The following is a 71045-nucleotide window of genomic DNA, read 5'->3' on the forward strand; positions in this document are numbered from 1 at the left end:
GAACCACTGCCCTCCCTGAGTGTCCTTGCTTTGCCTCTTTTTGGCTGTGTGACTTGAGCAGCCCATTGAGCCTCAGCTGTAAATAGAGATGAATTCCTCCTATCTAATTTTTTTTGGTTTTTTGTTTGTTTTCTGTGGCTGGCCAGCACTGGGATGAATACCTCCTATCTGGAAGGGCTGCTGCAAAGACCAAAGATATAAACTACTTTGAAAATGCTTAGTATGGAGAAGCTGCCCCCGAGATGATGGTTGAATCTGAATCTCTCCAAGGATGTGAACCCAGTGCTCTTATGGGCTCTTGGGCTGCCCTTGGGTCTTCTCCTCCCTGCTCTAGTCCTGGCAGGCTGGCTCAGCTCCCGGCACCATTCCTGCAGGCCAAGGCCCCTCCAGAGGGCACCACCGCGGAGAATTCAGGGAGAAGAGAGAGGCAAAAAGAGGAGAGCCCTGTGGCTGGGAAAGAGGTTTAGACTTGATTTGGGCCATTTCCCATTTTGCCTGCATCTGCCCGCCTTTTCCCTACACCCCACTGTGAGGGTATCCCCTTAAAGTCCTAAGCCCACCTTGCTGGACATGGACCCATGTCCAGGGGTTTGTGGGCTGAGGAGGAAGGAAAATGCTGGGAAACACAGATAAATGGGTGCTCAGCTGCTGCATTTGGTGCTGGTCAGCGCTCATGCCTTCTCCCTCCTCAGAGCCTGGCTTCTGATTCTACAATGTGCCTAGAGCAGGGTTTGTCTCTGGAATTGGCCAGAGCATTCCTTGTCTTACATTTGTCCAGGGAAGGGGGCGCTGGGTGATATGAGATCTGAAGCCATGACTTTACCTTGGTGTTATAAGTCTGCGCTCCAACCAGCTGAGCTAACCGGCCAGTCCCAGATCACTCCTCGCTGTGGGGCGTCCCTTACCTCTAGGGTGTTCAGCAGCGTCCCTGGCCTCCACCCACTAGATGCCTGGAGCACTGCCAAGTTGTGACAAGCAAAAACGTCTCCAGACATTGCCAAATGTCTCCTGGAGAGCAAAATCACTCCTGCTTGAGAACACTGGTCTAGAAGGAAGTTAGAAAGGTAAAAACAGTGATTATGGGGTGTTGGGGGGGAGCCCCCCAGCGGGTATTTGACATTTATTAAGTGGGAAAAAGTGCTCAGAGAAGAGTTAGTGGGTGGGAGTGGCCCCAGCAGGCTTGCAGGGCAACGTGATGGTCTCCCAGGGAAGACAAGTCAGAGTGTTCAGGCTGGGCAGATGGTGCCCATGAAATCAGTTAGGCGATGCAGGATCCTGTCAGGAGAACACGCCGGGGAGCGTGGCTGGGGCAGGCATAGAGGGAGGTGGTGTACCATGTGTTCTTTATACTCTTGTATTTGAATGAGACAGAAATAACACCCAATTAAAAATGAAGAAAGTTACCTGGTGTTGCCATGGAGGACAAGATGCGAGGAGCCACCATGAAGGTAAGATTTGAGTAAATATTGAGAAGCATGTTTCCACTGTTAGAACCATCCAGCAATGAGCCTGTAGTGAGCTTCCTGTCCTTTACAGGATTCAGCCAGAGGCTGGTGGTGACTGAAGGTAGAGAGGAGATTCCTTCATTGGACTAGGTGCCTTTTGGGTTCTCTTTAGCCCTAGGAGCCCACATCATCAACCGGGTTCCATAGGAACCGTCCACCCAACTTGGACTTCTTGATTTATCTTCTGGGGAGAGTCTTTGCCTTGCCTTGTAAGCCTCCTGGGTCATTTCCACTCACTAAGTATCTTCTGAGCAACCACTTTTTACTTGATATTATTCTGGGTGCTGTGGGGAATTAGCGTGAACATGGGGTTGCCCCCCCCCACATACACGTGTACACAGTTCCTCTGTTTCAAGGCCATCTGTGCAACAGCCTTGAGAGATGTACAGCGTTCCTAGGGGAAGAGATCGTGGAGGAGGTAGCCTTGGAGAGTGGGTAGCGCTCGGCCACAGCACAGGTCAGGAGCAGCATTGTCAGTAAAGGGGGCTGCATAAGCTCCAGAATGTGAGAACTCCACTGGAGGTTTGAGAAAAGGAAAATGGCCTGATGTGGGTGGAGGACTAGGTTATCTGGAAAAGGGAGGAGGTAATGCTGGCAGTGGGTCAGGGACCCCCTTCTCCCTCCACACCCCACACCCACCAAAGCAGAAGAGAACAGCTGGTGCCAACTGAGGTCTTAACACGCACCAGGCACTGCCGTGAGGGTACTAGTCCTAGAGTTGGTGCTATAATTATCCCCCTTTTACAGATGAGGAAACTGAGGCATGAGGGGTTTAAATGACTTGCCCAGGGTCACACAGCTGGCAAGAGGCAGAGCTAGGATTCAAATCCAGAATCCAGGGAAGTGTCTTTGTTTTTGTTTATTTGTTTTATTGTACAAACAGTGTCATGTACTGGCTTATACCCAACATTTGCATTACGTAATTAACCTCTGTATGTGATTTTCAGAGTGACTTCCTCCACTATAACAGAGAAAGGGAAGGCAGAGAGAGACACGAGATTATCAGGAAGGTGATGAATCTAGTTCATCTGTGGCTAAAGCGACTCCACCTGCCCTGGCACTGGCCCTTGGGGTCAGTTCTCATGGGCCCAGGATCTGCTGAGCTCCAGAAGATCTGGAGGTGGGGTTTGAGCTTCTGCCAAGAAAGAGATCATACTATTGGTACTGTTATGCACTTTGCTTTTGTTATTTTACTTATTAAGTAAAATTGCCTTAGACATCTTGCATACTGGTAATTAAAGATCTACCTCATTCCTCTTCATGACTGTATGTAGTATTTCACTTTATGGATTTAACCAATCCCCTTCTGACAGACATTTGGGCTGTTTCCAGTCTTTCACTGGTGTAAACATCACAGCAGCGAACATCTTTGTAGGTATATCTTTGTGCCCTTGTGCAAATGTTTTTTTCAGAGAAATTCTCTGGAGTAGAATTGCTGAGTCAGAGGATATGAACATTCAAAATCACAACAGATTTTTTAAAATTTTATTTTATTATTTTTCACAATAGATATTTTTATGTTATGCTTTCCAAAAGAGTTATATTGAGGCATAACTGCACAGTTCTAAGATTGTGTCCCTCCCCAGTGCTGTCCCTCCCTTAGCAATTCCCCTCCCGTGGTCAGTCTGTCCCTGAGACCATCAGCTCCATGAAGGCAGACATAGTCCCCATTTGTGGCTGCATTCTGAATGCCAGCTCAGTGCCTGGTGCACAGTAGGCAGCTAATCAATACTTGCTGATTGAGTGGGTAAGGCAATGAGGGGATAACCGAGAGGGAGTGTGACAAAGACTGTGGGGAATAAACCATTGGAGGCTTTGGGATGTGGACTTGGTGGGTGTCAGAAATCTCGGTGGATGCCCCTTTGCCCATGGAGAGTTCATGTTCCCCACTGTCCACCATGCTCTGCCTCTCCAAGTTCATGTGCCCCCTTTCTCTTCTGTCCTCTAGCCATGCTTCCGGAGGTTCCTTAAGAAACTTTTCCTTTCAGGCCTTTCTGCCTTTGCCTGGAAACACTTCCCCATTTCCAGATGCTGCTTGGAAGCCACTCACCTGTGAAGCTTGTTCTCTCAGGCAGGCTTAGTGACTTTGTCCCATGTTCCCACTGATGAATGAGCATCCTGCCTCATTTGTTCACAAGTCCTTTACCCCGAAAGAGCAAGAGCATGCTAGTGGTAAGGGCCCTGTCTCATAGATTTGTGTCTGTCATGCCAGGCCTTCTCTGGGTGTGAATGAATGAATGAATGAACAGATAGACTGACAGCCAAGTTCGGGAGTCAGAGTGGAATTTTATTGCAGTCGTGTAGGTGTAAGATGATGCAAACTTTTGTTGGGGCTTTGGAAAAGGAAAAGAAAGAACCAAAGGCCTTGGTCAATGGGATGTGAGGCCCAAGGGAAGGAAGAGTCACAAGATGGTGGCCCTGCTGACAGAAGTGGGGAAGCTGATTGAGGGAGGAGGAAGTGTCATTTGGTCTGGATATGTGGTGTTGACGGGTTGTAGATGGGACTTCCAAGTAAGGAGATTCAGCTGACAGAGCAGGTGTCAGACCTAGAGCCCAGAAGGAAGCTGGGGCTGGAGATGGTGATAGGTTGCCATTGGCCTAGAAATGAGAAGGGGTGAGTTCTCCAAGGATAGAGAGCAGAGGGCTAAGGCCTAGGGTCCCAGTGGGTAGTCCACACTCATAGGAGGCAGAAGAAAGAAGGGTCAGCCTAAACCCAAGGGTGCTCAGAAGTAGCACCTGCATGGTCATGGGGCTGAAGGCTTTGAGAAAGTCCCAACTGCAGAGGCCCAGGGGTGGGAGAAGAAGGCCTCTGGCTTGGAATAAGGTGGTTTGGGGGGGCCTTTGGGGCAGGCTACTTCTCTGGAGAGGAGGAGCAGGAGCCAGGCTAAAAGCAGGCAGAGTACCGAGTGCACAGGGAGGAAGCTCAGGTCCAAGGCTGGCTCAGGGCATTTGTATGGGAAAGGGAGGGAGTACTGTGGGGACCTGTGAGTCACTTCCCCTCCAGGGGGAGGACTGAGAGCCTCTGAGTGGTGGAGTCTGTGTGTCCCAGGGAGGGGGCATTCTAGTTACTCCTCATAGGAATTTACAGCCAACTGGGGTGGGGTGGTGTAGAGATGCTCTGGATGTTCAGGGTTTAGGGGAAGAAGTGGCTGTTGATCCCACCATGCTGGGTAGGGGACACATCTAAGAACACTTCACATTCTCTTGGGTCAGGAAGGGGCACAGGAGGGGCCCATGGAGTTTTAGGCCCTTCTCCCATACCACCAGCTTGTCTGACGTGTGGGCAGTCCATGCCATGCACTTGGAGCCTGCAAGGCAGGACACAGAAGAACCTGTGGCACAGGGCCCTGAGCTGGCACATTTGTGCCCTGGGGAATGCCAGGGCCTCTTGTTCCCAAGCCCTGGGAACAGCCTCACCTGCCCAAACCAAGTGAGGAATTGTGGCTAAAAGGGCCCTTCAGATGTACCCTGGCTATTTATAACCTAGCCAGGGCAGGGGCAGGGAAAAGCGAGGGACTCAGGGGAGAGATGGTGGGTGGGGTGGGGTGGTGTGTGCCTCTGCTGAGTCCTGGTGGGATGGTTCCCTGACCAGAGCCTGTCAGCCTTGGAGCCCCAGAGAGTCCATCCCAAATGCCCTGGTCTGTAGTTTAGCTTTGGTAATGGGATGGATCCTGTCTCTGGGGAGAGTAGGTTCTCTGCTGCTAATAGAACGGCAGGAGCCCCACCTAGAGCTCAGAGCTTCCACTGAACTTTTTGGTCAGTGTAGAGGATTTATAAGGCAAATGTACTTCACAGGGCTTGGTTTTCCAAAGCCTTGCAGTTTCAGATATTGACCTTGCAAAGGACAAGAAATTTTCCTCAGGCTATAAAGTCTCTGGTGTAAGATAAAGATTGGTAACAAAGCAAGGTTGCTGGCTCAAAGACAGACTGAGCACTGACTGATATGTAAAGTTACTGGGAAGCTGTGGAGGGAGAAGGAATGTTTGCTAAGATCAAGCTTTTGTTAATGGATCACTTAATTGCCTTAATGGAAAGTCATCTGACTTGTTTCAGTGAAAGTTACCAGCCTATATTATTAAACTATGATCCCACCTATGTCTCTTGCTGTAACTTCCTGGGCTGAAGAATAAATGCAGGAAGAGAACACCAATTCGGGGTTAATTTCCCAAATGGAAGGAATGCCTCTCACTTGAGGTTTCTGGGGGAGATTAACCACTTCAGGGCTTCTCACTGCTCAGAAGAGATGGGCTTTGAGTAATCCTTTGTGGCTCTGTCACCCAGGGGAAGTGGGGTGACAAATCCACACGGGTTGAAGCAACAAGGTGGTGGGGAGAGGAAACCATGTCCATTCTCTTCCTTTTCCCCCTCAGCCCTCCACCCAGCTTGGAGGCTCAGCAAAGGGCCCTGTTCTCAGCGGAGGTGCCTGGTGGGGAAGAGAGGATATGGCTCCTCATGGACCCAGGGTGGTGCACAGTTGACCTCCCTTTGGAAACATCCTCAGCACTTTGACTCTTTGCCCTGTGGCCATAGAGTTGTCACCTGACAGGGAATGTGATATGTGCTTATTGCTGGTCATAGACATGTGAGGCATTGATAGACAGCCTCCAACACTGCATCACCTGGTTGGTGGCATCTATTATGCAGGTTTACAAAAAGAGAAGTGGTGGGTTGGTAGTGTGCGAAGCTGAATTTGATTCCAAGATGCCAGGTCCAATGAGGCAGTGGGGCAGAGGGGACATTCAGGGTGCCCCCTCCCCCCCACACCTCCTAACCTTCCCTCAGAGAAACAACCAGCTGCAAGAAAAAAGGCAGCCAGCCCCCTGGTTGTGGGCCTAATTCAGGACACAGATGTGGTTCATTTAGACTACACCATGTTTTTTAAATGTCAATTATTTGACATCATTTTAAAATTAGGAGGTTTCACCTAAGACTTCAGATTTCCTGCTTCTCTTGAACAATCAGAGATCAGGCAGTCTTGAGCCTTCATTGCCTTTGGCAGACATTAGGCAGAGCTGGGTGGTGCTTTCTTCCTTCACCTGGTCCCCATCTGGCTCACCTCACTGATTTACCTTACATGCACCCTCAGGAGTGCAGGCAACCTTTGCCCTGGATATTGTGTTGTGAAAGAGCTTTTCCCTTCCTGGAGCTGCCCCTGTACTCCTCCCCCACAAGAGTAAGTGTATGTACATGTCAGGGGTCAGGGCTGGGGACAAGATGTGTGCTTCGCCTTCTGGTCAATTCCATTTCTGTAACAGTTGAAGCAGCTCAGGGAAGCGTGCTGGGAGTAGGCAGGACTGGTGATGCTACCTGTTCTGGGTTATGTGTGTCCTTTCCTTGTAGACTGGCTCAGTTGGGTGAGGGGACACTGCTGCAAGGAGGTAGGTATTGCTCGTCTCAACAGCACCTGTGAGTGGGGAGGTGGCACCTCCGCATCCAGGGTGCCCGGCTACATATGCTCCTGTTGGGCAGGTCAGGCCTCTGTTACAAAGCCTTGTTCACCCAGCTGTGGCAGGGACAGCAACTGTGGTTTCGCACCAGGCCTGGGTCTCCCTCCGCAGAGGTGCTGGAGCCTGAGGCCAAGATGCAAAGGGGGCTCAGGCCTGTGAGGATCCCGCTTTGGATCTGGGGGGTAGCTGTGCGGGGAAGCTGCTCTCCTGCTACCCCTGCTGGGCTCAGTTCTGCGAAGAGTTGTAAATAAAGAGCCTGAGAAACTTATGTTGAATGAAATAAGCAAAGCACAGAGGGATAAATATCGCATGCACTCACTCATAAGTGGGAACTAAGAGAGAAAAGAAGGAAGGGAAGAAAGTGTACAATGGTGCACTGGACTTGCAGAGGCAGAGAACATACCTTGGGATACAAAGTGGAGTGGGGTGGGGGGGAAAGCAGGAGGGGGAGGGAGGTTGGGGATAATTGGGTAGGGGACATGGGGTACAAACACAATTTGTAGTAAGGTGCATGCTGTTGCTGCTGTGTGGACCCTGCTTCCTGTTTGTCCTCTGCGGGCTCCAGCTGTCATGGAAGAGCAAAAAGAGGCGATAGGCTTTTTGGACAAGGTTCTGGAGGATGAAGATGTCTTTCTCCTGGAGGAGTGTGAGCTGGGAACCCCGACCAGCCCCAGCTCAGGGTACCCCTTCCTGGTGGCTGTGAAGGTGGGAATGTGACATGCCCTGGATGCTTGTCGGGGAGGGGACAGGGCTGGCAGCTCTTGACTGCCGAAGCTGTGTGTAGGCAGAAATGGCTGGTGACTGCACAGACCTCATGGCTGAGTGGAAGCCCCTCACTCAGTCTGAGGGGCCGGTGCATGCCTGCCAGGGGCTGCCAGGGGCAGTGCTTTCCCCGCTGTTCCTGGGGGAGAGGTGCAGTGCCTGTCTCGCCTGGACTAGTTGTCTTCAGGGGGAGCGGCTGCCGGCTTTCCCCAGGCCAGCTGTGTTGGGGGCTTTCTCTGGCAGTGACATGAGTCACCTGGTGGGCATGTCAGTGGTGTGAGCCTGCTGCGACCACAGGAACTGGCCGAGTTAAAACCAGTGGGCAATAATTTGTTGTTTGCATGGCAACCTTAGGATGAGGGCACTCGTGAAGTGCAGGCCTAGGGAGCCACCCTCTTCCTAGTGAGGAGACTGGGGACTTGGTGCATCTGGGTTGGGGAAAGAGAGCATTTGGAAACATCAAGAGCCAGAGGTCACTGAGCTTCCTTGAAGGAAAAGAATTGGGTCAGCTGAAGAGCGGGAGGTAACAGCTGGCTTTGAGGCATGAGCCAGGTGGGTAGGCGCTTTTCCCACCGTGGGCATAGGCAGGAAGCATCTGCTGGGCCCCTGCCCACCCACTCTGGGGCAGCAGGCATTCTCTGCAGCAAAGCTCCTGTCCTGTGGGAGAGGTTGCCTTCAGGAGGAACAGGAGGGATATGGTTGCATCAACCCCCTTGCCTTCTCTCTCCCTCCCCAAGGGCAGGGCTCCCCTTGGAACTGCACCAGCTCTGTAGAGTCTGGCAGAGCACACCTCACTGTTCTTCCTTTCTCTCCCCTGGACCCCCTCTAAGAGCTCTAACCTCAGCCTTTTGCTCAGCTGCTCTCTGTTCTGTGGTTGGAATGGAGGGCCTCTGAAGACTGCAGAGCCAGGCTGCCTAGCAGTGAGGGCCCATCTGTGAGCCCTAGAGGGCGTGGTGCACAGAGCAGTGCTGGGCACATGAGGCTGTCCCTGAGCCTCTCTGAGCCTCTCTGTTCCTCAGGTAAGATGGAGATCACAGCCCTGCCCTGCACACACTACAGTGTGGCTCCAGAGGAACTAATGGAGGTCAAAATAGACTGCAGACCCATAGTAGATGTCTGATGTGTCAAGTCTGGGTGGAGCAGTGGCTGCAGGGCTGGGTGGGAGATGAGGAGGAACTGTAATGGGAGGCTGGCAGTGGCTAGCACTCCACCTCTTGTCCTCTGATCTGTGCTGTTCTGGAGTGCTGGTGGTAAGTCACATCTCTCACTGGGTTCACGAAGCCCTCTGCAGTTAGGGTCTGACCAGCCTCCCCACCAGGAACAGGATGAGAAAGTCTGCTTAGAAACAGGAGCTCCAGCTGGGAGCTTAGCAATGTGTGGGTTGGGAGGTATATGAAATTCCTAATGTGTCTCCTCTTAGAAGCCCTCCCCAGCATGGACGTGGTTGCCTCATTCATGTTGCCTCATGGGCCCACCCTTTCTCTGGACTCTGGCTTATACCTCAGTCTTAGCCCATATTTCATTCTGCTTGGAACACTGCATGTCTCCCTTCTCCATTATGTCCTGTTCTCCTCTAAGGCAAAGGCCATGTTGTATTCATTGCTGAACGGTGCGTGGTGCTTGGCGTGTGGCTGGTGCCAGTGAGACTTTGCAGAATGACTGAGGCTCATTGGGGCCCACAAAGGGTAAACCAAGTCCCTGGCCTTGCTCCATCTCAGAGGTATTCTATGGAGGCGGCTCATGAATGACTAGGGGCCCAGGCACACATCATACCCCCAAACGCCACTCCTCCCGGGTGCCCATGAGCGTCTGGATGGAGTCTTCCCTCCACTTTGCTGCCAAGGTGTTCTGGACTTGTCTCCAGCATGGGGGAAGGGGGCCTTTCCTAAGTGTCGGGGAATGCCAGGCTCCCTGTCTTATCTTGCACTCCTCTAGAATACCCTCTTTCTCTACCAAGGACTGGAGACTTGGCCTTAGAGGGAGAAAACAAGCAATGTGACTGCATAGAGGTGGGAAGAAAACTTTTTGATTCATCCGACACTCACTGTTAGGTTGTGTTCTATTCAAAACACTCTGCCTGGCTCTGTGGAAGAGATGAAGTCAAAAAGGGATGGGCTTTTCTCACAGGAGCTCAGAGCTGGGGCACCTGCACAGGTGATAATAATACAGTGAGAAATCAGTCAGGGCCATGAGAAGAGTTCCCATAAGGGGGTCCCACATTCAGAGGAGACCACTTCTAGTTGAGTTAGGGATAGACGGGGTGTGTATGTGTGTGTGCACATGCGTGTGCATATGTGTTCATGTGTGTGTGCACCCGTGCATAGCCAGGGGCATCTCTGGACAGTGTACTCCTGTCCTGGGCTGCAGGCGGTCTTGGCACGCTCCTCTGTGGCAGCTGTTAGGAATCCAAGGCAATTCTCTCTTTGCTGTTACTTTACTTCAGGGGTACTTACCTTCAACAGGAGTTGTGCTCCTGAGCATGTGCCCAAATGCCAGTCCTATAAGTCAATCCTGTTTTCAGTGTAATTTCTGAGATGCTTTATCTCCCTAGGGGACAGATGTGAAGTTGACTGTGGTTTTCTCCAGAGCCGTAGCTGGAGTTTGCTGCAACCCAGACTTCCCTTTGAGGAGTTAGTGATCTATAAACTAATAATGCAAATACTGATAGCAACATCACCTCCCATCTGTAGAGTCATGTATACTTTCCAAAAATCTTTCATACAATTCTACTTAAAGGTACATAGGGCTGATAGGGGCCTTTTAGAAGCTGCTATTTATTTTTTTATTTTTTAAATTTTTAAAAAGTTTTATTGAATCAAAATTGGTTATATATATTTTGGGGGTTCAACATTGAGATATGTTGATCAAATCAATATTCTAGCATATATATTGTTACAAATCGTAATTATTCTTTATGCTCTTTGTCCAGTCTCTACCCATCCCCCTCTCCCTCCCCCTGTCCAGATTTCTTCTCTCCTTCTGAAAGAGTAATGGTTACTCTGTTGATTTGTTGCCTAGATGATCTGTCCAATGCTGAGAGGTGTGTTCAGGTCCCCCAATATTATCACAGGGCAGATACTTCTTCTGTCACTCTGGAATGGGCTTTGTGGAGAGAGACATCTCTTCTTTTCTTTGGTGGTGACTCTCCTTGTGTCAATGCACTCCAGTAGCTGGTGGACCAGGACCATCTGCTTGGTGGTTTGTTGTCTAGCTGCTTTTGCAGCAGCCATGGTTATAGTGGTGGCTGTGGCGGGCCACCCACATGGAGGTGATGTTTCTGGCATGCTCCTTTGTGCTGGTGGTGTGCATGGTTGTGGGGAGTGTCTAGTCCTCAGATCCATGCCTCAGGTCCTCAGGTGGGCCAGAGGTGCTGGCATGGTATGCCTGGTTGTGGGATGGAGGTCTTGTCCCCGGCTCTGTGCCTTGGGTTCCCAGATGGGACTCTGAGGCACTGGCAGTATGCCTGGTTGTGGGGGGTGGGTCTGGTCCCTGGCTTGATGCCTCAGGACACCAGGCAGGCCCCTGGGCACTGGCAGTGTGCCTGGTTGCAGTGGGGGGTCCAGTCCCTGGCTCTATGCTTCAGGACCCTGGGTGGGCCCCGAGGCACTGGCAGTGTGCCTGGTTGTGGGAGGGGGGGGGGTTCTGGTCTTCAGCTCAATGCCTCAGGACCCCACGCAGGCCCCAAGGTGCTGGTGGTGTGCCTGGGCTGGAACTAATTTTTTGTCCTTTGCTTCTAACACAGGGGAACTTCCTGTAGGAACCAGTGCTTGAGCTGTGTGGTTGAGCTAAATTGCTGCTTTGCTGCTATTTCCCTAGGGAAGGCTTTTTGTGCAGCTCAGGGTTTAATGGTTGACCTTATAGGTACTTCTGGCTCTCCAACCCTGGTGAACCTGGGTTGTGTAGAAACTCTGATCTGGGCCTGAGTTTTTTCATCAAACTGCACCACATGCAATTCTGCATTCCCAACCAGTCTCCTCTCAGTGGCCCTGTGCTGATTGGGGGGCAGATTGGCTGTCCTTGCTATGTCCCAGTCTTCCCCCTGCCTGTGATCCAAACACTTCCCATGGGACGGGCTGTGCACCAGTCCCTTGCAATGACTCACCGGCCTCTGAATGGCTCCCCTTTTTCAGCTGTTCTGCCTCCTTGCTCCTGCATGGGTCCATGGGAATCCTGGGGGCCATCAAGGCCCTCTTCTCCCCTGCCACCTCCAAGTAACTCCATCCGAAGTGCACAGCTGCAGCTTTTGCCAGCTCCTGCTCCATGCGCTCAGCAGCTCAAGTCTTAAAGTGGCTGTGGCCCGAAATGCTCAGGGCAGTTTTCTCATTCCCTCATCACGGTTTCTCCCACCTTCGTGAACTGCATAGGTCTCTCCTCCTCTTCCCTGAGCTCTAGTGGCCCCAGCTTGGCTGATGTTACATTTTTATAGTTGTAAATTGATTGATTTGTGGGACAGAGTGATGCTGGAGACTGTCCATTCTGCCATATTGACCAGAACTCTAGAAGCTGCTATTTAAAGGAACTCATTTGTCAGGAGTAAAAACCCTTTTGTAATACAGATTAACCCTTCAGCTGTTATTCTGTGCCAGTTTTTAATGGATTGTCTGAAACGCCTATATTTCTGTTTCACCTGCCTAGGTGATGATGGACATACCTGTGTCCCCATTTGGGTGTTTCCCCAAGTTTGGGCCACATATGTGGTGATTTGAGAGATGATTTTAGGTAGCAACTGGAGATTTATTTTGCACTTTAATAGTTAAGTGTGTATATTTTTTCGTTTTCTTTTATTCTTTTGCAACTGGTCACTATGGAGGTCTGTACCCTTGATGTTGGTGTTACAAGGCTGTGCTCTAACCAACTGAGCTAACTGGCCAGACCAAGTGTATATTTTAATGTGTATTAGAAAAACTATGACTTGCACATCTTTCCTATGATTTCAAATACAATGCTTAGAATAAGACTGTGCTTTTAAAAAGTCAGTTGTAGAGAACGATAAGTAAGTAATAGTGCAGGTGCTATGTGAGTTTGGCAAAACTGTAAAGGTGGGATGTGCACAACTGAAGTTTTGAAACACTGCCTGGACCTCATGGGGCCTGCCTAAAGCTTCTGACAGCAGCAAGGAGCCCAGAATACAGGGATCCACCCTTTCGGAGAGAGGGGCTGCTGGAATTTGATCTTTGTCCCTCTGCAGTTGCCCTTGTCTTCTGTGCTCTAAATTCTGCTGAGGAATTTAAAGGAAAGAGACCTCCCCAGTGCCTAGTGCTGGGGAGAGGAGAGAATCTCTGGGTGCCCCTGCATTGTCTCAACTGGGAGCGGGGCCAGCTGTCCTGAGGCTGATGCTTGGCATGGGTGGAAGCCCCTAGGCATGGGCAAAACTCCCAAGCAGATTCCGCTGGGTGTTCTTTGCAAACTGGTGTGGCTCATAGGCTGAATTCCGCTGTCTGTAGAGTCTCAGACCCTTGCTGCTTGGCCTATGGCTTTGAATTGTGGCCAGCAAGCCAGTCCTTCCTATTTAGTCCTCATGGTGGTCTTGGAGAAAATCAAGTCTCCTGGAGAGACTGTCTCTTGGCTTGGCCTAGAACCAAACCTTTGGAGGTCTTATTTAGCCTCTAAACTTTGTGGAAGACCAGCCCAGAGCTGGCCAAGCCTTATCTGTAGATACTGCCCCTACCAGAATGACCTGATGTCTTTGATTTGGGGACCACAAGCTGACAAACTTTTAGCCTAGCAGATTGTGTGAAGTACTAGGGATGAATGAGACCACTGGGGCTGAGTTTCATCAGTGCTGCTTGGGAGGAAGTGGGGACAGTGCCAATTAGAAGGCAGCTCACCTGTGCTGGGAGGCTGGTAGGCAGCATGGCCCTGAACTCTTTAGAGGGGGTTCTGGAGAACTCCTTGGGGGCAGAGATTGTCTCCTCCACCTTTGTATTCCCAGTGCCTGGCACATAGTGGGGAAGGAAGGAAGGAAGGAAAGAATGTTGAGCCCTGGTGTTTTATGAGACAAGAATAGCCCCACAAGGACTGAAGAGACAATTGTAAAATTTCCAGACAATTCTAAGCCAGGAACATGGGGGGTCTGAGGAAAGCAAAGAAAAGATGGAAGAAGACTTTGATGGTACCTGAGCAGCAGGCCTCCTATTAGTAAAATGTGCAGAATTTAATTTCATATCATTAAACTCTCTAGCACCTCCACACCCATCCCAGCCAAAACTTCAGAGTGAATGTAGCCCAGAGTGGGGACTCTTGGGGATGACTATTGTCTTTTGGGGGTGGGTTTTCCAGAACTATCTTCTCCTCAAAACCAGGGAATTGGGTTATGAGGTGGGAGTATTGAAGGGAGGGTCTTGCTAAATGGGCTCTCACAGGGTTTGAGGGGTCTTGCTCATGCCAGGGTGGGTACAGGTGTGTTTGGGGCTGGGGCTGCAAATCACCAGTTCTTCACCCTGTCTTAGTCCAATCAGCTCTCAGTTAAGCTCATAGGGTGTCACAAGTGCCTTTCTTTAGAGGGTGTTTGCCACACCCTCGGGCAAATCCTTGGTTGGCAGAAAACAGGAGGGGAATGGGGCGCAGTGCTAGCCCCCAGTGTGGAGGGTGAGTCCCCGTTTGTCAGGCTTGGGAAGCAGCAAGGAGGCTTCCTAGGGTCTGACCTTGAGTGGCTGGGACTAGAGCCTCTGCTATAAGCTCTGATCTTGTTCCCTGAGGGTGTGCTGGGTGCTGTGCTGTCTGCCCGCCATTGGGTACAGCTCCAGGAAGCTGGCAGTTTCCACTCTCTGCTCCTCAGGGGGATGTGATAATACCTACCAGATTGTGAGATTCTAGTGAGATGACCATGAAAAGTGCTTACCACAGTTCCTGGTACTTGTGAAGCTATCCATAAATAACTATTGTCCTTCCCTACAGCTGGGGTCCATGTTGGTATCCTAATGCTGCTGAAACAAATTGTCACAAATGTTATGTGTGGATTATACTAACATTTAGAAAGCAAATGTATTTCACAGGGCCCAGCCTCCAAAGCCCTGTAGTTTCAGGTATAACCTAACTTTTAAAAATTACACATAGAAATGTTAAGTTTGTAAAAGACAGGAAACTTTCCCCAGGCTAAAGTCTCTGTTGTAGAATAGAATTGTAACGTAGCCAAATTGCTGGCTCAAAGGGTAGATGTCCTTGGTACAGGTTAACCTTACTTGATTGTTATGTAAACATACTGAGGAAATTGCTGTAGGGAAAGAAAATGTTTGCCAAGCACAAGCTTTTGTTGGTGGGTCGACTTAACCTTTTGCAAATTGCATTATGGAATGTCACTTTGTTATTTCACTGACGTTACCAGCCTCTATTGTTAAACTATACTTAGCCATAATTCCACCTGTGTTCTTTTTCTGTAACTTTCTGACCTGGAGAATAAATACTATGACAGAACCCAGTTTGTGGTTAATTTCCCAAAAGAGGTATGCCTCTCTCTTGAGGGTTCCAGGAAATTAACCCCTTTGGGGTGTCTCACTGCTCAGAAGAAATGGGCTTTGAGTAATCCTTTTTGCTTCTCTGTCACCCAGGGGAAGAGGGGTGACAAATCCATATGAGGCAAAGCAACATTATGATTTAAAACAACACAAATTTATTCTCTTATATAGGAGTCTGAAAAGGGTCAATAGGGCTGCATGGCTTCTGGAAGCTCTGAGGGAATGAATCCATTTCTTTGCCTTTTCTAGCTTCTAGAAGCCCCCTGCATTCCTTGGCTGCTGGCCCCATTCTCTGTCTTCAAAGCTATCAGTGTAGCATCTTCCAGTCAATTCCTCTCTCTCTTTCTCATTCCTCTTCTGTTGCCAGAGTGCCTTTTCTCTGACTCTGACCCTCCTGCCTCCCTCTTTTTTTTTTTTTTTTTTTTTGGCAGCTGTCTGGTACAGGGATCAAACTCTGGACCATGATGTCATAAGCACCATGCTCTAACCAACTGAGCTAACTGGCCAGCTGTCCACCCTCTTACAAGGACACCTGTGATTACATAGGGTCCACTTGGATAATTCAAAATAATCTCTGCATTTCAAATTTAATCATCTCTGCAAAGTGCCTTTTGTCATATAAGGTAACATATTCACAGATTTCAGAGATTGGGATGTGGACATCTTTGCAGGGGGTCAGTGTTCCGTCTACCACAGGGTCAGACAACATTTCATAGACTTTGGGTGTAGCAGCCTCCAGCCCAGATCTGCCAGTCCAGCTGCTGAAGGGAGACAGGATTAGGCTCCTCACCTGGAGAAGGGGTGGGAAGAAGGTGCGTATGGGAAACCTTGTGAGGACACACTAGGGCGGGTTATCTGCACCGGGAAAGCAACTCTTCTGGGGCTTATGAGATTTCTGATGGCTTCATACACTCTCCCAGCCTCTGTCAAGGGTGTGCTTTCCAAGTGCAGAAAGGTATCTGTTTGAGATTCTAGATGAGCATCCAATGCTTGAAAAAGGAATACAAGAATGGGGAAATCATCAGAGCAGCGAAAGAGCACAGAACATGATGTTAGAGGACCCAGGGTAGAATCCCAGCTCTGCCAGTTCCTGGCCATGGGATTTGGGCTATTATATTCCCTCTTTTTGTCTTGCTTTTTCCATTTGTATAATGAGGAAATAATAATAGTACCCACCTCAATGTGGTGTTTGTGGGCTAAATGGAAAGGACTTATAAGCCTTTATGAAGGCCCATGCTAGGTGTATCACGTGGTGCTGGGCCTCAGGGAAGAAGAGTGTGGTGCAGGTGTTACAGAGGCCTCAACCTGGGGCAGGTAACAAGGCAGGGCATGGGTTAGGTGCTGCAGTTGCCTCTGCAGGCTGGGGTGGTTCAGGGAGACTTCAGGAGCTGAGCCTTTATGGAGAGGTGGGATTTAGACGAGAGAAGAGCCAGGGTGGGAGAGGGCGTCTTAGGCAGCAGGAAGAGCAAGAACCAAAGTTTAGAGGCCGAACACTCCTGGCATGTCGGGAAGACAAAGATCTCATGGCTGTGGGGGAGATTGTAAGGGTAGGAGAGGCTCTAGGGGCCACTGCAGGTGTTTGAGTAAAGGATGGATTGGACCCCATAGCACAGCTAATGATCATATCATTACTCACTGGTTTGTTTAAATGTCTTTCCCACTAGATTATAAGCCACATGAGAAAAGGGACTATTGTCTGCTTGTTTTTCATTGTATTATAGGGCCTGGTGGGCATTCAGTAAATATTTGTTGAATGAATAGATAAATGAACAAATCACCTAATTGGATCCCCCAAAAGATCCCATTCTGCAGCATCAAGTCCTGGACCAGCATTAAGTAAGGTGGCCTTCTGAGAAGAATGAGGTGGCTCTGGGGTGTGGACAGGAGGGAGGAGAGAGGGAGAGAGTTAGGGGTCAGTTAAGAGAATCCAGGTGTCAGAGTGGGACACTGGGCCTCGGCCATAGCAGAGGGGAGGGGTGCGGTGGAATGAGAGATTAGCAAGGACACTTCCGAGGGCTTGGGGGCTAAATGTGGCAGAGGGGAGGGAGAAGGGAGGGGGGGCCAGGAAGGATCCTTGGGGATCCTGGAGGACAATGATTATACATTTTTTCACCGAGGAAAATTTTTTGGCTATTTTCTTTGTGCCAGGTGCTGTGTTGATTGGTGGGCATTCAAGGCTGGAGAGGGCATGATCTCCATGACAGAGGAGCAGGGATTCTGGAGGGAGGAGGAAGCTAGTTTGGGTCTGCTCCTTACACAATGAGGCTATCGGGAAATGCTGGGATGGGGGGACAGGACAGGGGTAAGGCTGAGGGGCCACAGACAGAAGCTTCTGTTGGATTGAGCCCCCTGGGGACAGGAAGACAGCATCGGAAGTGTAGTTGGAAGGCCACTAGGCTGGGCTCCCACACCCATTTTCATCCCATTCTCTTGACCCCTGTTTCTGTCGGTTTATACATCACTTCCTCTGGGAGCTCCCTCTGTCTCCCAGACTTAGATTCCGGCCCCTGCTGTGCCCTCCCCTGTGACCACGGCCTGCCTCAGTCATGACTCTGATTTTCCATCTTAAATCCCCCTCCCTCGCTAAGCTGTCCACCAGTCATGAGGGCAAGTCCTTTGTCATGTTGCACATGACTATGAGGTTGGCTCCTTGGATAGATGGATGAAGGATTAGATGGATGGATGAATATCAAATAAGGAAATGTGGAAAAAAGGTTGGGAGGGAAACAAAGCAGGATGTCAGCAGTAAGAATATGAGTGGTTGTCTTTCCTTTTATATTTCTGTCTATTCAGATTTTCTATGAAGTATCTGGCTTTTATCCCCTATGAACATGTTAGTTGAAAGAAGAGAAAAAAGGTGAGGAAAAGGAGACAGACAGGCCCCTTGGGATTTTGGCTCCTTTCTCATGAGCTGCTGCCGTTTGTTTGCTCGTGTGCAGGTGGAAGCAGGGAAAGGCCTGGAGATGAGGAAGTTGGTTCTGTCGGGGTTCCTGGCTAGTGAAGAGATCTACGTTAACCAGCTGGAAGCCCTGCTGCTGGTGAGTAGAAGCTCTGGGGACTTCTGATCCCCTTGATGGACAATGTCATGCTCTAAAACTGCCTTTGGAGTTGGAGAGGAGGGGGACCTGCACCAGTCCATCCCTGTGGATAGAGTCTGTGGGGCTGCTGTGCTTATGGCTGGTGTGGGGCAGCTGGGGTCATTGCCAGGAAAGACCTTGCCTCTCAGCTGTGACTCTCCATTGCCCCACTCTGGGAAAGGCAGGAAACAAAGCACAGCAAGGCTAGGGAAGGCTGACACTCCCATCGCCCTGGACCTGGCACAGGCGTTACTAACTGATACAGTCCTCTGTCCGGTGGGGGCCTAGCACTTCCTCCTCACTGTGCTCTGGGCAGTCTCTACCAGTCAATCAAGTTGACCCCTCTTCAGCATTCCTGGTCCAAGACCTTTCTCCTCCCTGAGGAAGTGAACCATTAGTACCATCCTGAAGCCCTGGGTCAGGAAACGTGAGGTGGGAGGCTGTTTGTGCTGTTTTGAGAAGCACCATAGCTCTGAGGGATTAGACCAACCTCAGCCCTGAGTAAAGATGCCTCGATTTCCTCTCCAACATGGAGGCCTTGTTGTAAGAATCAGATTGGGAGGGGAACATTAAAATGTTTTCTAAAGGTAAAAGTGCTACACAGATGTAAGATGTTTTTTCCTTTGAAGAAAGTGCTTTTCAGATGCATCTGGATATTAGGCAGAGTGATAGTGGCACATAAAGTTCTCTCCTCTAGGTATTTTGCAGCCTGAGACTAAGATAAAGGGGGAATAAGAAAAAACCAGAAAAAGGGGGAATAAGAACTATCAGTGTAGGTCATTAGAAACTCATTCTTACAAGAATTGTAAGACACACAGTTACATAATTGCCATGACATGAGATGTCATTCAGTGTCCCAGGAGATTTGGCACTTATTATCCAAGGAATGATTACTGAAATGTGAAGATACTTTGCAACATGTTGGGCTGAGTTTGTTTGTGTTAGGTCTCACGGGAGTTCATTGGTATGCACAGTTATGTTTTCCAAGTGATGGACAGTATGGCAGGTAGATGAGGATTCTGGTCTGGGACCAGAACTAGGGTAAGACTTGATTCTACTATTAATAGTAGGCTTCTCATGCTGTTTTTCAAAGTGTGCATCTTGGCCCATTAGTGGGTTATGAGATCAGTGTACTGGGTTGAACTGGCATTTTAAAACAAATGAAAAAGAAAATAGTGTGCATCACACATAGGAAGGGCAAGTACTGTTTCATGAAATGTTGGTCTGTTGTCTGTAGATGTATGTTTGTGTGTGTGAGTATGGATGTATGTATTGGGCCACATTATTTCTTACATGTGTTGTGAGTTTGAAAACCACTTGCTTTGGGCAAGTTGTGCATACACTGCTTGAGCCTCAGTTTTCTCACCTGAAGATGACAATAATACCATTACCTTCTCTCTCTCTTCATGGGGTTGAGAAGACCAGGAGATCCTTTTGGGGACCTAGCACGATGCTGGGTACTTAAGGCACTCAAATATTAGCTGAAGGAATGAGGGCAGGCAGACTACTAGTCATCCGTGTATGAAATGCACCCTATAAATTGTGAATTGCTATACCAAAAAAGGTGGCATAGCTGTCATTACTACCTGGATGCACATTTGAAAGCATTTCAGACAAAGGAACTAGACTGCCTGACTGTGCATCCCCACTGACCACTCACTAGCTCTAGGCCTTCAGCAGATAAATGAGCCTTTGTGCCTCGTTTTCCATCTGCAAACTGGGTATAATCTGTTCCTACACTTGTTGTGAGTATTAAAGGAATCTGTATGTAAAGTTCTTAGAAAAGAGCCTCGGTGTTAGCTAATACTCTTATTTCCTCTGGTGCTGGAAGAGAAGACAGGTTAGGGCTTATTTGTTTCTGGCAACACACCCTTTCCATGAAGGTGGGGAGGCGTCTGTCCTCATCAGGACATGCCACTCTTAGTTTCCAGCCTGCAGTCACTGGGCCTCCTGATGTGGGCAAAGATAACGGATTTAGGAGCCAAGGCAGTCCCTCCCTGCCTTGCCTTTCTAACAGCTCATGCCCCAAAGGTAAAAACTGTGAGGCTAGGGCCCCCAATCCTGAGGTGCCCCAGGACAGGTCCCTTCTCTCCCCACAACTTGTTCATCCAGGGCCCTGCCTGGTTCTTTCTTGAGCAGAGGCCGGAGAGAGGGAGTGGGGAAGGCACTTGTTGGGGGGCCAGGTCTGTGGCTGGAGGGTTCAGGAAGAGTGGGCAGGACCTCCCCAGCCAAGCCGCAGATGATGAAGCTCAGAGAGAGATAAGGAATCAAGCCCTCCCTCCTCTGCTCCAAGAGCTGGGAGCCCTCCCTTCTCAGCTACCAGGGAGCTAAACCCTCTGCTCTTCAGGGTGGTCTTACAAAGCGGCTGGCTCAAAGGAGAAGAAAATCTGTCCCTTCCCTGCTTGCTCCCCCTCCCACCCCATTCCTACCCCTCTGCTCCTAATGTGCTTGTCTATTTTCAACTTAACACTTCCTGATATGCACAGGGCTGGGTGTGTGTGCCTAAGACTGTGTACACACAGGCAGACAGGGACTCCACATGGGAGCCTCTGTTCCTGCCTCCTGGGTTGCTGGCTGGGGTGAGGTTTGGTAATCTCCTGTAATCCTCCTGATTCCTGGTGGGCTCAGACTACAAGTAAGGTCTGGGAGCCTGCGCCGAGGTGGGGGTGAAGGAAGACAAAACCAAATGCACTGTAGTCTGCGGCCATACCACCCTGCATGCGCACGACCTTGTCAAATGTGTTGTAATGCCACATCTCCCGAGCTCTGGGTAATGAGCTCAGGTGCTGCATCTTGCCTGTGCTGGGACCACAGGGCGTGGGGCCACTGCCCACAGCCCCTCCCACCACAGCCACACATGGCCTCCTCTCTTAGGCTCTCATTCTGGCAGTTGGCCCTGGAGTTCATAGTCCTGCTGCATGTCAGCTTCCTCATCTGTAAAACAAGTTAATGAGGAGTGAGCAAGGTGATAGGTTAGCAAATGTGCCCGGCAGCTGCCAGGCCTTCATGGGGAGGAGGTGGAGGAAGTGGGCAGATTAAGGCCAGTTGCTGGGGGACACATGGCTGTGTAAAGTCGCACTGGCAAGTTGGGTCAGAACTAGCCCAGCCCCTTCTTCCTGAGAAGCACTTGGGCTGGGATATCAAGAGCCAGGGTTGACTCTGAGGTCACACAGGGATCCTCTCTAAGAATCCATTTCTCTCCTGATGAGACACAGCCAGGGGCTGCCTTGGCTCCCCGCAGCGGGTTCTGGGAGGAGGAGGAGGTTGGGGTGCACCAGCGCCTTGGCAGAATAGCAGTGCAGGGTCAGAGCTCGGTATGGGTTGTCTTGCCTTCCAGCCCTCCCTCCTGCCCTGGAGGCTGGAATGTGGGGCTTCACCAGGTAGAAATAACTGCCCCCCAGATGAAATCAGGGGTAAGAGCAAAGGTTCCCCATCTTGTCCTGAGAACTGTGTGATGGGCGAGTGCAGACCCCCCATATGAATGTCCATGGGTGAGTGTCCATTTCTTCCTCTTTTGTAGACAGTGGGGGACTTAGGAGGAAGCAGAACCTCTGTGTCTTGTTTTTCTGTGGGTGGCAGACAAGGGCTCTCCTTGTGGCTTCTGAGAAGTCTTATCCCTTCTGCCCTCCTGGGACTGTTCCCTCCCTGTTAAATTTATTCCCTGTTCTGTGGGGATTGCACCAAGGCAGGGATGAGGATTAGTGGTTCCGAGACTCTGTGCTGACTTGTACCCTTCCATTAGGCTGTGCATAGAGGTGAAGAGAATAAACTCTGACGTCATTCCTGAAGGTGGGCTTTGTATTGCTCTCAGAGAGTTGGGAGCCCCTGAAGCTCCCAACCTGCCCACCCGGGCTTGGGAAGACAGTATTCCCTTTCTCCTGGCTCCTGGTTCTTTCTGTTTTCCTGCCTGACATGCTTGCCCACCCACCACCCCCACCTGCTCAAATCTTCCCAACTTTGTGGAGGCCCTGTTTCTGTCCACCTTCTCCATGAAGCCCTCTGAGCGGCTCCGGCACAACCTTGGAACCACTTGATTGAGATTTACAGTTGAAGTTGCATAATATCCTATCCTGTCTTGCATTATACACTAAGTCGTTTCATTTGCATTGGCCCATTTTACACAAACAGAATATGAAGTTCTCAAGAGCATAAGAATAATCTCCTGAAAAGAAAATTCGACCCCATCACTCCCCTGCCTAAATCCCTCCAGGGAAAGCCAGGTCATTGCAGGGGCTTAAAAGCCACACTCCTTCCCCCGTGTGACCAGCCCTGCTCACACCTCCAGCCCTGCCTCGGGCCCCTCTTCTCCCCGTGGCCTGCTGCACACAGGCGCACTGGCTGGCTTTCCCCTCCTCTCCCTCACCAAGCCCGTTCCTGTCTCAGGCCAGGCTTTGAGGACGTCCGCCTGGAGTACTGTCCCCCCTGGCCCCTGTGCTTTCCCTTTCAGGGTAAATGTCCCCTCTTTGTAGAAGCTCCTCCACCACCCTGTCTAAGGAGGTCCCCCTCTTATTTCCTTCATCGCACTTACCGCTGTGTGTAATTACATGTTTGATTGTTTACTTGTGTTGTGTCTGTGTCCCCTAGTAGATGGGAAGCTCCGTGGGGACAGGGATTGTGTATACCCCGGTTCTGGCCTCACAGTAGGTGCTTGGGACATTATCGGTGGGGTGAATACTAATAATAGTAGCAACTAACATTTGTTGACTGCCCTCTGTGTGCCAGGCACATACTGGATATTTTATGAGATTATGGCTTTTGAGCTTTCCGTCAGTCCTCTTGAGAAGGCAGTCTTGTCCCAGTTTTACAGATGAGTCTATTGAGGCCCAGAGATGCTCAGTGACATGCCCACAGCTGTTAAGTGGCAGAGTTGGCACTCAGACCCACGCTGCCTGGCCTGCACCGGGTGGAACCCCATCCTACTTCCCTAGCAAGGACTGGCCACTGAGGGTCAGTAGGTTCTAGCACTGAGAGGGTAGGAGGGAGGGGCTCTGCTTTTTCCTGCTTTTATCATCATATCTGGACTTTGTAGAGCTCGAAAGACGAGGCAGCCAGAAGTCGGAGCATGTTCTGGGTATTTGAGTAGATGAGACTTCCTCTTGTGGGCAGACTTGGGCTCTGCCGCCATCACCATGAGGAAGATGGGAGGGTGCAGTGAAGCTTGGCTGGGAGGTTGGCTGCTGGGGTCAGCTCGAGCTGGTGGTCGTCACTCAGAGGGAGCCAGCGACAGCTTCGGTCTCCCTTAGTGTAGGTGTTCCCTCCAGTCCCAGCGTTTTCAGCAGCTGAGTCCCCCGCTCTCTGCTAGAATGCTGCTCTTGTCAGAAAGCTCATTACCTAGTTCTGTGAGACAGTGGGGGACAATTCCAGTGAGCCCAAACCTGACCCTGTAACTATCCCCCATTGCTCCCGGGTCTGCAGAGTAACCCAGACCAAGCCTAAGGCCTCTCTCCATGCAGCCTGTGGATAGATGGAGAACATCAGCCATGTCTGACTCAGGCTTCTCTCTTCCAGGTAAACGTGCTCTCCCCTCTTGTGCCTTCTCATGTCTTCTTCTGGCAGGTTTCTAGACCCTGTCTCTTGCAGGGCCTTTGTAGCACAGTCTGGGCATCTTTGGGGTTTTCTGATTATAAAAATTAATATGTACTCATTGTAGGTGATTTAAAAGATATAGAGAATCACGCTGAAGAAAATGTACCCAAGCATCATTATCCCACAGTCCTACTGCTGGGCATTAAGGTGATGGCTTCAGCTCTCAGCCAGTGCTGGGGGATGGTCCTGAGTGCCTTTTAGCCTCTCCACTTGCAGGCCCTAGGGTTTTATTTTTATGTTAACCCTGGCATTGAGAAAGTCTGCAACTACAAGCATGCTCAGTGGGAAGGTTCACCATGGTCACTTAGCAGAGTCAGTTGCAGGTGTGGGAAGTGGGAGAGTGGTACATGTGCCACCTGTTCCTCCTCCCATAGAGTAAGTGATGGGAAATCAAAGTGTCGGTGATATTTCAGAGTGCCCGGTCAACACCCCTTCCACTGAAGTGCAACAAGGAAGCGTGTGACTCAGGGAATGAGGCCATTGTGGAAGAAAGACGTGGATCCTCTTGAATTGACAGGTGAACCTGGCACCAGCCGGACACGGTCAAGCTTAGATGAGCGACAGGGGGAGTGTGCTCTGGCCCCACCCCTTGGACCTGGCAGGGCTGCAGGGCCCACTTCCAGCTGTCAGGTTCTCTCTCCTTGCACTTGTGGGTGGCTTGTCGGGTCCTGTGACAGCAGCTCCTTGATACAAGCCATGCTTCAGGTGCTTCAGGTGCCCTGCCTTCAGTGGCCTTGTTTACGCAGGACTCAGGCAGCAGGAAGGGCTAATCAGTGCCTTGATCTGCCCTGGGCCTGCTGACAATCTGGTTTACTTACCCCCACCTCCATTTTCTTCCTCTCCCTCTCCTAGCCCATGAAACCCCTGAAGGCCACAGCTACCACCTCCCAGCCCATGCTCACCATCCAGCAGACTGAGACCATCTTCTACAAGATCCAGGATATCTACAAGATCCACAAGGAGTTCTATGACAACCTCTGCCCTAAAGTGCAGCAGTGGGACAGCCAGGTCATCACTGGCCACCTCTTCCAGAAGCTGGTGAGTCTCCCAAGGAAGGAGGGTCCTCATGCAGAACTTCAGTAAAGCTGCTGGTGTTGGAAGAGGGCTTTGAGAGAGGACTGGTCAGCTGAAGCCCTCTTGGGCCTCCTTCAAGGCCTGGGTCATGTGTGAGTCCCAGGGGAAAGCCTAGGCCTGTGCTTTATGAGGCACCTGGACCCGGTGCTTCGACATCAGGCACTCCCTCTGGGAGAGGACTCTGTGGAGCCAGCACTGGAATGAAGGCTCTCCTGCTGGCCTTCAGGTCCTCGTCCCTCAGCAGTCAGAGGGGCATGTGCAAGGTTGGGGGCAAGAACTGCTCACCTGAGACCTCAGGGATTTACTGCACCTCAGCACTGCCTCTGTAAAATGAAGCAGTTGGATGGGAGACTGCATCAGCTAATGATTCTCCCCTGAGGTCCTGAGAGCAGACGCACCAAGAGCCTAGCCCCCCACCATTGCAGGGAAGACGTAGGATTAACGTGCAGACTCAGTGTCTGGACCTCCTAGCTCTGCCTCTTTCTCTGGCTGTGTCCCCTGGAGGGCCCCCGGGTCAGACCCACAGAGCCCCTCACCCAGCCCTCCCTGGGCTCTGCCACCATAACTTTGGACAGCCCAACAGTCGAGAAGGAGACTGAGAGTCAGTGGTGGTGTTCTCCAGGTGGGAATGGTCGGGGAGCAGGGAGCAGTGCTCCTCCTTTTCCTCCCCTGCCCTGAGACTAGCTGGAGGGACAGGGCTCTGCTTTTCTTACTCTGGAGAAAAGTCCTGCTTGGCCGTGTCTGGGGCCTGGAGCTCAGCATATTCAAAACCACACTCTGTCTCTGAAGGTGTCTGCTCTTCTCACTGGCTCGATCTCAGCAGGTGCCTTGGACCAGTCCTGGGCATCTCTCCTTTCCCACTCCTCCCTCCCCCCTCTCACCCCCAGGTCCTGTGGAGTCCACTTCTTTGAGGTTGCTCACAGCCACCTGCTTCTCTCCACCCCTCTCGCGCCCTTCCTCTCGGCCACCGTTGACCCTCACCTGGACCACTGCCACTGTCACCTCAGGAGTGACTCCTTCCTCCAGGCCTGCCCCCTCCGCCTCCCCCCTCTACCCAGCAGCAGGAGAGTCATCTAAACCCTCAACCTGACCTTGCTTCTCCCCTGCTTCAGTCCTTCAGTGGCTCCCCCTTGCCCATCAGGTAAAGGCCAGGATCCTTTACCTGAAGAGCAAGGCTTATGAGAACCTTTGCATGTGGCCTCCCGCCACCCTCTGTGCCTGACCCTGGACTTTCTGCTCTCAGTTCACACTGTAGGCGCTTTCTGACCTCTCTCTAGTTGCGGCTCCATCTGCCCGAAGGGTCCTTCCCCAGCTGCTCGAATGTAGTCCCTTGTGCTTATTCCCTCATGAGCACTTGCAACTTCCTGTTTCCCCAAACCATCAGCTCCAGAGGACAGACTGTATTTCCTTCTCATTAGACCCCCAGAACCTGCCCAGTGGTTGATACATAAATGAATGGATGCACCATGACCTTGACCACTGGGTCTAGGGAGAACTTGGAAGGACATTGAGGGAGACATCACAGGGCCTGAGGTCTGTGTCCTGAGATCCCTCTTGGGACCAGCAGTATGGTGGGGACAAACACAGCTTCTAGAGCCAGGTAGCAGCTGGGTTTGAATCCCAGCTCTGCCACAGGTTAAACCTGTGACTGGCAATTTACCTGGCCTCTCTCTGACTCAGCTTCCCCAACTTTAAAAAAAGAATGATGATAATATTTACTTCATTGGATTTAAGAGGAGTAAGTGAGTTAATACCTGAAAGTGCTTGGAACAGGGGCTGGAACGTCAGAAATTAATAAATCCTCAATAATTAGCCGTTATCATTACTGTGGTTAAGAAGCACTCAGAAGGCATCATTTCAAGGGGACTCCACACTTGCGGTTCTAGCACCACTAGATGCTTCCCTTAGTTCAGGGATAGTGAACATCCCCTCATCACCCCCTGGAACTTGCAGAGCTGATCGGCTTGGGGGCAGCATCTTCTCAGCCCCCAGGAGGGCAGAAGAGAGCAAACCAAGGGTGGGAGGGCGAGTAGTGGGAGCACAGTGGAAAGGCAGTCCCAGTGTGTGTGCATCACTTGGACCCTGCTGTCACCAGGGTCCCCTCTTCTGGTCTCATGGGCCCGGTCATGAATTTGCTACCCTCTTCCCCTCCCCAGCATCATGAACTGATGTCTGAGGCCCCTGGACTGCAGGCTTGGGAGGGACGGGGTGCAGCCAGGGCAGGCTGGGCATCTGGAGGCAGTTTATTTTCAGCTGAAGTCTCTGGGTATTTGATTATTCATTACCGAGAGAGGGGAATTGGCAGATCTGCTGTTTGTTTTATGAGATCATCTCAGTGCCAAGCTGCTGTTTCCAAGCAACCTCCATTTCCCAGTTAATGACCCTGGCAGGCTGGGCCTCGGGCCCTGTAGCCTAGGGTGACTGTGGAGATAGCAGTGCCTGAGGTGGCTCTTGCCCCTGCACACAGGCCCTGCACGGTGGTTCCTGCTCCTGGCTCACAGGAGGGTAGTGTGCTAACCTGGGCATCCAGGCTTTATCCTTCTTTTGCGAAAGTGGGGAAGAGAGTCCTTTCCTAGAAGAAGACTGTCAATGATTTGTACTTTGGCTTAGGGAGCAACTGTCTAGCACATCTCCTATAGCTTGGGGCACTGATGGAGCCCTGCTCCCCCTGGAAAAGGAAATAGGTTCTGTCCCTTCTTGCTTCTCCCCTAAGATATTTCTTTTTGGAAAACATGTCCCCTTGGGCTGACGCCTGCACTGCTCTGGATTTAGCTTCTCCCCAGTTCTCACTGTCCTCTCTGGCTTCCCTGGATGTCCCCACTTCTCCCCAGCTTCCTGGGAGGGCTGTCTATGCCCTGAGAGGATCCGGGCGCAGTTGATGCTGCAGCCAGCCCTGCTCCCCAGTGTCTTTGGGTCCTGGAGGAGCACAGGGATTCTGCAGGAAGCAGAGTGGTCTGGGGTGGGCTCAGCGGCCGTCCACTCTGCTTTCTACAGAAGCCCCTGAGGAAGCCCAGCAGCAGCTGTTTGTACCCCCTTCCTACTTCACTGAAAAAATTTTGAACCAGAAAATCTAGAGAATCACGTAGCAGACAGCTGTGTCCTCACCTCCCAAAACTAAAAGATGTTAAGCTCCAAAGATTCATTTCAAAACTTTTAAATCAGAGCAGTAAAGCAATACAAGTGAAGGTGAAGTCTCTCCCTCTTTTATTTTTATTTTTTAATTTTGGCAGCTGGCCGGTACCAGGATCTGAACCCTTGACCTTGCTGTTATAACTCTGCATTCTAACCAACTGAGCTAACTGGCCAGTCCCCCTTTCCTCTTGAAGCAGGTACTGGCCTGAATTTGGTGTGTAGCCTTCTAGACTGCAGTTTGTATTTTTACTGCATATCTATATCTTTTTATGGCTTTGCATGTACTTTTAAAATGTGTATACATATACATGTATCTACATATATTGCAATTCAGTCAACATTCATTTTGAAATTTGTCAGAGCTATTACGCATACATATAGGCCATTCATTTTAATGGCTGTGTGTATGGGTTTCCCTCTTTGTGAGCATTTGTCTCCAGCCCTTCCACTACCAAGCGTGAGGCAGTGAATTCCCTTGCTCACGTTTCCTTGGGCATATTACAAGAGAAACATATTGCAACTGCATGTAGCATATCAAATTTTCTAGTAGTCACATTTTTTAAAGTAAAAATAAAAAGGTGAAATTAAGTTTTACAATATATTTCATTTATTCCAACAAATCCAAATATTATCATTTCAACATGGGATCATATTAAAAAACTAACGAGGTAATTTACATCCACTTTTACATACTCGGCTTTTGGAATCCAGTGTTTTTTTATACTTACAGCATAACTTAATTTGTATTAACCACATTTCAGGTGCTCAGTAGCCACGTGTAGCTAGTGGCTACTGGATTGAACAGCAGAGCTCTATGGTTTGTATGTAGAAGTAGATTTGCTAAGCAGTAGGCTGAGTCTGTGTCTATTTTCAGCTTTATTATTGACAGATTGCTCTCTGAATAATTGTACTAATTTACACCCCCACAAGCAGTCCATGAGAGTTCATATTTTCCCACATTCTTGCCAATCCTTGATAACATTAGACTTTTAAATTTTGACCCTTCTGATGGGTATGAAATTGTATCTCATTGTGGTTTTAATTTGAATTTTCACCCTTTGCTCCCTTAATAGGAAATGCAGATGCATAGCCCAGAGGAGGCTGTCCATAAATATTTGAGGAATTGAATTAATGAGCCTTGGTTTCCCCTTTTACAGAAAGGGTGATGGATCTGCCTTGCTTCTGAAGCAGAGGCCAGGCTCTATGTGGCCATGAGTCATGGAAAGCTTTGGGTTAGGTTCCAAGTGATGTGTGAATGTGTAGTGAGGCAGGGGTTTTGGCTTTTTGGAAGCCAAGGAGGTGGGGACCGGGACCTAGAGGCCAAAGGAAGTGAAGAGACTGCAACTTTAAATGCTATACCTCTCACTCTGTACGGGAGTGGAGGACTGAGCAGGCCACACGTGCCCACCCCATCCCCACGCTCCAGCTAATTCCAGGATGGGAAAGAGGTGTGAGGCGTTAGGAGGCTTCAAACCTTGTGAGACCTTGATGATACTAAAGAAAGCCAAATGTGATGAGTTGAATTTCCAGCATGCCAACAAAGGCCCTGCCCTGCTCTCTCCCCCCGCCTCTTCCCATCCATCCTCTGCATCCTCTTGTTAACCTTATTGGCTGAGCCAGTTTCCATGGCACCTGTCAAGTGCAAAGAGATACCGTACCATGTTCGTCCCTGCCTTTCCCCTGTTCCCAGCTAGCCCTTTGGAGCTGAGTTAGAGGTTCTGAGCACTGAGGGAGCTCCAGGTGCTTTCATCCATTCATTAATCCTCTCCCATCCCACTCCCACACTCCTCTCTCTCTGTTCTCTGTCTCCTCCCTGCAGGCCAGCCACCTTGGCATGTACAAAGCTTTTGTGACAACTATGAGATCGCTCTGGAGACAGCTGAGAAGTGCAGCCAGTCCAACAACCAGTTCCAGAAGATCTCAGAGGTAGGCAGCTTTCTGCACACATAGCCCCCTCAGTGATGCTGGGCTGTGGGGGGGTTGCTCAGAGCCTTCTAGGCTTTGGGTCTCTCCTCCTCTGCTTGCCAGTCAGGGAAGTGGTTACCCTGATGGGTAACACAGCCTGACATTTGCTTTCTTGCACCTGCTATTTTCCCTCTTAATATGAGAATATCAATTTGTTTGATTTTTTAAAAATTCTATTTCAGGTTAGAGAGAGGAATAGGGAGGCAAAAAAAAAAAAAGGCCGCTTCTCCCACACTGTGGTGACCTTGAGCAAGTCACTTTCTCTTGGCTTTTGTTCTCTCTGAGGTGTTTGGACTTGTCCAGTAATTCTAAACTTGCTTGATAAGAATCACCAGGGCACTGTTTAAAATGCAGATTTCTGGGAACCTTGCCTGGATTTTCTGATTCAGAAGGCTTGGGTAGGGCCCATATTTTAATGAGCTTCTGGGTGCTTTTTCTGATCAGGAACATTTGAGGAAGTCTGGACTAGGTAGTCTTTTAAGATCCTTGTCCAACTCTAAGACTCAAATCCCACAGAGAGGGAGGCAAAGACCACTTATGAGAAGTCCTAGACCCTCTGGTTGGGAACATGCCTGCCTCTGCTACAGCAGCAAAGCCTTCCTTTCATGCTCCTCTGCAGGGTAGAGATGTGGCATCATCTGCCATTGGCACTTCTATCCAGGGAGTGGCAGGGAGGGGATGGCTGCTGTAGGATCCTTCAGGAGAACAGCCTAGCTCACCCCATTATCAAAAAAGACCTCACTGACACTCCTAACCCACTGGCATTGCAGGAATAGCACCCAGCTCCAAGCTCAGGGCAAAAGAACCTCTGATTCTGGGGAAAGGGGCATACTTTCTGCAGTCTTGGAAGTGCTGCCTTAAAAGCCTCTCTTGGCCCTTTGCTTTTCCCATCTTAGCTCTGATGCTAGAAAAGTTGGTGATGCAGGATAGTTTTCCTGAAACTACTGGGGTTACGGGTTATGCCCAAGTTTGGAATCAACTGAGAGGCAGCACAGGAGTTGGACAGATGGAGATGAAAATGTCAACTTGATTACTAATAAAAGCCAGATTGGAAAATGTGGATTTGGATCTGTAGCCACACTGGGCTTGCTAGCACTTAAATGTATCTATTGAGTCCCTGGGAGGAATGGGAAGCCACAGACCCGTCCCCACAATGGGGACAGAGAGAAGAGGGCTGAGCTCGGTTTCTTCTCCCAAAACCATGGATCAGATGAGTCACTCTCTGCCTAGGAGGACAGAGGGAGGGATGGGGAAGTCCCTCTACGTGGACTCATGACGCTGGAGAAATAGTGCTTCCCAACAGCTCCCAGCCCTCCCTGGAAGCAAACTGGACTCCCCCAATCTGTGCTCAGAGTGTTCAAAGTGGCCCTGCCAAGGTTGCCCACGTGCCCAGAGTCATACGTGGTCCAGAGGGCATGTGGGATCTCCTCTTAGCCTGGGCTGATTGTCCGTTTTCTGTGCATGGCCAGAAACCCCAGCACACATCTATAAGCCCCTCTCCAGGCCTATGCACTGCAGAGGGCAAAGCCAGCCCGTGGCCTTCTGCAAGTGGCTTCTCAACCTGAGTCACTCGATGATGCTGTTGCTTCCTGATGGCGCTGTCACTTAATTACTACAATTAGGTCCTTTGTCCTCTGCAGCAGTAGTGATTTCATACCTGTAGGCTGCACTGGAGGGGGGCTTGGAGAAAAATTCCCTGAAGCTGGGAATCCAGGCAGCAGCTGGAGACATAGCCTAGAGAAGTTGAGTAACACCCTGATACCCCCCTCCCACATGCGCACCCCAAGCTCAGTCCCTGGGGTTTTCTCTGTCTAGAGACAGGAGTAGGAAATGTGGGCCCCTGTTGTGTCTAGGCATTTCCTCCCTCCTGGGCAGAGCAGGCAATATCACTTGTGTGCCTGACCTTGGCCTCACCTCGCCCCCTGCCTTCCTGCCCACATTCCTCTTCAAGGCTCTGTGCACTCAGACTGTCAAGTGGGGATTGCATTACAGCTCCAATTGCAGGCAATATTGCACAGTTAGCAAAGGCTGGGGCTGGAACCTCTCTCTCTCTAAAGGCAGATAGAAGAGGTTTGGATCAGATAAGCCATCCCTGAAGTCTGCTTCCAGCACTCACTACCAGGTTGCTTAGCATAGGATCCAGCAGAGGTGTTGCTATTCCTTCCTTGCAGTCTCCTCTCTGTGCCCAGCACAGGCACAGGTGGTTGGGGAGTATCAGGTGGGGCTGGGGCTGGGTAAATCCCTCTGGATATGGGTAAGATGTAGCATCTCTGCCTCAGGTCTGCCACCTTCCTGCTAACCCCTGCATAGGTGTGAGGGATCCCTCCTTATCTCAAGGGTGGCTCTTGCCCCAAAGATCAGCTGGTACACCTGGTGCTTGTCTGTCCAAACCCAGGCTGCCCGGGGCTGATGTGTACAGATCCCTGAGAGGTGGCTGCTAGGGGGATAGTGGGGGTAGGGTCCTGCTCTTGCCACTGTTCATTCTCTGGAAGGTGCTCGGGGTTGCTGAGGAGGGGCTTTAGGGGATGGGTCTGAGGGGTTCCTACCATCACAATGCTCCCTACCAACCTGTCCTGTCTGGTATCCAGAGTCCCCTTCTTCTGCCCTCGCCTTAGCCAATGGGCTCCACCAGGCTCCAGGAGCTCACAGGAAATCTAGGTGTTGAGGCCGAGGCAGATCTCCTTTGTCTCTCTTCTCATATTTGCACTGAGCCCCTTTTCCTGCCATGTTCACGATGGGAGGTGGGGAGGTGAGGGGCAGACCAGGTGATTCCTCTCCTCCTTTTGGCAGAAACTCAAAGTGGAAGGTCCCAAGGACTCCAAGAACAGCCATATACATCAGTCACCATGGAAGGTACTTTGGCAAAGGGCTGGATTAAAATCACCATCCTTTGTCTGGCTTTGTGGACTGTGGGCTGTGTGAACACAGTGCCCTCCCTGCTTGTGAGTGTGTGTGCACGTGTGCATGCAAGGAATCCAGCCTCTCGTCCCCAGGCAGCCAGCCAACTACAAATGTGCTCCTCCTTAGGATGCCAGCAGGATGCACGGTCCCCTCCCCTCCCCTCCCCTCTCCCCTCACCTCTCCACACGCCTCCCTCCCCTCCCCCTTGCTAGAAGAGCCGCTGCTTCGCTTCGTTCTGGAGGCTGTGCAGCAACAACTGGCAAGGTCACTGAGCTGGGAGCGATGGCTGCATGCTTCTGCCACAGGGACGGAGGCAGCCGTAGAAATTCTCTTCATGGTTCGCTTCTGCTGTAACTGCACCTATGGTAACCCTGCGCCCCTCCAGGGGAGGTGGTGTACCTTCCCACTGCTGGGGGCTGGCTGGAGCGGGCTCAAATGTGGCTGGCAAGGTTTGCAGGCAGCAGAGAAGGGGGTTGGGCAAGTGGCTGGACCTGCGTCTACCCTCATTGCAGAGAGCAGCCAGCCTGGGGGCCACTCAGGGCAGGGTGGCTTTGAAATGGAGGGACAGGCTAGAAGGGGTCCAAGTCCCCTGAGGATTTGTGGGGAATTGATGGCTTTGAGTAACTTCCTGGAGATGCTGTTAAGAAGAGGTGACAGGCTGCACCTGCAGGCGTGGTAACCCTGAGCCCAAGAGAGGGGCCAGCGGGGGCCAGAGAGTGGCACATGGTCTGGACAGCAGCACCTGGAACCGAGAGGAGCTGTAGGGAGAAGTTGGGAGCTCCTTTATTTCGGGGGAGAGGAGTGGAGGTTGAACACCCAGGATATCGTGTGCTCAGCGCGCACATGCTGCAGGGGGAGAGCAGGAGGGAACCTGGTTGCTATGAGGTCTGTTTCTAGCCACACCAAGAGCTCAAGCTGGGGTCTTGGCTCTTAGAAGATCTGCAGTGAATGTTGCTGAGAGAGATGGTGTCGCAGCTGCTGTTTTGTGAAAGTCACACATCGTTCAGTGGAAGGGACCTGGACCGACTCTCTGCAGCTCCTCTCCCTGGGGTGGGGGGGTGGTGTCCCGGGACAGGCACGTGTTGCCAGCCAGGCTGGTGGGGGAGGCTGAGGCAGGCCTAGGTGGGAGGTGTCTAGTAGCCTGTGGACCCTGCTCTGTGAGGCAGGAAGTGCCAAGGGGTGGCCCAAGCTGCCTTTGGCAGGGCGTGGGGGGCAAGTGTTCCCTCCAGGCCAGCTGCTCTGGGCAGTGTGTTGGAGCAGCAGGTGGCTGGTTTCAGGGCCTTCCTCTTCCCTCCCACCAGGAGTTTTGTCTCTGTATGCTTCTCAGTCACTTTGCTGTCCCATCTCCGTGGTAACCCGGAGCTCCTCGTTGAAGGCTGCACCAAGGGGGTGGCAGTTTGCTGGAGGAGTGATGACGAGGCTTCCTGGGATCTTTCCCCGAGGCCACTGTGCTGGTCCCCGCACCTCCTCAGGCTGTCTTGTGTCAAAGACACTCATATGGAAGCAGCCTCTGTCCAGCTGCCCCAGCAGGACAGCTGTAGAACTCTAGTTGCTGAGCAGAAGCTGCCCTGTCCCCCTGCCCATCTCTCAGAGTCTGACCAGCTGGGATCAGGAGAAGAGCTGGACTTGAAATTGGCCTGTTCCAAGATCACGGGGGAAATGGTCTTTTTGGTCTGGCCTAGGAGTTGGTCAAGTCTCAACTCTGCCTCCTTTAAAAAGCAGCTGGGGGGCCGACCCCGTGGCCTACTCGGTAGAGTGCGGCACTGGGAGCACAGCAGTGCTCCCGCCATGGGTTCGGATCCTATATAGTGATGGCCGGTGCACTCACTGGCTGAGCGCGGTGTGGCCGACACCAAGCCAAGGGCTGCGATCCCCTTACTGGTCACCAAAAAAAAAAAAAAAAAAAAGCAGCTGGGGTCAGCCCTTTTCTTCCTCTTCCTTCCACGAGAGGAAGCCTAGTCCTAGTGAAACAGGCCTGGGACCCAGAGTTCAAGGTTTCTTTGGTCCCCGTGATACTGTCTTTGAAGTCAGCTTCAAAGTGGGGAGTGAGGAATGAGGGAGCCAGTCTTAAGCAGGGGGCTCACCCTGGTAGTGAGGCCAGCTAACCTGTCCCTGGTGAATCTTTCAGAGAACCTCCTGTGGTTCACTGAGCTTTTACATGTGCTACTTTCCCCCAAGGGACAGGATGGCTCAAAGTTAGGAGCATGGGTAGACCTAAATTCAAAACCCAGCTACCACTTATAGCTTTGTGCTGTGAACAAGTTACATAATGTCTCTGTGTCTCAGTTTTCTCATCTGTAAAATAGAGCTAATGAGAATTGCTTCCCTTTTTAATCACAGGAAATAATGCATGCCAAGCAGTTAACTCAGTGTCCAGCAAATTGGAGCAAGACCAGCTTGCTCATAACAGTGGTCTGACTTTTAGACATGGCAGGTGTTTGCAAAGGTGCTGGTCAGGGAAGGCTTCCTGGTGGAGGGGGAGAGACAGGCTTTACAACTTGGTGCATCCCAGGCAGGGCAGGAACGGGATGGTGAGGAGAGGGGAGAGTGGGTGGAGCAGGGGCAGGAAGCAGGCCAGCCTACCAGAGCCTGTGAAAGGGTGAAGGGCAGGAGTTCCTGGGGTGAGAGTGAGCTCCTCACCCTGAATGCTCAGGGAAGCAGGCGTGCAGGGGTTGTGGGGAGCACACACACTGGGGTTGCCCTTCCTCCCCCAGTTCCCTCCATACCTGACTGTGGCCCCAGGGTCCCCTCCCTGCATTTCTACTTTCCCCACCTTTCTTCCCAGACGTCCTCCCCGCACTCGGCCTCAGGCAGAGGCCCCGGTCACGTGGACTCTTGAGGTGACTGCAGGCATATTAATAACTTCTCTGAAACCTAACCCCCCATTTGTGCAGACCTCTGAGCTTAGTCAGAAATCTCTTCCTCCTGGGACCCGAGAGAAGGCTGGAGGGAGCTGGCAGTGCAGTGCCAGATTTCCCTGGGAATGGAACTCAAGGGCCCACCCTGACGGGTGGCTGCTGGACTTATGCTTTCTTTGGGGTTTCTGGGGCTCTAGGGGTGTGATTTTCCCCCTGCAGATGGGCTGAGCCACAGGTTGGTGCTTTAAACAACCTCAGAAATGGGTCCCTCTGAGCTAGTAACTGGGCTCTACCCTCACTGTCCCAGGACACTCCAAGCCTGGTCCTGCCCATTGTAGTTCCCACAGCCCATGGGGAGGGTCTCTAGAAATTGCTAGATAAGAAAGGGCTACAAATAAGTCATAGGAAATATTTGCATAAAGCAATGGTTTTCAACCATTATTACACATCAGCAAAGGAACTTTTTAAAAAATGCATTACCCGGTTTCACTCTGCAGAGATTGGATTTGGTTGATGGGGGATGGGGGCAGGCAGCTGTATCTTTTAAGAGCTCCCCTGGTGATTCTAATGGGCAACCAAGCAAAGACTGCAGCTGAAGCTTGCGGCACAGCACTGAGACCACATCTTCTTCATAGCCAGCAGATTGTTCCCTGAAGTGTCTGCTTAGCAATGCACAGGGCATTTATATCTAAGGCTTTGGGGAACTCATTGATTTGGGGGCTGGCTAGGGCATGAGTGTCAGCTCTGGGATCTGTCACAACCTGGTCCTATGGGACACCCAATCTAGGGTCCTCCTTCCCAGACCAGCATTCTGCCTCTTGCTGTTCCTGTGGCAGGAAGCCATAGGTCATGACCCAGAGAGGTACCTGGGTGCAGGACCAAAGTTGAACCCCCATATTGGGAGGGGCAGGGCTCAGCTGCTTGCAGGAAGGATGTTTGGAAGTGTTGCTTTGCCAGCTGCCCCTCCGCCTGAATCCCAGCAATCCTCATTTGGTGTCTGGTTTGCAGAGGGGTGTGAGACGTGGGGCCCTGGCTCAGCTGGCGTTCTCCTGGCCTCTGTGGTTCCCATATGCAGGGCCCGATCTGAATTCTTTCAGGAAATCTTTCTCCCCTCAGGCTGCCACCTGCTTGAGAGCAGAGCCTTTCTGTGCAGATCTGGCCTGCATCCCTTCCTCTAGCCTGTCCTATTCTGTCTGGGGGTCTGAGCATATATAGAAGGGTCTTTCCTCATAGAGATGAGGCCAGTTGTGGGGGTCAGAAAGAAGCATGCCGTTCCCAGCTGGCTGTGCCTTCGACTGGAGGAGTGTGAGAATGATCAGGGGTAGGGAAGCTGCCCTTCCTGGAACAACAGCATGTCTCCTTCCCTTATCCTGGGTCCTGGGTGTGACTCAAATTGTGCTGGACCTCTGCTGGGTCTGGCCAGGTGTAGCCCTGTGATTCAGGGTGGAGGGTGTGGGGGCATCTGCTCTGAGCCAGGCCAGGCCGGGCCTGGGGGTAGCCCTCAAAGAAGTCACATCTGGTGGGAGATAGATGCAGAGGCAGGGGTTGGGGGAACCTGGGCTGCCAGAGCTGTGCGTCCGCCTGCTCCTATTGCTTGGCCTGCTGGGAGTGAGAGTGGAGGCAGAACCCGCCTGGGCTTCCTGTCAGTGGGTGTTGGTGTTGGGGGTAAAACTGGGCTCTAGGGATTCACGTTGTTCCAGCATCTCATTGACCTGTCTCCTCCCTGCCTTCTCTGACAGCTCTTCTCAATGGGCTTGTAAGCCCATTGACCGAGTCACTCAGAGCACTCTGGTCCTACACGTGAGTGTCACACCCCCAAATTGCCAGGGAGGGGTTAGGAGTTCAGTGGGAGACTGAGCCAAGGGCGAGAGGGTGCTGGAGTCACGGAGCACAGCCCACTGGGGGAGTTGGGCAGAGGGACTCTGGCCTGGACTGCGCCTGCCTGGCCTGAGATAACCATGCCAGCAGGACCTGGGTCCATATATAGCTTGGCTACTAAGTTTGACATTTGGCCAAATGCCCCCTAGGAGGCAGGCACTTCCTGCTTCCCTGTCCCCTGCTTCTCAGTCTCCAGTGTCCTTGGAGCAGCTGTGGGGTGGGTAGAGGGGTATCTCTCCCAGCTGCTCAGTGAGATGAGACTCCGCCTGGCTTCCCCCACAGGGGGAAAGATTGATGACGACAGCAGGAATGAAACGGTCACTCCTGCTGCTCTGACCCTAATTTTTGGTTCAGATTTGCAGGCATGAGTGTGGGTCCCCTAGTGCCCCCCTGTGAATTCTTTTGGTGAGGATTAAGGACTCCCAGCCGTCTTCTCACTGAGTCCCAGCACCTCTCCCCAACTCCCCACCCCCACCCCTTCCCAGGACCTGCTGAAGCACACACCTGTGGACCACCCAGACTACCCGCTGCTACAGGATGCCCCCCGCATATCCCAGAACTTCCTGTCCAGCATCAACGAGGACATTGATCCCCACTGGACTGCAGTCACAACCCCCAAGTGGGGGGTGAGCTCAGGACTTAGCACAGCCTCACTTTCAGGCCAAGGAGCATGGGCTGGACCAGAACCCGTGTCCTTTCTCTCTTTCACACACGGGTGTCACAGCCCTGTGCCCTGTGTCTCTCCAAACTTGATCCCATTCCCGGCCAGGGAGAGGTCTTCAGTCCTTGGTCACCCTGATTACCTATGGCATTTCAGGCCCTGGGCTGAGAGATTTAATTCCAGTGTCCCATTGATCCTCACAACAATCCAATGAGGCAGAAGAGGAAACTGAGTCCTGGAGAGCCTCTCCAGGTCTGGCGCAAGATCTCTCAGCCATACTGTCAGAACTGGATTCTGTGCATGGGCTCTTTGCCTGCAAGCCCCATGCATTGTCCCCCATGTTAGGGAAGCTGGGCCTCTGAGTACTCCATCCTTGAATATGAACACCCTCCTCTGGCCAGTATCATGCTCTCAGGGATCCCCCAGAGGCTGAGGACACAGGAGCTCCAAGCTGCTTCAAATCGGCCTGCACAAGCAGGAGCTAGGGACTGAGCCCAATGTGGAAAGGCTGGTACTAGAGGAGGCTGAGGCTGCCCAGGTTGCTGGGATATCCCACGTGGGCACTGAGGTGTGGTACAGCAGCTCCCCTGGGGCCCTTCTTAGTGGGAGGGTGGAGGGTAGTGCAGTGAGGGGGAGCAATGTGAAGAATCAGAGGGACAATTACCCTCATGTGTCAACAGCCTGGCCCAGATACAATGCTTCCTGTCCAATAGAGGCAATTAAGTGACATTTAGTAGTGAAGGCTGACTGGGTTTATGCTCCTTTGTTATATTTATGAGCCTCCAGTGTCTCTTGGGAGAGACATCATGAGGGACAGAGTCTGGAGAGTGACTAATGGGGCATAGAGAGCTGTCTCTGTGCAGTTCCCAGCCCTGGTTTGTAACACCCAGGAATGTCACTAATTTGTTTTATTCTGGGGATATCTGAAAAATCTCCAGAGGGCTTAGAGCACCATCAATTTCAGATCATCATAATTGTATACTTTCAATATGCCCACCTACATATTGCAGCATATGTAGGTCACACAGTATATAATAGACACGGGGAAAGCTGGGACAGATGTGACACCCTCAGAGGGGGTGGGGAGGAAACTCTGGAAGTCCCATGTGGAGCAAAATGCTCTCGACTGTCCAAAACTCAAGAGGTGGCTTCAGTTCCCCTCAGGGTAGCTGCAGCCCCACTGAGGGTAGCCCAGGGTCTCCCATCCACTGGAGGTGCTGGAAGAATCCACTGAGAAGTAGCACAAAAGGCCTGAGTGAGTCTGCAGGTCAGGTCTGAGCTGAAACTAGATCAGCTTCTTATGCTTGGTTGGGAGGGGTTTCAGGAGGGAGGGGTGTTCATGCTCCAGGGTAGAGAAACCGGGTCATTCTGGACTAGGGTCCATCCAGGTGGGAGCTGTTGAGAACAGTGGGAAAGTGTAAGGTTACCATTTGTTGGTCACATATTTTGTGCCAGGCGCGGTACTGTTTTACGTTCATCCTGATGAATCCTACTTTGTGAGGCAGATATCATTATCTCCGTTTTACAGATGATAAATCTGAGATTCAGGTCAGGGAACGTGCCTGAGATCACAGCTGAGAAGTGGCAGAGTGTGGATTCAGACCTGTGTCTGTGTGACTCCAAAGCCAGGGCTCTTAACCACCAGGCAGCACAACCCCTCCCTGAGCCCTCCCTAGTGGGATGGTGCCTCCCCCCTCCCCCCTGCCCAGGGCAGGTTGGGCCATTGGCTTGCCCTCCCCTCTGAGCAGGCTGGTAGGGGGTGTGCCCTCTCCCTCAGACGCGGCAGCTGGTGAAGGACGGCTTCCTGGCAGAAGTGTCAGAGAGCTCCCGGAAGCTGCAGCATGTCTTCCTTTTACAGATGTCCTACTGTGTGCCAAGCTGGAGAAGCCTTCTGCTGGGTGAGTGTGCGGGAGTCGAGGGTCTTGGTGGGGGGGGATCCAGACCCTGCCCCTGTGGAGCCCTCAATAACCTTGTGCAATCTGTATGTTTTTTTCCTTTTAAAAATATATTAATTTAACTTAATTTCACTACATGCTCTTTTTCTAAAAACAAATCATGTTTTTAATTATAAAGATAAAATAAGGACATTATAGAAAAAACCATCACCCAGTCTCCTGTTGCTGTATTTCCTTCTCATTTTTTAAAATGTTCTTATGTTTTTTCATACTGTTATAATCAGAGTAAATGCCCAATTTTGGGCTCTGTTCTTTCTCTTTCACATCATAAGCATCTTCCCCTGTTGCTGCCCAATCTTCGTAATCATCATTTTATTTTCCTGCATGATGTTACAAGTGGATATGCCATAATTCACTTAAGCATTCTTCTTTTACTAGATATTTCTAAATTTTTGCCAACTGCAATTCTGTAAATACTCATTAAATCTACTGCTACCGTTTATTGAGGACTTATGCCATACTGGGTGCCATGACAAGTGCTTTGAATACATTATTTCTAATCTTCCCAACAACTCTACAAAGTAGTTACTATTATCCCCATCTCACAGATGAGAGAAAAGCGTTGAAGAAGGTAAATAAGTCACCCAAAGCCACACAGCTAGAAATGGAGGAGATGGGATCCGAACCCTAACGTAACTTGAAAGCTCCTTTCCGCCTCTTTCTCTGTACCCAGAAATGTGGGTCTGCTCTGTGCCATGAGCAGAGGGGGTTATTCACTATTCATTCACATATTCTTCCACCTACATTTAATTATCACCTACATGTGCCAAGTACACCACTTTACAGTACAGAGGGAGACAAGCCATGCACTCACTGCAACACTGAGGGGCCAGAAGGAGGGGTGCACATCTAACTACTGGGGGAAATCAGAGAAGGAGAAATCGTTGTGAGCTTCAATAAAGACTTCAGTCCATAGACTCTGAAAAAAATTAAAATAAAAAAATAAAGGGCATGACTCTCTGAAATTAGATCACATTTGAGATAATTCTAAAGCAGAGATGGCAGTAATAATCATACATTCCTATGCCTTCAGTCCTTTGCCCATGGCAGACATTACTAATCAACCACAGCACTCTTTCCCACTAGGCTTGGAGGTAGCTTCATAATTCACAACACAGTGTCCCTTTGACCTCTATTGGCCAGAGCTGGCATTCAGAATAGCATCTTTATTTCATCTCTAGCCTAAAGGATAATGAATGTGAGCTAAGTATGGATAGGCTAGAAGGGAGAGAAGGGTGTGGGACGGGGAATAGGAAAGTGTGAGTCCTTCCAAGAAGGCTTCACTCTTCTCGTCACCCAAGTGGTTTTGTATGTTTACAAATGTCAGATGTACTGGGCCAGAAGACTGCCATGGCAAAGGATCAGAGCCCTTGCTTCCAGCTGTCTCCAGAACCGGGCTCTCTTTACTCCATGTGTGCATGTTTCCTGACCAAGCTCCTTGAGGGCAGGGGTCATTCTTGCTTCTGATGAGCTCAGTAGATCCCTTTTGGGTGTTTTCTTGGTTCTGGGGCCAGCAGTTCAGGCTTGAAGAGCCAACTTCCCTCTGGCTCTTCTCTCCTTCTGGCTTGTTTGACTGTAAGTGGCATGTCCCCCTGGCAGACTTAGTGTTTCCATCCCCCGAGGAGTCTGAGGCCAGCCCCCAGGTGCACCCCATCCCAGATCATGAGATGGAGGACATGAAAATGAAGATCTCTGCCCTCAAGAGTGAAATCCAGAAGGAGGTAAGTAGAGCCTGGCATCTAGTAGAGAGTGGGATCGTTCTTACTGTGTCCTTTCAAACTGGCTACAGAGAGGAAGGTGGAGGGAGAGACAGTTGTAAGGTTTGAGAGTTTGATAAGGGAGGCAGGATGCAAGGGTGCTCAGATTTTAGTGGGGTTAATTATGGAAAGTTTCCTGGAGAACAGTGTATGTTGAACATTGTAGAACAGGGAAGCAAGAGAAGAAGAAAAAGAGGGCTTTCTTAGGAAAAAGTGGGGCATGTGCAAGAAAGAGGACCCGGGAGGCCTCTCAGAAACTGACAGATGAAGTTGGCAAATAAATAAGGAGAGAGGAGACCTGAATACCACAGTTAACACACTTGATCTAAAGTGCACAGAAGCTTGTTCCCTGACGCAGGACTAAGATTCTTGTCACACACACACACAGAGCATTCATTTATTCTGTATTAGGCCACAAAGAAAATCTCAAATTTTTTTCAGAAAATTGATAGCATGTTCACAGACCACAGTGCAGTAAAATTAAAAACCCACAACTAGAATATTAGTAATTACATGGCTGGAAAGTCAAAACTTTCAAGTTAAAGAGGAAGTCACAATAGAAACTGCAAACTATTTAGAACGGCTTGAAAATGAGGGTACTACGAAACCCAAGGGATGTAGCCAAAGTGCTGTTGGAGGAAAATGTGTAGCCTTGAACTTATACATTCGAAAACAGTGGCTGCAGGAAAGCCTCGCAGGAGGAGTGTTCCCAGTGAAGGGAAGGAAGGGCGCAGAGTGGTTTGGTCGGCCTGGTCTCTTCCTCACCCGCCCAAGCTTGGTTTAGGCCTCCCTCCCCTGGGAAGCCTTCTTTAAGGCTCCACAGTCTGGGTTGGGTGCCCTGACCCCAGTTCCCGATGTTCACTTCTGGCTTTGCTTTTGTGGTACTGAATTGTAATGCATGGTCAGCCTTTTCTCTTCCCCACTAGAATTTGAACTTCAGTGAATGGGCTGTTTTCTTCAGTTCTATGTCCTTAGTACTAACACGTAAGAAATAGGAACTTAGTGAACGATTATTGAGGAATAGGTGACCAGATGGCCTCTAAGGATCCTTTCAACTCGGACATCTCTCTTAGAACAGGGGAGAGGAAGACCCCAATTATAACCTCAGGGGTGGTTGGGGCAGGGGGATAACCTAGGACTGAGGGTCTGATAGGGGTGCATCTGCCCAGAGGAGCTCCCTGCCCAGCACGGTGTGCTCCTAGATGGCGGGGCTCCAGCCTGCTTCAGTTGAGCCTGTTTCCCCATCTGGTGCTGCCCACCACTACCCCCAGGGGCATCCTGCGTGCATGTTTCTCACCCAGTCCCAGGAGCCCGCAGGCTGTGTGCTCCACGTGTGCAGATGTGGCCTTCTGCTCAGTCAGGTCAGCGCCCCCTGAGCTCTGCTGGCTGCAAGGGGTGTGCCAGACAGCTAATCGTTTTTAAAACTTGATTTTTTTTTCCTATTCATCAGTGTAATACTGGTTTGTTATAACTAGAAATGCCCTCAATCCTGAAGTGTATAAAGTAAAACTGGCCATTACCCACCTCCCATTGTTAACAGTTTAAGGTATATTCTTGTACTTTCTATGTTTATACTGGTGTGTGTGTGTACACACACATATATATATACACACACACATTTTTCTAAAAATGAGACTAGACTACATGTGCTATTTTGCAACTTAAGCTTTTCACTTAAGGTACACCTTAGAACTCTGGATCTATCAGATTCTTTTCAATAGCTGCATGATATTCTGTTACTTGACTGCACAACGATGTGTTAGGATATTTAGATAGTTTCTGATTCTTTACTCTTAGCAGGCAAGTCTACAGTGAACATCACTGCCCTCTTATGTCTGTAGTAGCTTCCCTACAAGTGGGATGGCTGGGGCAAAGGGCCTGTGCATTTACTTGCCACACTTACCTTTGAAAAAGTTGTATTCAGTTATGTTCCCCCAGTAATGTGTGAGTGTTTCCTCACATGGTCACAGCATTGGCTCTGAGAAGTTGTTACAATTTTGCCAGTCACTTAGTGAGTTAAAAAAAATGCTACAAAGATTAATTCTAACTGAGGAGCTGAGGATAACATTGGAACTGAGACGTGAAGCATAGCAGCGATTAATAAAAGAGAGGGGATCCTTTACAAAGTAGATATAAACTTGGAAAACTGGAGGAGAAGAGTGTGCCAGCAGAGAGGGAATGGCTTAAGAGAACACACTGAGGCGGATGGGGTCATGGTGGGATTTCTGGCCAAGCACAGAGGCTGGACCCCAGCTCTGGGAGGCCCTGGTGACAAGCCAGCAGCAGGGGCTTAATGCCAAAAGATGTCTCAGGCTTTTAAAGCAGAATATCTCTATTGTACCCAGGATTTAATTTATAGAGGTGACACAGTGACAATACAGTGAGGCTAATGCCCCTGAGAGATTTTTATTACTGCCATTTCCAGGAGGAGGGGGCACACCACACCACCCAGGGCCGCACGTGGAGCACCAGGTTTGGACGGGAGGCAGGAGGGGGCGGGGGGAGCACGGGCCACAGCTGTGCTCCCATGGGAGAAGGAAGGCAGGGCAGGGGGAACAGCTTAGGACTGGCTGGTTTGAATGTCAGCAGGCTCTGGGCTGTAGGGGTGGTCTCTAATTATCTGGTCCCTGGCCCTGAGTTCTGGTCCCTGAGTGATTTAGAGCAGAGGAAACACTGGCTTGGTGGGGGAGAGTTAGACAAAGGAGGTAGCTGGGGAAAGGTGTGCTCGCAGAGGTGTCATTTACAATCTTAGCAATCAGTTAGCCCTGGGAGGAGCAGTTTCTCCTCACCCAGCCAGGCCCCCACCAAGAAGTTAAAACATCATAAAATACAGAAAATAAACATGACCAATACGCGGGGGTGTGTTATGCTTAGAGCTGCTGAATGGGAAGTGGAGTGTGAGTGTGAGGGAAACCACCTGTGCCCCCTCCTCCTGCAGAAAGCCAGCAGAGGGCAGAGCCGGGCCATCGAGCGCCGAAAAAGATGTTTGAGAATGAGTTCTTGCTGCTGTTCGATTCTCCCACTATCCCGTTTCAGATCCACAATCAGAATGGAAAGGTCAGGAAGAATGGGGTGGGACAGAGATAGCCCCTACCTCAGTCCAGGACTGTCTACTCTCTATGACTCCTGGCCCTCACCTGTGGGAATCAAGGACTCGGGTGCCCACTTCCCAAGGAAGCTGCCGTGGCTCCAGCCCTGGACTCCCTCTCCCCACTGGTATGGAACCAGTGCGTTCTGCTGGCCACCCCTGGCACTGCCACTCCTGTCATCTGGATTCCCAGGAAAGAGGCCCCCCCATTCCCACTGTCTCCTCCAAGCTCAGGGATGCCTGGATAAGGAGGAGCTTTATTGGGGGCCCCAGAATCCAGAAATATGCTTGGCCCAAGTGTGGTCGCCCCACTGAATTCTCATCTCCTCTCTTCAGAGCTACCTGTTCCTATTGTCCTTGGACTATGAGAGGTCAAAGTGGAGAGAAGCAATTCAGAAACTACAGGAAAAGGGTAAAGTCCTGCCTCACTCTGTGTTGCCCGGATGGTATCCATGGCAATAATGGGCCTTTTGTATTTCCAAGCATTTGATGCTTGGTGTCTTTTCTTTGGCCCTTACAGTCACCCTGGAACATGCAATGGAGTTGGCACTTCATTCATGTTACTGATTAATTGGGATCCAAAGAATTTAAGTGATTTGCTTAGGGCGTATGATGAGTTAGTGATAAGACTGGACCCAGAGCCCAGGGTTCTTTTGTTCTCTCTCTCACTCTCACAAACATACACGAACCTATTCAATTAGATTCTTCTATTTTTACCCCTCTGTCAGCATCCACAATAGTCCCCATGTGTCTACATGTCTTTCCCTCCCCCGCAAGGACTTTGCCTCTAGCACTATGCTGTCTTCCTGCAGCAGCTCCCAAGGAAGAGCAGCAGGTCTTAGTGGACCAGTGCTGATGCTCCCTTCTCTTTTGCTTTCTCTTTCAGATCTCCAGGCCTTTGTCCTGAGCTCAGTAGAGCTCCAGGTGCTCACAGGATCCTGCTTCAAGCTTACAACTGGACACAACATTCCTGTCACAATCAATAAAGATGGTAAGATCTGGAACCCAAGGCTGCCCAACCAGCAGGTCCCAGCCCCCAGAGCATTGCTGGGGCCTTTCGTAAGGACCCAGACAGACACGTGGCTGCAAATGGCTAATCTCTGCTCAAGCGGGCTGAGACTATTCACTTGTCAGGTACACAGAAAGCTTGAATAGGGGTTACTCTCTATTGAGTTCCCGGATGGCCCCCAGCTCCTCCTCAGCCCCCCTGTGGCTTGAGAGAAGAATCTGGCACCCAGGTGCACCGGGATCCTGTTGTTTATATGTTCATGAGGCAGTCCGGTAATGAAAACAAAAGGCTGAAGCATGGGGCAGCAGGGTGGGGGAAAGAATAAGGTAAATGGATTAGAGAAGTACATGAGAAATAAGGTGGGAAGTTTCCAGGGACCAGATCTTGGAAGGCCTTGAATGCAAAGCAAGGGAGTTTGGAGTTTATGCTGTAAACTGAGGAAACTACGGGACGTTTTTGAGCAGCGGGAGCTGTGATCCTGGCTGGTAACTGGCCCAGAGTGGGTGGATTCTAGCTGCCTGTGGTGCTGGGAAGGCGTATACCCTGTGTCCTATGCAGGGGGCCGAGCTGGGCTTTCTCTCTTCCAGTAGCACAAAGTGACTTTTCAGGGGGTGGCTGATTAGAGTACAGTACTGATAACACCGAGGTCCAGGATTTGGATCCTCTTACCAGACAGCTGCCAAAAAAAGTGACTTATGTTATTGGTCAGTTTTCACTTTCAAAAACTAAACTGAGGTGGGCAGCCACGGGATAGGTAGCATTCAGAGGGAGGAACAGTGTCGCTGGGGAATGGTACGAAATCCCTGGCCCAGGACGGTAGTTATGGGCTGGCCTCCTGGGCTGAGTCAGAGGAGAAGGGCCCCAGCACTCCCTGGAGCAGCTCACATTGGAGGAAGCCGTGGGCTTTGGAGACTTTTCCAGCCGGCCCCAGGGGGTGCTGTCAGCCACGGCTCAGGCTGTCCTCCACCCTTTGAACCTCCCCTCCAGCCTGAGGTGGAGGAAGGGGCGAGCCTCTCACCACCCCCTACCCTGGGGGCTTTTCTCTCTTGCAGACGACAAGTCTCCGGGACTCTGGCTTCCTGCATGTCATCGTCCACTCTGCTAAGGGATTTAAGCAGTCAGCCAGTAAGTGCCCCTGACCCACCAGCCCTAGGAAGGGTTTGTTTATCTTTTCACAGAAGATCCCTGTGGACCCATTGTGGGGACCTCCCGTTGCTCACTTGTCCTGCTCCGCTCTGCCAGCATGCCTCGAGATGTGTGGTGCATCCCCAAAAGCCAGGAACCAGCTCCTCTTGGCAGGGGGATCACCCCCACCCTTAGTCTCCAAGGTCTACTCTCCTCCAAGCTCTCCCCCCAGGTGTCTGAAACCTTGGAGCTGTAAACAACTGGACTCCAACCCTATATCTGCCAATTATAAGCTGTGTGACCTTGGGCAAGTTTCTTAACCCCTCTGAGCCTCAGCTTGCTTCTCCATAAAAGGCAATCACACTCGCTAATACTGACCTGAGAGCAGATTTAGATATGACCGCATATGGGCAGTTCCAGCGCACTGCCACACATCCCTTTCCTTCCCCTTCTTTATTGTCATCTATAAAGCAGCACTGTAGATTTAATAGATCTGTTTCTAGCATTTCACAAAATATGACTACATATTTTGTCTACTTTTTATTCACACAGGAATTTGTGAGTCAGTCAGATAGGTAATAGTTTCTACCCATTTACCAGATGAGGAAGCTGAGTCCCAGAGAGGTAAAAGGACTTAACATCACACAGCATCAGCAACCCAGGGCTCCTGACTCCTTTCCTCTCCGCCTGCCCCACCCCCTGCAGTCCCTTCTCTTCCTCTCTGGCAGGCGAGGCCTGCCCCAGCCTCTCTCCCTGCAGTGCACCATGCAGAGGTTATGCCAATGGCCCACAAACAGCCATTTGATCAACATTTACTGTGAAGCCTCCCCAAGTTCCTGGGGTGACTCAGCCTCCCCTCCCTGTGTCCTCCTCACGCTCAGGAAAAATGTGGTTACAGCACCTGTCATGCTGTTTTGTCACTTATAATTTGCTTCTCCCACTGTGAGTTCTTTGAGGGCAGGAACCAGGTCTCCTTTATCCTTGGATGAATAGGAGCTCAGAAATGCTGAATGAAGTAGTTAATTTATAGAGCACCCACTGTGTACCTGGGGAAAACGAGAACATGGCCAGCATGTGGACGGTGCCTTGGCATGTCCAAAGCCTGTTCAGGTTCATTACCTGCTCTGATTCTCTGACTACCTCTGAGGTCACGGATATCATTCCTGTTTTTCACATGGTGAAGCTGAGGCTCAGAGTGCTCAAGGGACTTGCCAGGGTTGCACAGGTCGTAGGTGGTACAGTAGAATCCACGCTCTCCCCTTAAACCATTTCCTGGAGTCTGGCCAGGACCACTCACTCGTCACTTGGACTGCTTGTTAACATGGCAGCTTCCTGGACCCTCCGCGAACTGATAGAATCTCCTTCTTGGGATCCGCTGTCAGGAGTTTTCCTGGTTAGTAAAGCTCCATAGGGCTGGTACACATGGCCAAGTCTGCTCGGTGGGCCAGGTGCCTCCCACCTCCACAGTGCCCGGCTGTCTTGCCCTCCCTCTCTCTCCTGCTTCCTGTTGGCTGGGATGGGCCCCAGGGAGCAGGCCCATGGAGCTGGAGCAGGTATTTTGCCTCCCAAACTGGGGCAGGTGGTTAGAAACACAGTGAGCTGCCACAAAATCTCCCCTTACCTCTGGATTGTTTCACCTCCTTTTCCCCCCACTCTCTGGCCCACTCAGGTGTTCATTCTGACTCGGGGGTTAGGCCCCATGAATCTTCAATCATGGCTTCTTGTCCTAGTGAATGTGTTACATCTGGACAGTCAGGCCTAGGGTATGGGCACCACTATTGTTCCTCTTTTACAGATGACAGAACTGGGGGTGAAAAGTTAGGTGACTTGAGCACAGCCTGGATTTGAACCCAGACAGCCTGACTCTAAAGCCCCACTTTGATCCCGTGAGCTATCCCCCAGCACGGATGGAGGCTTCACTTCTTGCCCCTCCACCTCTCAGCCACACAGACCCACTCCTGACCTGGCACAGGCTGGGGTGCTCTGGCCTCTGGCACTGTTCACCTGTTAATCTGTGACCACATTCCAGTGTGTTCTGACACCCACTTGGCTCTGCATTGTGTTGCACCCAGCTAGAGACTTCTTAGGGTGCAAGCTGCAGTCTGCCTTCCACAGGAAACTCTTCAGATAGAGAGCAACCCAACTGGGCAACTCCTGGGGCTGAGAGGAGCAGGCAGCCTGAACTGTATGTCCACCCTCTGACCTCTGCCCCTTGCCCCCTTGATTCTTGCAGAGCGTTGGCTGTAGTGCCTCAAAGACACACCCAGCCCCACCAGTACCCCGGGAAACAACCCTGGCAGCTCCTGTGGAGGTGGGAAGGGCTGCCAGGGTCTGAGCCCCAGAGGGAGTGCATGGATTTGCAGAATGCCTGGGGTGGGTACCATGCAGTGGCCTCATCAGCTGGGTCCCAAGGTAGATATAGGCCATGATTCAAGATGGAAACACTAAGAAAAGCCCCCTGCCCCCTGTCCTCCTATCTTCCCCCTCCACCACTTTGTTACCTTGGGTAAGAGCCTCATTCACTCATCCCGCAAACATTCACTGTGTACCTACTGTGTTCCAAGCTCTGTTCTTGGTACCAAGGGTGTACCAGTAGGTAAGAAAACCCAAGGCTTCTACCCACCTGGAGTTTATATTGTGGAGGGAAGAGAGACAGTGAATGCACAGACAGAAAAGATAACTGCAGTTAAAGTTAAGTGCTTTGAAGAAAACAACAAATTGAGCTGTGGGGTTGGGGGCATTCTTGGTTCTCACAGTGACTGGAGGTTATACCAGGCATCAGGACCCAGAGGCCAGGGTTGCTAAATGCCCTCCAGTACCTCTCACCTTAAAATGCCAGTGATGTCCCTGTTGAGAAACCCTGGGATTGGTGTTGGGTGGAGTGAAGACCTGGAGGTGAGGCCTCCATGGTGAGGAGGAGCCAAGTAAAGACTGGGATGAGGAGACAGAAGCTCCGGTGCCCTGTGGTGGGAGTAGCTCAGCACTCAGGAGGCCAGGGCCGTGGGGAGAAGAATGCCATGATGCCTTCCCATGGGGATGTTGGGAAGGACACATGTAATGTCCCCCATCCTTCCTGAGCCCCTCACCAACACCACCCTACCCTGGCTCTGTTCCTGGGCCTTTCAGGCCTTACTCAGTGTGTATCCGTCCTTCCCCCTGCAGACCTGTACTGTACCCTGGAAGTAGATTCCTCTGGTTATTTTGTCAGCAAAGCCAAAACCAGGGTGTTCCAGGACATGACAGAGCCCAAGTGGGATGAGGTGAGTCAAGGTGGCTGGTGTCCCTGTGGGGAGTCCTGAGTTTGTCACCAGGCATGCCCAGCCCACTCCCTATGCTCATGACCTGTCTGCTGGGGACAACCAAGCCTGTTGGCAGCTCTGTCTCTCTCATGCCCCTGACTTTCACTCCTTGTGCATCTGGCTTCTAATGACAGTGCTTGTGACACTGGGGTTCCAGCTCAGGCCCCCAAACTCCACTTCACCAGTGATGTGAAGGCCCCTGAGAGCTCCAGAAAATGAGGATGCTCCTCCACGTCCTGTGATGTGGTCCTCATGGTCCCTGCTCACCCTGCCCCTGCAAAGTGGGGGCCCACACCTGCCAGGAAGCCATGTCTCCCCAGCTTCGGAGATTCACCACCCTTTGTTCCATCTCCCCCAGGAGTTTGAAATTGAGCTGGAGGGTTCTCAGTCCCTGAGGATCCTGTGCTATGAGAAGTGCTACAACAAGGCCAAGGTCAACAGGACAACAACGAGATTGTGGACAAGATCATGGGCAAAGGGCAGATCCAGGTGAGTGCTCAGGTACCAGGGCAAGGCTTGCGGAGCTACCAGGAGGGGGCAGCAGTTGAGAAGGAGTCTTCCTCAGTCGCCTTCTTGATCAAGGTGCTTGGCCTTTTGTGACTTCGGTTCAAAGCTGGTCTGAGAAAAGTTTCCCGAGGTGATTAGCCTTCCCTGCTGGAGATGGCTTCTTATTGTACCCCCAGAAGCCCACGTGGTTCTCAGGCTCAGGTGGATCGTCCACGCTTCTGCAAGATGGATGGGAGGGATGACAACTACCTTGTGTTCACATTCCAACCTTAGTCTTTTGGTGGCTTTTTCCTTGAACACTGTTGAGAAGGATTTTGAGGCCGTATCCATGAACAGGAGGGAAGGGTGCTGTGTTTGATGAGCAGTGTCTGCCATGGCGTGGGACAGGAGTGAGGCACACGTCCCGGGCATTGGCCGTTCTACTGAAAGGGTCTAGGGTCCACCTGAGGGCTGGGCTCTGACTTGTTGCTAGGGCTGCTGTAGCTTACTCACCTGTGCTGGGAGTCACTGGCTTAGGGTGGGCTCTCTGGATATCAGCAGAGGCAGGTCCTCGTCAGGTTAAGAGTATTTATGCCTCAGTGTGTTTTTGGTGCCCTATAAATGTATGAAGGGAAAAGGCCTGTGTTTGCAGCCCGTGTGTCTGGGACATCCTGCTAGTTCTGAAGATGGCTGCTGTACACTTACCTGTCCAGAGAACTAGGCTTGTGGTGGCGGGGGTGACATTCAGCAGGATCCTGCTAGTTCTGAAGATGGCTGCTGTACACTTACCTGTCCAGAAAACTAGGCTTGTGGTGGCGGGGGTGACATTCAGCAGGATCCTGCTAGTTCTGAAGATGGCTGCTGTTCACGTACCTGTCCAGAAAACTAGGCTTGTGGTGGAGGGGGTGACGTTCAGCAGGGAGCATCCACATTCCTATCTGGCACCTTGTGTGACCTCATACTTATGACACAAGTGGCCTGGTTTGGGGGTAGATTCTGCAACTATGAAATCAAAGGAAGCAATAACTGGTACATACTGGGATGGAGCCACAGGCCCTGGAGTGATCTGGGTGCAGGCTGTGATACGGCTGGCTGCAGTAGGGAGCAGAATGATGCTTTCTTGCAGGAAGTGTTCATTCTCTCATGCATTATTGAGGCTGCAGAGTTTGGTATCTGGGTGTCCTGGGTGGTGTTTCCCCTTGGGGACCTATGCAGGTCTCCTGCTCCCTCCACCTGTCTCAGACTCCAGTGTTTGAGCAGAGGGTATGGCACCATGGGGCGGGGGAAGGGGGCCTGGCCATCTGCTTCATCCTGCCCCGTCTTCCTGAACACGTCCCTTCCTGATCCTGTCTCTGCACTATGGAGAGACAGTGCTGCTAGGCAACCACAAGCCAGTCTTTCATCATTTAGGAAATGGGGGCTGATGAGAGAGCTTTCTAAATTCAGTTCCTGACACCTACTCTCTACAGGGATAAGGGGTGGGAACCCCATCTCCACCTCCCAGAGCTGGGCTGGAGGGACAGGCAGGGAAGGAGTTCTGAGCTGTCCTGTCCAGCCCTAAAAGACACCCCAAAAAAGACAGGACGGGCCGCCACCCTCCCTGGGCCATTGGTGGCTGTGGAATGGAAGCGTTAAAAAGGGTGTCCAGGGCAGCCAACTCAGTGGGCACTGTGGACCCTGACCCCTCTAGAACTCAGATTCCAGGGCCCGAGAGCAGCATTCTCCCCACCTGGATGTCAGCCCTGTCGTTTCCCTTCTTCTCACTCAGCTGCATGAGCTCCAGGGGAAACACACCATAACTCCTTACTTCTTGGAGATAGGAGCAAATGGAGGTGTGGGGAGGGGAGGAAGCCAGGTTATGTCTGGCAAAGCAGCAGAAAGCACAGTCTGGTAAGGAACATGTTTCTGTGTTTAAGCTTCAAGGAATGTTAAATGCCCGCGAGTTGATATTAAAAGAAACACAAACCTTCCTTCTGCCAGCTGACCTGGGTCTGTGAGCGGGCAGCTTGGAGCCAGGGTCCTCTGGAGGCCTTTGAAGTCTCCCAGCAGTCAGCTCTCCAAGGCACAGCCTTTGACCCCCAGCTGCAAAGGCATCTTACCAGCCTTCCTATGTATCCAGGAGGGGGAGGGGGTGTCCTCCTGGGGTGAGCCGTGGCTCAGAGAGTCCTGCCTGTGACTGCCCTCAGAGCCACCGAGGGTGGCCTGGCTGGGTGGAGAGTCTGCATCAAGCCGTTCCCACGTGGCCAGGCCCCATGGAGCACAGATAGTCGGTTCCCACAGTCCACTCCTACCTCCCTTTCTGCCACATGCCCAAGGAAGGGAACGGGCACCAGCCTCTGGAACTGGGCCTGCTCCCCTTCAGCAGGTGCCGAGGCTGAGCTGAAGGTGACCTCACCATAGGACTGAGTCCTTGGGGACATTCAGGTGGCCTGAAGGAAAGGCAGGGGGAAGAAGGCCCTGCTCTGTTGACCCCCCTTCTCTCTAAGCCCCCTCCCACTCAGCCTGTCCAGAGAACGTGAGGGACCCAACTGCCTAAGCTCCAGGTGTTTGCTCCTGTGATGAGTGTCCCTCTCTCTCTGGGTTTGCCCGATGTGGCAGTGGGAGCAGGGAACCTGGAGTGGCAGGCTGGAGGCAGGGCAGGGAGTGGGGACAGCATTTAGTGGCAGACAGATGGCAGCGCTAATCATTTACATGTGTATCCCACACTTATGCTCTTGGAGGCCCATTCCCAAATATTATCTCCTGTGGTCTTGCAACAGTCCTGCAAGGAAAATGACAATCATGTCCTCCCCATTTCATAAGAGAGGACACTGAGGCACTGAGGTCAAGTACCTTAGCCAAGGCACTTGTGCTGACAGTATGCAGGGAAGGCCACGCTCTCTCCTCTGTGCAGTGCCCCCTGTCTTAGGCCTTCATCAAGAATCTCCCAACCTGGGTGAAGGGCCCTAGCATGGCCAGTGGCCTGGTAGAAAGAGCCTGCTTTATAGCATAAGGTGAGCCTAAGGCTTCCTTCATCTGTGTTCCCATCACCTCTGAGCAGGGGACACTTCTGCATGGAAGTAGAATGAGTGTGCATGGAAAAGAGCAGGAGAGGGGGATTTACTGTGCATTTGCAGTGTGCCCAGCATGGGCCGACTGCTCCAAGAGCTACAGGGTCCTGGCATTGAGGAACCTCCTGTCAGATCGGAAAGACAAGTATATGTATATATGCCAAGCCATGAGAGAACAACGCACGGTGCCAGAAAGGGTGACGGTGATGACATTGGAGAGCTCCCGATGAGCCCAGCACTGTGCTGAGCACTCACATCTGCTGTCTCAGGGGCTGAGCATCGTGCCCTGTGGGGCAGGAACGATACCACCATTATAGACTTGGGAAAGCTGAGGCACGAGGGGTTAAGTGAGCTGTCAACACCATGCAGCCAGGACTTGGCCAGCTGGCAGCTGGCTCCAGAGTCCATGCCCAGATGCCTGGCTCCCTCCCATGATTCCCTAAGGAATAAGACAGAAGCCTGTGGTTCAAGCACTCAAAGAAGGAAGGGTCATCTGGGCTGGAGTTCCTGAGGCTTCAAGGAGGAGGTGGAGTGAGAGGGATCCCAGAGAGCTGGGTTTTTTAATTCCAGAAGCAGTGCTTACATTAGAAAGAAAAGTGCAGTCCTAGTAAAGAGACCTGAAACAGTCACAAACCACATCTGCTCCCACCCCTCCCAAACAGCCATTCTAGTTTGTGCCCTTTCCCTTCCTCAGGAATGTAGATTTTTATATAGTTTTATCCATAGTGTGTATTTTACCTTTTTTTCTATTTTCCTGTAATATCATCCTAGCCTCCTTTTTTCTAGGGCTGCATGTCGTCTTCATGAGTGCCTTTCTGATACACTCTCAAAAGTACTTTCTGTATTTTATGTCAGTTATTTTCTATAATGGCCCACACAGTAATTGCCATTTTAAGGCTCTGTGTTGTTCGAGCAAGATGGGCAGCCTCTGGATCAGCAGAAAGGAGTGGGGTGGGTTCTGGGGGAAGTACGTGCACGGCCAAAGGCTGGCAGGCAGGAATGTGCAGGGAGTGTCCCTGGAAATTAAGGAGCCCAGCCTGCCCTGAGCAGGAGGCGTCATGAGCAGTGCAAGGAGGGGAGGGAGTTTGAAGAAGTGAGTAAAGGAAGAGGATTAGCAGGGCTTTAGGAATCCTAGAGGGCATTCAGTTCATCCTTTTGTGGGGAGAAGGAAACTGAGACCAGAAAGGGGAGTGACCAGGCTGCAGTCACACTGCTCGTGAGTGGCTGAGCAAGGGCTCCAGATCCAGGGACCTGATCCCAGGCTGGTCGTGCTTAGTCAGCTGCCAGGCAAATGAGTGAGTAGAAATGCTCACAGATGGGGCAGGGACAGGCTTGGCTGTCAGTCTGTGACTCTCAGGGGTCTGTCCTTGGGCACTGCAAGTGTAGTGGAAGGCCCCCCGGTTTGGTCTGTTTCTCCTCTTCTAGGCTCAGCAGTCCTCCCTTTCTTTTCCATACCTAAGGGGCATTACCTCTAGATTCTCATACTACGTACCCCTACTGCCCACCTCCTCCTTGCTGCCCCACCCACAGCCCGGCCAGGCCAGGGTAACAGCTCAGCCAGGAGCCCCATCCCCTTTAGTTTGCCTTGGCTCCCTGGTTCCAGGGGACTCCTGTATGTTTATCCCAGTCTATTTCCACCATGTTGCTCCAGGTTCCAGATGTGCTGTCCCCATTTGGGACCTACCTGCTGGCTGATTAGCATATTCCCAGGGTCCAGCCCTTCTTGGTTGGCTGGGGCAGAGCAGAGAGCTTTCCCTCAGGGCTCCACAGCTCAGTTCCTGCCTCTGACCCACACTGGAGAGGGGTCCGAGATCAAGGAACTACCTAAGCCAGAGGATCGCCTCTGCCCTCGCCTGCCCTCTCCCCCACTCCCCCTCACCTCTGTGCCCCCTCTGTGGGAGGCAGCTTCACTTTCCCATAAGCCTGCCAGGGAAGCCTTCCTGAGCCCTCAAGACCCTGGGGTGGGGAGGGGCAGGGGTCCCTACAGAGAAGGAAGCCCAGCTGTCCCTATGCCTGGAGCGGTAACTCACCCTCACCCCTGACAGCAGAGTTCAGGCTGCGTGGGATGCCTCCCGTGCATCCTCTTCCCTTCCAAAGCTTGGAGCCTGCCTCAGAGGGGAAAGGCAGTGGGGCGATGGGGCAGGAAGGGGGTGGGTAATTTCTCTGGCGTTCTTGACCTGGCCACTTGGAAGCTTGTGAGAGATCAGAGCTATTATAAATGAAGCTCAGTTCCTGGCCTCCAGGACTGGGAATGTCCACAGAGCCCAGAATGGAAAATCCAACCATTTCTAGACCCTCTTTTTATTCTTTTTTTAAAATTGTGGTAAAATAATATAACAAAATTTACTACTTTAATCATTTTTAGGTGTATAGTTAGTGGCATTTGGTAAATTCACATGGTTGTGTAACAATCACCAATATCCATCTCCAGAACTTTTTCATCTTCCCCAACTGAAACTCCATACCTATTAAATAATAACTTCCAATTCCCCCTACCCCCAGCCCCTGGCAACCACCATTCTACTTTCTGTGTCTATGAATTTGACTACTCTAGAAACCTTATATAAGTAGAATCATACAATATTTGTCCTTTCGTGATTGGCTGATTTCACTTAGCATAATGTCTTCAAGCTTAATCTTTGTTGTGGCATGTGTCAGAGTTTCCTATCTTTTTGAGGCTGAATAATATTCCATTGTGTATATACCACATTTTGTTTATCCATTCAGCCATCAATGGACATTTGGGTTGTTTGCACGTTAGGCCTTCTTGCTTTTTGATGAGAGAAAGGCCTCTTTGAGGATGGAGATTTTTTGGTCTCCCCTCTCCCACCCCACATATGTTCATCTCTCCCAACTGTAATAAGAGAGCAGGGCCCAGTGACCCCAGAGATGACTGGTTGTCGGAGACCAGTACCCAAGGGGAGATGGTAGAGAATTAATGAGTAAACACATTTATGGGATCAGAAGGGTTTTTACAAGTTACTGACCTCAGAAAAAAACCCTTAGTTTATTTCAGGTTCATTTTATAAGCCAGTAAAATAATATATTATACTGATTAAGCCAGTTATGTCTGGTACAGAGCTGTTTATAGAACACTTTCTGTTGTCACGGCACTTTGAAGGTTCAGGGCTAACTACTTATCAGCAAAGTAAAAGCATAAATTCCTCCTTTACAAAGTTCTCAGGGTCCCAGTTTCATTCAAAGTCCAGATCTCAAGGACAGGGAGGAGGGGGAGACAAGCAGATGGGCAGCCAGCTTTTGCTGGCATGATTCCCAGACAGCAAGGACCATGTCACCTTGCTGCCTAGTGCCTTACAACTGGTCACTATTAGCCTCATATAGCTGAGAAGACAGTTGAGACACTCTGGCCTTCTTTCCCCCAGAGTTGGTGTCCCTGGTTCCTTGACTTTTCTTTCCTTATTTCTCCTGTTTGTCCTCCCCTGGTCAATGGCTTAGATGTACTGAGTGTGAAGCGTGGTTACCCTGATGCTGTGGGAAGAGCACTGCACTGAGGATCAGAAGACCAGTTCCTGGTCTTGACCTCTTAGACCCTCAGTTTCTTCTTCTATTAAATGGGGATAACTGTTTCCACTCTGCCCTCATCACTGGCTTATTGTGAGGTTCAAAGGATGGAACGTACCTGAAAGAGTTGGTCAGAGCTGGAACACTCCATGCTTCCACTAGTTTATTCATTCATTTCTGTTTATTGAGCGCCCCGTAAATGGCAGGCACTGTGCTGTGGATACAGACAAAGGACGGGACCTCACCTTCTAGTAGAGAAAACAGAAGAGGGTCTTGATCATTCAGCCTGCGCTGAAGGGCCTTTGAGGCCAGACAGATCTGGGGCTCAGAGTCTAGCTTTCTGCATCCGTTAGTTGGGAGAACAGGGTGAGTTACTTTACCTCTCTGAACTTCAGTTTCCTCACCTGTAAAATGGGCTCTAATGAGGACTGAATGTGGGTAGCCAGGCACAGAGTCAGTGCTTGTTTAATGACAAGAGCCCTTTGCTCTAAGCTGGCAGGTTCAGGTACCCTGTCCCCCACCTTGTTCCAGGGATTCTGGATATAGCTGGTCAAGCAGTCCCCCTCCTAAAGGCTGTCACCTGCGAGTGACCCCTGTGTCTGGGCCTTTGATAACTGAGGCTGCCTCTGTTTTCTTAAGCTGTTGGAGTCAGAGCCAGCTTTGATGAACTGACCCCAGAGTGGACAGGGAAGACATCGTTGGGGCCTCACTGCCTGAGGTTTCCCTGCCGTGACCCCCGGGCGGGGCAGCTCAGAGCTCCTCTCCCTGCAGCAGCTCTCATCGTGGCTTGGTGCGGTCAGGCCCAGAGCACAGAGGAAGCGAGGAGCCTGGGAACAAGGGGCCTTTGTCAGCCGGCTGGGGAGCTGCTTCTGGTTTCAGTTACTCTGCACAGCATGAAGAAACTTGGAGTGAGTGTGGGTCAGGAGTCTGCTAGGGCAGGAGTCAAGGGCTCCCGCACCCCAGGTCCCTCCCTCTGGCCCTTGAGGGTCTGTTGTCCCCATTTGACTCTGCCTGAAGGTCACAGGAGCCAGGTTTATTGCCCTGAAAGCCTGGTCTCTGGGACATTGGCCTAGGTGACCCAGAGCCCCTTCCAGCTCTGGCCCATCCTAATTCTTTGTGGGTGGTACCAGGAGGTGCCTGGGCCACTACCTGGGTGGGTGACAGATGTCCATTAACGTGGGTTCTTGATGCCTTCTCTCATTCGTTGTTCAGGTCCTCGTTTATGGGCCACACTGACCACAGCTGGGCCCCGGGCCCTTGCAGAGGCCTTGTTTTGACTGGGGTGGAGGGCAGACCAGGCTGCTGTGAGGTAGTGGGCCCTTACCTTTCATTCCACCACCCCAGGAGTCCGTGTTTTGTATCCCTGCTGCCCACAGAGCCAGCCCATGTGGGGCTCCTCCTTTGCGCCCCCCCCATGCCAGTCCTCGAGGCACACGGGGCCAGGAGGTTGAGCACCAGGCCTGTTGTGCTCCCTGCCTCAGACACCACCTCCTCCAGGGTCCAGGGAATGGAGCCATTGTCCTTCCCTGGCCCCACCTGCCCCAGATGTCTCAGACCTGTTTGTCTGAGACTCCCACACAGTGTCCCACCTGCTGTCGCTCTTCAAGGTGGGTCTGGACTCCTTGGTAACACTTGGAGAGCAGGCAGCAGAACGCTTGTCCTTGGTGGGGGAAAAGCCATGGGCAGGAACCTGTGAAAGTGCCCGCCCTGCTGTCCGAAGGCTTTTCCAAATGTCTCGCCCCTGCTCAGCTCCTCCATCCCCCAGGTGTCCCTGATTTGGGGAGTCTGGACTCTGTGCAGTGGGTTATGGAGACAGGGAGCACTCAATGGGAAGCAGATGGAGGCTGAGTCTCCCTACTGCCTGCCTCCCCCCTTTGGGAATGCCACCTTGGCAGGCAGGCTTGGTGCCCGCTCCCCCAGGCCCACCTCCGAGGCGTGGGCAACAAGCAGAGAAGCTGACCCAGAGGGCACCTTGGGAACAGATTCCTTCAGGCCCTGAGAACATCTGGCCCCTCAAGCAAAAGAAGGGTGCTCTCCTCTCAGCTCTGAGATGGGGGCTCCCAGGCTCAGAGGCAGAAGACCCAGGGTTGATCCTGATTCGCCAGCCTTGGGTGACCGGTGAGAGCCTGTCCTCTCGAGCCTGCCTGGGATGAAGTGAGTCCAGGGAAGTGAAGGGAGCAGACGTGTCTTGTGCTCTGGGAGCCACTGACCTCCCTGCAGGCGGAGGCTGCTGCTTCATCTTCCTGGGGATCCAACAAACTGGTCCCTAAGGTGGTCTCACCTTTGACTTTTTCTGAAAGTTTTGAGAGAAAGACTTAGCAGAAATATTGCCAGGGAACTCCTTGAATTGGGGCTGAGGCTGCATGTGAATACCGACAAGTGGTCACCCTAGGGTGGGCCCTGCTGGCCTCCCTCAAGCCTGCAGTGGCTGCAAAATCCACACTGGCCCCCAGTAGCCAGCCCAGCCTTTGCCATGTGCTGAGGGGGGTGGGCCATGGTGCTACTAGGGGAGGGTCTAACCCCCAGCCAGCCTGCACCCCATGGGCTGGGACAGGGAGGGCTGGGCACAGCCTGCTCCTACCCTTGGAGGCAAAAGATAAGCTGCATTGGCTTTGGGGCAGACTTCAGAGTGACTTGAGAATGGAGATGACCCAGAAAGCTCCAGTGTGACTGGCTAAATAAATATCATCCCATTGTAAGGCCACCAAAGGGAACTCACACCAGCAAAGCAGTAGCCTAGAGTTTTCTCAGTGCAGGGTGAGAAGTGGAGATAAGATGAGTTCCAGATCCAGGACTCTAACCTGGAAGCTTCCCTAAAAAGCCCCTCATCTCCCTGACCTCCACAAGTCCCCACCCTGAGGGAGAGCATGGCCCACGGCCATGGTGAAGAGAAACAGCATTCTCGTGAGAACTGTCTGTCGGAACAGCCCTGAGCCCACCTGCAGAACTGGAGGTTTAAGTCATAGTCACTTGAAAGGAGATCAGCAGGCTTCAGATTCTGCCTGCAGAGCTTGGGAATTGCCGGGAGGGACTTGAAGATCCCCCAGACAGGCTAGAGGAGGTGTGAGCAGGAGGTCCCATGTCCCCACTCCCGCCAGGGCCTCTGCTCTCTGCTTCTGCTTTTATGTAGGGGCAGAAGCAGAAGAATTCATTTAGGAGAAAAGGCGGGGAGGTTCTTCAGCTAAAAATAAAAAAATTCACTGATGACTATTTGTCTGGTCCAAGCTCCCAATGTGACAGGAAAGCTGTTGTGTTTCACTGTATGGCCAGAAACTTTCTTTTCAATCCTTCCTTCCTTCCTTCCTTCCTTTTTCAGCTTTATTGAGGTATAATTAACAAATAAAAATTATATATATTTAAGATGTACAATGGGATATTTTGATATACATATACATTGTAAAATTATTACCACTATCCATCTCATTAACATATTCATTACCTCACATACTTGTGTGTGTGTGTGTGTGTGTGTGTGTGTGTGGTGAGAACATTTAAGATCTACTTTCTCAGCAAATTCCAAGTACAGTTGTCCCTCAGTATCCACGGGGCATTTGTTCCAGGACATCCCTGGGATACTGAAATCTAGGGATGCTCAAGTCTCATATAAAATGGTGTAGTATTTGCATATAACCTATGCACATCTTTATACTTCACATCATCTCTAAATTGCTTATAATGCCTAATGCAATGGGCCTGCTATGTAAATAGTTGTCATACTGTATTTTTTAAATTTGTATTTTAAAAATTGTTGTATTTGTTATTTTTTTCCTAGTATTTTTGACCCATGATTGGTTGAATCCACAGATGTGGACCGTGGGGATGTGGATGATGGACAGTATACGATACATCATCACTAGCTGTGGTCACCAGGCTGCACATTAGCTCCGCAGAACTTATTTATCCTGCATCAGTGAACATTTGTACCCAACATCTCCTCCCTGTTACCCCCACTCTGCAGCTGCTGGCAACCACCATGCTTCTCTCTGCTTCTTCTGTGAGTTGATCGCTTTACATTCTACACGCAAGTGCGATCCTGTGGTGTTTGTCTTTCTGTGCCTGGCTTATTTTGCTTAGCATAATGTCCTCCAGGTAGAGCTATAACTTATAACCTGGAGGTTGTAGGGTGGCTGTTGTCTACCCTGTTTGTGGAGATGCAGAGAAAATAAAGCTGCCAGCAGAGAAAATAAGAAGCAGACACACCAGCACAAGTGACAGATGAAGAGACTAACTCCCAGCTTTCTTATGGGTGTCCAGGCCCTGACTCCAGGCTCTTCCTGAGAACAATTCCTACTCTCAGGATTCATCAGATTTCCATGAATCCTTATGATAAATTCCCCATTTCACTGAGCTACCTTGAGCTGATTTCTATTCCTTGCAGCCAAATCATTTTAATTCACACACCAGCATTATCATGTTTAAAAAAAACCACAAAAACCCAAGGCTCCCCTGACCTTAGGCCACAGCCCCCAAATTCCTAAGCTAGACCCAAAGCCCTAACAACTTTCTAGGCTTCTTTTGGCTTCTTCCTCTTTGCTCCGTGTGCTCCAGTCACCCACAATGAGGCGCCCCTTCTCTTAAGAACTGGGTGATCATTCTTTTCTTGCAAGATATGAAAGGTCACCAGAAATAGTCATATACAGAACAGTTCTCAGACCAACACCATCTGAATGTAATGTGGTTGAATATATTAGCATATTAAAACAGAGTATGTCAAACAGAGGATGGAGGGACAGAAAACGTAGTCACAGATGCAATCAGGTTCAACTTGGCCTGTGCCGGGAGGAGGAAGGAAGGTGGGCAGCTCTGCCAACAGAAGCGGTGCATTTCTTCTTCCACGGATGGGGCCATCCCCAGGTGCACGGATGTCAGTCGTCTCCTCTCTGCTGCCTTCTTACAGGTCCTGCCCAACCCTCAGCCCCAGATGAGACACGTCTTTGTAGCAGATGCCCCAGCTCACAGCTCCTCCATCCTGACTGTGACTGATAAAATTAGGAGCGAACACAGAATGGAGCTGGGCTTATCACGTTCTCCGTGTTCTGACCACTTGGATCAGGGATGGGGAGACTGAATCCGTTGTCTGTGGGGGGAGCCAGGCTGGAAGGTGGGAACATGCCTAGGACAGAGGCCACCAACTTGACATGGCCATGTTAAGCCTCATACAAACAGAGGGGAAAGCAAAGAAGTGTATTCAAGAAGAGAAGAATAAATATGATACTCATGGAAAAGAATAGAGAGGAGAGAAAGAGGAGAGACAGAAAGAAAGGAGAGAGAAAGAGGGAGACAAATAGAGAGAGAGAGAGAGATGCCATCTACTAAATTTCTGGTTTCATAAGTCTCTCTCTGCTTCTAAATAGTTTTCCCTTTTCACCTGAGCTTCCATGCATAGGGATATATTCCACACAACCAAACCGTTCCTAAAATGGGATTTTAGCTGACAGGGTTGACTGGCAAGATCATTCTACTGTGATTGAGATGGGTCGATCAGACTGTGTCGGCCAGAGGTGGCCAGGCTGGGATCTGAGCCCCGTCTGCTGCTGAGATTCACGACCTACCACCACGAGAGCTGGCGCCCTGTATAATGACACGGTTTCCCATGTGGTATTTTAGCTTTCTATGGCTGCAGTAACAAGTTACCGTACGTTTAGTGGCATACAACAGTGTAAATGTATTATCTTTCAGTTCTGGAGGTTGGAAGCTCGACGTTGGTCTTACTGGGATAATACTGAGGTGTCAGATTCGTGCTGGTGACCCTAGGAAAGAGTCCGTTTCCCTGCCCTTTTCCAGCCTAGAGGATGCCTGTGTTCCTCGCATTTTACACAGGCATCTTCAAGGTGAAGGACGTAATGTCTCTCTGACCTGCTTCTGTAACCTCATCTCTTTCTCTGACTCCCACTTCTCACTCCTTCTGCCCCTTTTAAGGCCCCATGTGATTACATTGAGCCAGCATGGATAATTCAGGTTAATTTCCTCATCTCAAGATCTGCTGATTAGCAACATTAATTCCATCTGCAACCTTAATTTCCCTTTTCCATATAACTTAGCAATTCATAGGTCCCAGGGATTAGGGCACGGACATCTTTGTGGGGAGCATTATTCTGCCTACCCCATGTGGCTTGATCCAAAGGGGAGAAAAGAACAAAATACCAACATTTCACGTTCTTTTTTTTTTTTTTTTTTGGCAGCTGGTGGGTAAGGGGATCTGAACCCTTGACTTAGATGTTATGAGCACCGTGACACATAGCATTCTTTAAAAATAGTCATTTTTGCTTAGGAAACTTTGGTGTGCAATTAGTGAACTTGTAAGTTTCCCCTCTCTAATTGGCACTTTATGATGTTCTAAATACACGTCTTAATGAAAAGAGTATGGACTTTCCAGTCCTCTGGGCCTGGATTCCATCCTACCAAGCCTAAGACCTGAGATGTGAGTTTAACTTCTCTATGCTTCAGTTTTCTCCTCCATAAAATGCAGATAATAATAGTATTATTTGGAGGATTAAAAGAAATCAAATACACTATTTTTTTTTTTTTTTTGAGTTTTTGTGACTGGTAAGGGGATCGCAACCCGTGGCTTGGTGCTGTCGGCACCGCGCTCAGCCAGTGAGTGCACCGGCCAGTTCTATATAAGATCCCTATATAGGTTCCGAACCTGCGGTGGGAGCACCACTCTCTCCCAAGTGAGCCACGGGGTCAGCCCCAAATACACTTTTTTAAAACACTTGACAAATGCCTATTTTGTTGTTTTATTTACTTTCTTTTTTTTCCCTTCCAGATCTTGACAGCCTGGAACCATGAATTGAATATACCAGGAATGCTTCTCAGTGAGAGGACTCCCTGTATCTCGGCGGCAGAGGTGACCTGGAACCAGGAATCTGAAACCAGCGTTACAGCATGACAACTATCCACAATCTTACCTTGCTTCTTCTGCCCTGTTTTGGGTCTTGTTATCTCTGGAAGTCCCCCAGGGTTTCCTTTTGTCTTTGTTTTCTCACAGCATAAAATGACAAGGGTCAGGAAGCCAAGAATGCAGTGTTTTGGGGGCTGCCAAGTAGGAGCTGCCAGGACAATGATCTTGGGGGCCTGGTGGAGTGACGGGAAGTGTTGGAGAATTCCCAGCAGACTGCGTCCTGGCCAAGGCCTACAGCAGGCTTTGTCCCTGTCCTTTTGAGCAGCTTATTATCTCTTTAAAGGATTCGCTGCGTACCAGTGTGTTGAGCTCTGCACACAGCTGTAACCACAGTCATGGGCTTCTGATACAAACTTTTGTTTTCTTTTATGTTTGAGGGAGCTTGGCAGCCTTCTGCCTCATCATTGTAGTGATCGGGATAGAATTAAGTGAAGGAGCTGTGAAGTTGGGTTGTAGACCCAGTCTGGCTGAATTTCAATGGTGTCATTATGGACGTGCAACTAGTTCAGGTATCAAAGCCTCTTTGCAAAACATTCTGGAAGGTGAATCCTGTTTTAGCTGAAAAAGCAGTCTGCTAATTAGCAAGTATGGCTCCCCAACTTCACTTTCAGTTTTAGACACAGGAACCCTACCTCACTGCAGCTCACAATGTATCTTCACATACACTGGTACTGCCCTTGGCTCTTGGAATCGCAGTGGAGTCTCAGAGTCAGACAGGACGGTGTAGAAATCCCTGCTGCCCTGGAACTAGCAGTCACTTCACTGTTCTGAGTTGCTCTTCTTTCAACTATGAAATGGTGGTACTTATTGCTATTTCATAGGACTGTTGTGCTGATTCAAACCCCCAGCACAGCACCAAAGCCTTACTAAGCACTTGGGAGCTAATTCCGTTCTCTCTCGTTTGGGTTCTCTGTGCACAATGGTTGCATGCATCTTAATCAAAACTGCTTCTCCCTTTACAAATCTAATATTTAGTACAGAAGGGTCTTGACAGATGGTGAGTGCACCTATCTTTCCCTCAGCTGTCCTTGGGTGCAGCAGACATTTGCCTTCCAGATCTGGAAATGAAGGAAGCAAGACTGCCTGCCAGGAGTTCAGCTTCAGGATAACACAATGGATCACAGTAAAAGTATGCAAGATCAGCTGAAGGAGAAGGCGCAGTTCCCAGGTGGACAAACCCCCACGCTTGCCAGACCGAATACGTTACCCTCGAGAAGAGATGTGCCCACAAAGGAAAGACTGGTCTACTCTGAAATCAAATATCAGCAGGGTCCAGCCCGCCACATTCCAGGGGGGAGAGTGGGGCCCACACATTTTCAATGTCACTGGTCTCATTTGCAAGACCATGCTCCCTGTGAAATGGAAACAGCAGACTGTCTCAGCTGGATGCCTTAAGCACTGGGTTATTCAATCCCTTTTCCTGTGATTTCAGGCTCACCAGTAACTTTCAGATTGTGATTTGGCTTCTCTTGGAGTTGGCCTTTGGGGAGAGAATGGATGAATTCTATGGAATTTGAGTTTTTAGGAGTTGGTGTCCGTAATTTCTCACTGTGAATGAAGGAGTTGGCATTCTGTGCTTGTTTAAAGTGTCCCTACTGAGAGACGGGTCCCTCTTCAGATTTTGCCGTGTCTAAGTGTCACACCCAGGATTATGGAACATTTCACAAGGTAAGTAGTACCAGTTTGTGAGACATTTTGGAAGAGGTCTGCGGACTTTTACTCTCTGTGACAACCACCTGGCATTTCAGAAGAAGAGCATTTGAAATTTTGACGTTAACCATTCTCTCTGCCTCCCCCCAGTGTCCGTGTGTGTCTGTGTTATGTGGTGGGAAAATCCTGGGATTTAGAACCAACAGAGCTGGGTTTGATTCTGTCTCTAGTGCCTTCTGTCTTTATGATCTTGGGTGTGTGATCTAACATTTCTGAATATCAGTTTCTCCATTTGTAAAATGGGACACCTCATAGGGCTGTTGCAAGGATGAAAAGTGACACGGCTCAACAAATGTAGCCATGGTTATCATGGGCATTGGAGGGGACTCACACATGTAGGAAGATACTCAGAGGTGGGTCTTTTGTTCTCATATATACAGAGAATCTATCATGAGGATGTCTACTTAATAGTCTTCTATGATGTGCCAACCTCATGGCCTCTTCCAGGGTGGCTTCTCCTTAAGGGAGCTTCAAAGACTGCTGCATCTAAGAGCTCAGGGACCGTGATGGATCTTTATTTTCCTTGCAAACTAACAAAGTTTCAATACCTCAGCCTGGTTTCACTATTCTAGAGGATGTGAAATTAGGGTTATCTCCCATCTCTGGGCAAGACTGTGCTTTGATTCTTTTGATGATAATGGGAGAGTATTTGAGCACATCTGGATATGGAAACCAGCCATTTCACTCTCTAGAAAGTTCCGACTACATTGCCGAGCAGTAGCCAGGCGGTCAGCACTTGCATCCTTCTGTCCATCCTCTTCTCATGGTCGGAACAGTCTTGAGCTTCCGTGGAGGGTTTGCTGATGGGGTGGATGCAGATGGGCTTTGCCCACGGCCTTGAGTTGAGCCCCTGAAAGGCTAACTAGGGAACTATTCTGGTAAAGCAAATTTGTTTTTAAGGATATACGCATATACGTGTATGTCCACTTTTTGATCTTCCTTAGAGCAGAAGTTGTGGCCTCAAGGTGCCGTTCTATCAGAACTTGGGCAACCAGTTTATGAATGAGCTAGACTCAAGCAGAAAGCAACTTCATTCTTTCTTGCATCTGCCTGTTTTTACCTGTTCTCTGCTCCTGGATGACATTTTGCAATTTTGCAGTTTTGACCACAAATGCATCAACTTTTGGGGGTTAATCTTAGACAGTAACAACAATATCACAGTTATCTGGCTACTTCCAGGTAATAGAAAATCTAATCCAGTCCGATATATAAACTCCAGACTCTCCTTCCATCCCCTGGGCTTGTTTAGGTTTAGAAGTCAGTGGGGGAGGGGCTATGATTGCTCCTTCTCTCATTCCCACCTCCCCTCCCCCATCCTCTAGCGAGCATGTTAGGACCGTCCTCTGCTGCTGCTCTCCATGGGGAAGAAAGGAAAGAAGAAAAGGTGGTCTCCCACATCCAGCTGTAACCGGAGTGTGATGGGTGCACCCAGACGCACCTTTCCCCACGTGGCACTCTTGCGGATTCCTCAGCGAGCCCTCTGACTGCAGCTCCCTGACACTGGTGAAGCCACCCCAGTTTGGCTGCTTTGACACCTCTGCAGCCAGTGGTACACCCCTCAACCCCTTCTGTTGAGATCACGCCACCTCTGGCAGAAAGCCCTCGTGGGCAGGCTCCTTTTCTTCCTGTTCATTTTTTTAAAAATTAGCTTGCATCCCGATACACACAACAGTAGATTTCTAAAAAGAATGAAATAGAGATAATTAGTCAAATTCCCACCACCCACAACCCAAATGCCCATCAACAGATGAATGAACAGACAAATCGTAGTACGTGCACAGGATAAAATGACGCTCCGCAATAAACAGGGCGAGCTATTGATACGCACAGCAGTGTGGGTGCATGTGAAAAACTTTATGCCGAGTGAAAGAAGGTGGTCAAAAAAGTGCACACTGTATCATCCCATTTATATGCAATACTCCAAAATACACACTGATTTATAGTGACAGAAAACAGATCAGTGATTACCTTTTAATAGGGGAGGGGAGGGGTGGGAGGGATGGATTATGAAGGAGCAGGAGGAAATTTTTAGGAGTGATGGATACGTTCATTGTTTTGATTGTGGAGATGGTTTCATCGATGTATTACATTGTACCCTTTAAATATGTGCAGTTTAAGAAAAAAAGAAAAATATGTGCAGTTTATTGTATGTCAATTACATCGCAGTACAACTATTAGAAAACTCTTACCATCTGACATATTTAGAAGGGGTCTTTTTCTAGAAGGTTCCTGGCTGCCCCTTCCTCCAGGCTTTGCTCTGATCTCCGATCATGGGCTCCCTGCTCCACCCTCAGTGGAGTGCAGTTTGCTCCTAAGGCAGCCTCTGACCATGAGCCTGGCCCCAGGGAGCACGTTCCCAGAGCCTCCAGTGCTTCTGAAGCCTGCGTGACTCGAGGTGGTGGCTGCGAAGCACGTCGGTCTTTCTTCTCACCCGTGTGTGAAGAGCAGTCCCCTCAGAACACCAGCATGTCTCTTCCAAGACCTCACCCGTTTTCATCTCCTCAACCTCCTGTGAATCTTGGCTTTTTCCTGCATAGCCTGGAGATAGTGGGGAGGTGGGGCGTCTAATGACAGCAGAGGTGGGGCCCTCGGCCAGGCCTGCACCTATGGTCTCGCATCTCCGTGGAATCTACTTGGCACTCATTGATTTTAGCTTTGGGGCCTCAGCTGGAACTGCAAGATGGGAAAGTCTCCTTTCAATAAACTGTTCCACTCCCCTTGTCTTCATTGGGATACAAAGAGGTGAATTTCTCCCTAATATATTTTTAGAGGCATATTTATCAAAATTGTGGACGAGCAGTCTCTCTGAGTGCCGAGGCCCTCAACAGGGACATGCAGGTGTTGTGTGTGCCCCCCTCCCCCCCTCGAAGACGCCCAGTGCACCTGTCGGTCCCTTTCCTTACCTTGTCTAAGAACATCACACAGTGATCACAGATATTAATCCCCTCTGTTTCCCCTCCCTGGGAAGGAAAAATATTACATGCACTATGAACATCTGGTGAAGACCCCTGTATGCCAGGCCCTGTGCCCAGCCCAGATGCTGCAGTGGGGACCGAGGGGGCTCCTGAACTCATGGATTTCACAGTCCGGCAAGCCTGGCGATAAGATAGCAACCTAGAAAAGGGTGGGACATGAACTGGTGGCCAAAGAGACACAAAGTTTGCCTGAAGAGACATCCTTAGGAAGGCGCCAGGAGTGGGCAGCATGAGGCTGAGGAGCTTTCCACAGAAGCCAGCTATGCACCTCTGTCCAGGTCCTCTCTCACAGAGGCCACCAGCGTGAGAATGAGACAGAGGCATCCCTCTCCGCTCACCAGACCATGCCCAGGGTCCGATGTGAGCAGCGTGAGTGGTAGCTTCCTTTCTCCTGGCCTTACTGCCAGGCTGCAAACCAGTGAGAGGCCTCTAGAGGGTTTAGAGTCACACAGCATGATGGAGAGAAAATTCAAGAGGGGAAAGAAGGGAGCTGACCAGGTGCCCTCATTTATGCCCAGGCCCAAGGGTCCTAAATCAGTGGGTGGGGAGTGCTGAATCCTATAGGAGAGTGAAGTTTTAAATGAGCTGGACCAAGCCTTAATAAGAGAAAATGCCAAAAAGTCTACAAAATTGGACCCATATCTCATGAAGAGTCCATGTGAGCACAGTTGATAATAAAGAGGGTTTACCACGTGAAGAAAATAAGCGACAGCCTTATATAAACTCATTCAATCCTTGCAATAACCGCATGTGGTAGGAGCTGTTGCTAACATCCTCCTTTTCACCAGGGAGGCTAATAAGACACAGAGATTAAGTAACTTGCTCCAGATCATCCAGCTTGAACCTTGACTGCAGAGACAATGCCACCAACCCTCCTTGGCCTTCCACCTATTCTTTTTTAAAAATTGATCATGAATATTCATGGGGTACAAAGCTGACTGTCACCACTTGTGCCCAAGATGTGATGGCCAGATCAATACTGGCAGCATGCTCATTACCACATATTGCTATTATATCCCGTGTCCCCCCACCCAATTAATCCTCGACCTCCCTATTCTGCAACCTCACGATGTTTCCCCTTTCTCCTTTGAGGCCAGGAGCTCCCAACTGGGCCCAGAAGCAGCTGGGCCAGACCGTAGAGGACTGTGGTAAGTGCCACGATTTCACTCTGAGAGTTAAGGGAAACCACAGGTGTCTAAATGAATCATTTCCACTTCTGTACTGTCATGGCAAGTACTCTGGCTGTGACTCTATTTAGCACTTGAGAGCTGGCTATATACGTGCCTACGTCTCCTTCCTGGCTGGAAATGTTTTACAGCGGGGACCACATCTTAGCCAATTTTTTATCTTCTTCAGCTGTCCCAGTTACACAGCACAGTGCTCGCATATATTAAACATTTAGTACCTGTTTACTGAATGAAATTAAAGGGGAAACGAAATCGTAATTATCTTCAAAAATCTCATTTTCCCACACCCCAATTAATTTCAAAGAGACTCAGGTATTTCTACAGTATCATGGCAATAATAATGATAATGTTAATAACGGCAGTTTCTATGCACTGAGTGTTATGTGCTGGGATCTGGGCAAAGTACTTTATATAGATTCTAATATATGAGTAAATATACAGAGATAGGAACTCTAGGTCCTGCCATCACAGTCGGTTCCCCCGCAGAAGACTCTTGGGTGGGCTCTTAAATCCCAGAGGTGAAGGAAAATATGGTTTCTCAGAAATGGCCACTAGGTGGCAGTGTGACACTATGATCATCTCTGTACCTCTTGGAATTTGGATCAATTCTGAGGGACTGGCGGGATGTCCTGGGGCCTCTCAGTGACCAAGATGGCCAAGATGGGGACCCCATGCACC

At 50.6% G+C, this 71045-nt stretch overlaps 1 pseudogene; it reads left to right on the forward strand.

Moving 5' to 3' along the window:
- The first annotated feature begins 7522 nt into the window (after positions 1-7522).
- LOC134387347 (active breakpoint cluster region-related protein-like) lies at positions 7523-52363 on the forward strand (annotated as a pseudogene).
- The last annotated feature ends 18682 nt before the right edge of the window (positions 52364-71045 follow it).

This window comes from Cynocephalus volans, chromosome 10 (assembly GCF_027409185.1).
Source record: "Cynocephalus volans isolate mCynVol1 chromosome 10, mCynVol1.pri, whole genome shotgun sequence".
In the NCBI taxonomy this organism is placed as follows: domain Eukaryota; kingdom Metazoa; phylum Chordata; class Mammalia; order Dermoptera; family Cynocephalidae; genus Cynocephalus; species Cynocephalus volans.